A 71,554-nucleotide genomic window follows, 5' to 3' on the forward strand; every position below is an offset into this window, starting at 1 on the left:
ATAGCAAATGCACCGAAGTAGCCAACGCGGCCGTCAGTGACATTTCAGGGTCTCTCTGCTTCATTGCTGGTGTCAAACAAGTTCTGGCAAAAGGACACCTTGGTCACATTGTCAGAAGGAACAGATCAGTTCCTCTGCAGGAGAAACAGACATACCAGGCCAGGTGAACAGAAAGCACTTAGACTCCAAAGGAATCTTAGCAAAAGCTGAAAAAAAATGAAAGCAGAGGTCATAAATCCTGTATTAAAACTCAATGCAGAGCTCTCTTGTGGTGTTATGTGAGTAATAAATAACACCCTAAGCTGTTAGCAGCAGCTTGAATACTTCTTTATCAAATGACCCTTTGAAACAAAGATAGGCCTATCTCCTGGACTGAAGTTATCGCAGGGGATCACAGAAAAGAGACTGGTTCACCCAGCAGAAGCAGACCAAAAAGATATGTCAGTTTGGGTCACACTGCCAGAAGCTGGATCCGTTCGTATGAGAAATAAGCGTTCAAAGAATTCCCATACGATTGTATCTCTTTGGAAGGGCAGACCACTTAAAAAAGGCCAGATTAGTCGTGCAAGTCATGAAATTGAGTAGTCACAGGCTTTAGTTGCTGGGTAACCTCCATGTTTTCATATCTGCCACTGCTCCTTTGAAACACCAAGGGCAACTCAAGGTCAGGAAGCATAAATGTAGGCACCTATATATGCACTAGATGTTAAACCTCCAGTTATAGGCAACACAGGCAAAGGTAAAATATCAGCCAATACAGGCACATAAAGTGATTTATTCAGTCACCCACAAGGTCCTATGAGTCTCTCCTTGGGCTTTACTGACTGTATTGGCTAGAGACAAGATTCACACGTAAATGTCCAGCACCGTCTGAGCACTGGGAGGGTGCCCTGTCTGGCATCCAGCCCTCCCAAAAGGACATGGGTTTCCCTTGTGTTGTAAGTGCCAGCCACGTATCTCGGACTTCTGAAATACCGCAAATGGCACCAAGATTTAGGCAACTGCATCAAGTCACTGGTCTCCACTGAGCCATTGATCTCCATAGTCAAAAAATAGACTGCAAGCATATTTTTATATATACACCTATGCATAGAGACGTTAATTTAAGGGCCTTCACCTTGAACTAAATTCCACTCTAGATATTACCTATCTTTCTCTCACTTGAAGATTGCGTTGGCTTAAAGCTTTGTTTTGAGGCTGTTGTGTCTTTTCATTGTAGAAACTCTTACACTTTGTTTCACTCACCTGAAATACTGTTCAGCAGCAGTCCACGTTCTTAAGCCTTAGCAGGCTGGTGCAGAACAAATACACATGCACGCAGATGCACGCAGGTAGCTCAGCATCTGGAGACTGCTTTTGAACCTTCCTACCTCTGGCTTACTTGTGTTTTGCAAGAAAGTCCCTGGAAGGCAGCCCTATGGCCCTCTTTTTGAGTACAGAGACAAAAAATAGTTGGGCAGTTATGAGTGAAGCAGAAATGGAAGTGTGTGAGAGCACCAGAAAAAGCAGTAAAGTAAGGACAAAGGAATGGTCCGTATTGGTAACCGAGGACGTAAGTGGAAGCAGTCAGACTGGAAAACGCCAAGGAATGAGTTGTTCATTTACATCATGACCTGTGTGCCCTCAGCAAGAGGATGGCAACAAGGATGTCACATGTGCCATCCTTCCTTCTGCTGTCCCACCAGGAAGATGATCTTCTCTACCCAAAAACAGGAATCATGGACAACAGACTGCAACCTTGCTGGAGATTTAAGGAGAATGAAGCTTTTGAGGATGAGGTGAGGATCTAGCATCATTCAGTGTTCATCATTCAGTGTGGGACTTTGAACCAAACTCTGGAGAGCATCAGCTTGTGAGTGATTGTACCAGTGCATTTGTTTTGAAGCTTTTCTCCTGGTCTGCATCACTTGTTTTGTTTTTTCCTGGAATGAAACACAAACAAAACCTGCCTGCCATCCCCACAGCTCTGCTGATGAGCCACTGAGCCATTCCATGGCTTTGAGCAAGCAACTGGCTCACTCGCTATCTCAGTTGTGCCTTCTGAAAAAAAGGGTAATGAGTTACGCTTTGCTGATAATGAAAAAGTGAACAAGAATGGAACAAGAATGGAATTGTTCCCAGAAAGTAAATTACTAAATAAATATGCATTAACAAGTGATCCTAAGATGAGAACACGCTCATAGGAGCAACTGCCTTTTCACTCAGGCCAGTCTTGAATAATGCCCTGCCTTATGAAACGCTGAGAGTCACCGTGACAAAGCACAAATTGTTACCATGGTTATTAAGGTGATGGTGATTCTTTTCATTCAATGATATTGCAGGGATTAGCAGAAGATATGGTCCTTTCTGGGTCTTTGTTTCCTCCTGTTGTTGTTGCCCATGGCTGCCCCTCCTGCAGGTACAGCTTGATCCTGCTTCTCAGTCATATTCTACAAACAACCAAGTGATTGAGCTTAACCAGGCAACTTTTTAGTGGGGAGTATATTTTAAAGACATCATTATAACAACTCCCAGACCCTTCATTTCAGAAGGATGACCACCAACATTCACACAGTCAGGACAGAACCAGTACGGTAATGCATTCTCATTTATTTGCTTGCATTACCATACATTTTACAGACTCAGGTTTCTTGACGAAGACTTTTACTGTGCACAACAAAGAAATGTTCTGACACGAAGAACTTGGACTGGGAGCCATCAGGTGGAAAGCAACAGGAAACAGAGACAATCGATCCTAGGCACCAGTCTCAGCAAAGCAACTGCTCAACCATCATCAGGGCTTTGGCAGGCCTGAGGACTTTCAGGGGAAAGAATGAGGTGGTTTTGAGGTGTTTATAATGACTTTTTCAGAGAAGAGAGAGTGGCTGTCGGGAAAAACACCAAAAGTGCTTGTTTGAAAAGTATCAAGTTGGGAACAGAAACTTGCATCATAAGCTGATCAGAGGTAGGGCTTGACCTCTAAATGCTGAAAGGATTATTTTAGAAGTTGTTTTAACTGAGCAGTCATAGCATGCATAGTTGTGGTGAGTTCATGGGAATAAGCAATTAATTCTGTGAGCAGCAAATCCGGTGAAGCCTTGTTTATTTTGAATGAGCGTCTTATTTTCTTACCCACCCAATACAGTAACCCTGACAGATCTCCTGACCCTAAAGCTCTGTATGACTTTCTCCTCACCTCAGCAGTGCACTCATCTTCTTCTCACGGGCTCTAAATACCAGGTAGGTGAAGGGCAGCCTCAACTCCCTCCACTTCCCGACAAGGGGCATGTGCTGGCTGGCAGCCTGACACCCACGGTGACTGGCCCTGCTGCAGCTGGTGAGCACACACTTCAGCTTTTGCCTCATTAAATGTCCTTTCTTATGTAGAGCCGGTCTTCAGAAGTCACGTAGAAAATCCCACTATTCCGCTATTCTTCATCTCAGCCAATCATCCTAACTAAGCAGTGAAGAGAGAAAGGCGCTCTTAGTCCATGATTCATCCCATCCCAAAATAGACATCTAAATCAGGTCACTTGAATCACGGTTGAAAGTGCCAACTAGTCTCCACTAACTGTAAGGACAACCTAAGGTGACTATCTCAGATGAAGACATTGATACTACAGAAGTCTAAACTTAGGTGAAATGAATCCTACCCTAATGCCTTTGAGCTGTGCGTCATGCTACTGCACCATGTTAAAGTATGGCAGTTGGTTTAAAAGTTATTAGAGTGGGACAGATGGGTGGACATTGTGATCACCAAAGCCTTCCTTCGTCTGGATGCTAGGCTGAAAAATCAAAAAGTATTGGGGAAGAGTGAGAAAATAAAAATATGTGCGTATGTCCACAGAGAAAGGTGCTACGTTCAATGGGTAAGTTATTTGTTGTGTCACTCAGTCTGTTCTAGATTCCATGCCTGTACACCAGGTTTAAATATTTAAGGTCTGATCTCACATGTGATAAACTGCATAAAGCTGCACCCAATAGTTCCTGCATAAAATTCACAGCTGCTTATTAAAATAGAGCATATATGGAAAAAGATAGCAAATCTCAAAATGATACAGACTTTTTCTTTGAAAAAGTAAATTTAGAAAATTACATTTATCCCTTTAATAGCTTTTAAAAAAGATGAGCTTCCATACAGCAGGTTTTTCAGTCTTCAAGCCATTCCCTACCACTTCATGAACTCTCTCCATCTGCTCAACAGCCCCTGTAATGCGTGTGCACGGTTAGAGCAAGACACCCCAGCGCTGGTGTCACCACCATCTTCCAGCAGTTTGACAGCAGGTACCAACAAGTGGACCTGTTCTACAAAGGTGAAGTTAGTTCACTTTCCTTTTTGTCTTTTGCAAGCTTTTCCAGGAATTAATGTATATTTTTCCAGTCATACATAAAGACGGACGGTGATGAGAGAAAGAAGATGAAAGAGAAATCACACAAGACATACAGGTTCCAACAAGATGAGAATATTTAGTTGTTCTGAGTTGGAAAACAGAAAAAACCAGCCATTAACTTGTAAACGACCCTGAAACTTTCTCTCCCCCTTTTGAGGACAGCCCGAGTTTCCACATGCCTCTGTTTCTCCAAGCCTGGAGCTAGCCTGGAGAATCCCCACTAAGGGTTACCGTGCAGCTGCAGAAGTGCTCCACAACTCTGAATTGGTTGCTCAACACACACCAAAAAAAAGAGTCTATTTTGTTCAACTTCATCGTGAAAAGGCGCCCTGAAACACACAGTTGTACAATAAATGTTCACCACTTACCTCGTGAGTGAAATCCCTGAACAGCTGGGGTGGGGGCACCTCCCAGCATCTCCTACACACCACTTCTCACACTCAGCCCAGGTTGTCACATGCCCATCTGTGCAATTTTGGCGACCGCTTGGCACTTGCGTATACACCGTCCCTGCAAGGGGAAAGTGAGGATCAGAAAGATTTCACCAAGACTCACAAATTCCCAGTGGAGCTGGGAGGTAACAGCCACCCCCAGGGTCGGCCATCTCACGTCACCTCACCTCGTGAGGAAGTGCAAGCCCCCAGAGCCGGCAGAAGAGACCACCTTGCATCCCCCTCCCCACTCCACTGCAGAGGCCGCTCTCTCCATCCCCTCCAGCTCTGCCTCCCGCGGGCACATGTGTCCGTGCGGCTGGGTGGAAAACCACAGCACGACCCAGAGCCAGATCACAGCTTGCGGTTTCATTCCCATTGGCTGAGATTTCAGACAGATCAATTCCTCCGTCATTCAGCCCAGTTTTATGCAAACTCAAGGGAGAGGATAGGGATGTGCAGGTGAGGGAAGCAGCGCTACACCTTTTAGCACCGATTCTGGCTAATGTCAGCTTAAAAATAGAATTCCTACCCCTGAACCAACTTCTCAGCCTTAGCAGAGCAGTCCTTCTCAGCTTTTTCTCCATGAACGTGGAGGGCACATGACAGCTGCTGTAACTGGGCCACGCAAGTCATATGGTTTGCAAATAGCAGCGGTTGTTTTGAGCTGGAATGCAAACTGAAAATGCCAGGAGAGGAGACTCTGAAAGTACTCCCTTCAGAAAAGTGACCAGGTTTTTTAAAAGCTAAAGGAAGCAGTCAGCTGCCCACATTGCTTGGGAATTCTAGCAGCCCCCAGGGCACACAGTTTGTTCTTTGGTGGGACTGGCAGGCAGAGGGTGAGGGGAAGCAGCCAGGTTCATGGGGCTGGCCCCTCTGGATCCAAGCGCAGACCTGCCGAAGCTTCTCACAAAGCTGGCGATCTCACGCTTTCCACTCTTCCCGCTCTGCTGCAGAAAGCCTGAGCTGCCAGCTCACGGGCAACCAGCGCGGCAAGGCTGTGTCCTGCCCACCAGCCCAGCCCAGCAGCCAAGTGACCTGCCACCTTCCTGGGGGGACAGCTCTGGTTTGGTCAAAACTGCTGTGTGCCTAGGAAATGCTGTTTCCCGTGCATCTGCAGTTCCCTGCGAAAGATCCATCTTTCATTGATCAATCTTTCAAATTCCCCTGGCTGCACCCACAGGCACCCGTTCCCCCGGTGGCCAGGGTTTCTGTTCATGGAGAGACCAATGGGAGGGGGAAACCCTCACTGATTCTCAGAGGGGCCACAATGCCGTAGGAGCATCTTCACAGTCCCAGGGAACTTGCTCACAGAAATCTAATTCGACTTGCTGGGCCCACTGAGAGTTGCAGAAAACCGCCATTCTATGGCTGCTAACATTGGAGTATTAAGGATTTTGAGAAGCTTAATCAGAAAAAAAATAGAAAAAAAATAGTGCTTTCCTTATATTGTGTTAGAAAGTCATACAGTTTAATAAAATGAAGACTTTCTCCAATGTCTTCAGTACTGTTTCTTATTAGCCTGGTGAAGGAGTGTCAGCTTTCTTCTGCTGATAGCATAGCAAAGTTGCAAAGTTGTGCAATATCAGTCTGTCCCAGTGCCACATGGCTCTAGGTGTTTCATGCTCAGTATATCGTGCAAATACAAAGTTACTGGTTTGCTAGCAAGTTTGTTCATGTGAAACAGGGCCAACAGAGGATGACTGGACTGAAATTATAGGGACATTTCACATTATAGAAGGGCACATGGCACATGAGACCTACCATAGCCTGAGACAAGGGATATTCAGCAACTCTAGAATCATGATACAAACAAATTATGTTTTCAAATTTAAATTAAATTACCTTGATTTTTTTATTCTTTGGAGAGGAGTCTTATTACACATATAACAGTTTATAGAGCTTTTTGCTCCTTTATTTTAATTATGCTTCAAGTTGGTAGTGACTAAGCAACTTGAAAAGTCACATTTCCCCCTCTGCAGAATGAATTAGTAGATTTGGGCTGTATCAGACCCATGACACTTGTAAAAGGCACTTCTGTGTGTGCTGCTCCTTGAGACAGGCAGGAGAGACCCGGACAAGCCGCTCTTCCCCCAGGGGCTCCCAGGTCAGTCAAGCCTGACCCTGTGCTGGTGAACACGTGGCAAACAATGCTGCTCCACTGTGACCTCCCCACGGATATTTCGAAGGCTGCTGCCTCCTCCCCTTCTCCCCACAAACAGAAATGCACTTTGAAAAGAAAGTCACCTGAATTTAATTACACCAACTATTTTTTCTCCTGTAGCTATTGTGCAAGCCGTGCTCCCTGGAAGTACCAAAAGTCTGTTTACATCTGCATTTTCCACTTGAAGCTTTTGGAAATAATTTACAGTGCAGAGGATTAAAGTAAACTAACTCACTAGTCAGAAGAGAAAATATCAGTTGTCAGAATTGGACTGCTTCTTACCACTCTTGGCTTGGGCCAGCCTCATGCTCTTGTGAAGGCTCTAAGGCAAGGATCAGCACAAAGATCCAACAGACCAGCACAAGATACACACTTATCACAAAGAAATGATGAAAAAATAGCTGGGCAGTTCTGTGTTCCGTTCATCTCAACTTCTTCTGGAGCCAATGCAGAAGGTATGGGGGTCCAATATGTACTATGTTGTATCTGCTACCCTTTGTAGCTTATGTCCAGGTGTTATGGTTTGAGAAAATCCATAACAATTTGTTGTCATTAAGATAATCATTCTATCACCCGATGACCCCTCCCCACCCTGGAAGGGGAATCGGGAAAAACGAGGAAACACAAGGGTTGAAATATAAATATATTTAATAGGATAAGACTACATAATTAACAATAATAATAAAGAACCAGTATTGATCCCGATACTAATATAAGATACACCAGAACTGTACTCAGACCATTCTATCAGTAGGAAGCTGTGTGCTCCCAGCAGGAGACAGCAAATGTCGGCCACTGCGAGTGCAACAGCTTCGGAAGGAATGGAAGGGCTCAGGGGTTGGCACCGGGGCAAGGAGTTCTCTGGACCACCACCATCAAGGGAGAGACAGAACTACACCGCAAACTTTCTAGTTTATATTGAATGTGATGTTCACGGTATGAAACAATCCTGTTGACCAGCCTGGGCCAAGTGCCCAGGCCTCGATCCTTCTCATCCCTGCACCTGGCAAGGCTTGAAAACACCGAGACCTTGAATCCCACGTAGCCTAGCTGGCTGTAAAGTAAATATTTTCATGAATTCAGACACTAGAGTCTTCTAAAAGTGCAGTTTTCCCCAGCATTAGAAGAGAAGTTAGCCCTGTGTCGGTCAACCCAGGACAACAGGCATCTGCCTTGCTCCCCATGAGATCTTTCACTGAGGCTGTCAGTGTTTTGGCACACACAGCCCATCTGCTGCCATACACCCAAGGCTCCCACATACCTGCCAACTGCACCTGCCTCTCTAAATCAGGGTGCCAAAGGCAACACTGAGTCATTGCGGTGTTCACCCCGAGACGCTGTTGTGGGAAGAACATGGGTTGTTCTTGCTGTGTTTTGTTTTTAATGGGGCTGAAGCGGTACTTTCCACAGCTGTACTTCCCACAGAGCTTAAAAAGCGGGAAAGAAAAGCCTTAGATGACCTTTCAAGGAAGGACAGCTTGGAAGAGGCCTTTTCTTTTAAACTAACCTCAGCAGAAGAATGAGGAAAGAGTCAGATAGGTGTTAGAATGAATGATGAATTCACACATCAGATAACTGACCCAGTTTTGAAATAATATTGTACTTTATTATTTTAGATTGAAAAACAGGACTGTTCGAAACTTAAAAGATTAAAACTGCTCCAACTGCAGCCAATGGAAATATTGTCTTTGACTTCAACAGAAACAGAAAATGTCTGAATTAATCTGCAAAAACTTTGAACGCTGGAGTGATTAGTAGTTGCTGCCAATCATTAGCTTTCCTCCTTTTCCTCCGATTCAATCATGTTAAAACTTCCATGGGCAGTACATTTCATTGTCATTTATTTATTTGCTGTCTAGCTTCATAGCTTCTCTACAGATTTTTGAGAGGAAGATAAAAAGCTGAGCTGTTTCCACAATCAATGATAGGAAAAATCCCACCTAACAAACAAAGAAACATACAAAAAATGGAGAAAGAAAGCCTACCTAGGTCCTATGAAGAAGGCAAGAGGGATTGCTGTTATGTCTTGGAGGGAGCTGAGAGATGAGCTTACAAAACATGCAGACTTTATTGACCGTCTTCCCTTAAAGCAAAGCCTTGTTGCTGCTGTTGCTATGGCTAATCTGTCATATTGCACTCCCAGCTTTGTCCGCATATAGTCACTCTGTGAAAGAGAAATCCATAATGGCAAATAAAAGTAACATGTATGTGCAGGATGGTGCTGAAGGTGGACTGTGCATGAACAGAACTTGGTCTTTTGTTATTCAGGGGTAGTGGCACATTACCCCAAAACAGATTTACCAGCTTTCCACCACTTTACAGACCGTGTTTTCTTTTCCTCCTCTTTCTTTCCCTAGACCCACATCCAGTTACAAAATCCTGCCCTATCTTTTGCATTTAGCTTTTGTGCTCTTCAGTATGTTCACAATTTGAGTCAACTTCATATGCCATCACAAAACGATTCACCCTTTTCCTAGTTTAATATTCTTTGATTCCAGTAAATTGAATTGGCTTGGTGCAGGGTCAGAAAACGCAAGCCAGTGCATGTGAAGGGAGAAGGGCCAAGGCAGGAGGAGAGCAGGGAGAAGGGCACAGAACCTCCTCCTTTATGTGGAAATAAGCTGTTAGACCATCTCAAGCCCAAACGTGTAACTTCACCCATGGCAGCTTTGCTGCACACACTTTAATTCTTTGTTATGCACCCTGTAGATTTGCCTGAACAGCGATCTGCAGCCTGTAAGTAATTATATTGCCTGGCTCAGAGGATTGAGCAACAATGTGATATATGGTGAATATGAAGAACTCCAAGAGAAAACTATCTTGGAGACCAGATATTAAATGTGTTCAGAGGCCTAAAATGTAGAGTAACATGTACTGAGGTGTTTCCAAAGCACTTGGCTATCCCTTGAGAGCTGTGCATGTCTTTCCAGTTGTAGCATCTTTGCCTTCGAGAACCTGGCTCTCACCTCCACATCACCTCCTTGGTCATTTAGGGCCATGTCTTTCCTTCTGCAAGACAGTCTGAGAAACAAGCGTGGCAACAACACCAAAGATCCTGCAGCCCATGGTCCATGGCTGCTTCTTCTAACAGCGGTGTTTATGCAGTGTGTGGGAGCAGTGGGGAGACAGCAGCCGGCAGAGCTGTTCCCTCACACAACACGGTTTCTCACAGGGAGAAAGCAGCTATTGAGCTCATGTTCCCCCCATTCTTTAGGACCGGAAGCCCTATCCAGGAACACAAGCTGCCAAAGGAAGATACGAGTGGGACGTAAAATTATTTGAAAACCTGCACTGCTCAATGGAAGGCCAGTGTTTCATTTTTTGATATAGATGGTCTATTTGCAAATTGGCATTTCAGCTTCATTAGTATTTGCTGAGCTAGCTAACAGCGTGTTTTACTCTTGAGGTGCCCGGAACATGCTTAGGCTTATTAATAAATTTAATCTTCTGTTACATACAGAAATAAACAGGTATATGCTTGAGATTTTGAAAAACTATTTCATGATTTAGTTAACGCCTTTTCTTTGGTGGAGTGCCCACAGAATTATACAGCTTTTATGAAAAGGAAGATTAGAGCAGACTGGTAGAACTGGAGTCATGAGAAATTTGAGAAGAACAAAGGTTTCTCATGGGATAATCCATATGACAAAAACCTGCACATATGCATACACTAAAAGGGAGGTTATAAGGAACCATAGTTCCCGTATCAAAGCCCAAGAAGAAAATAACTAGCATTAGGCTGAATTATTTTGAGCATGGAATCTTTTGGCTGTTTCAGCTGTTCTTCCTTCTAGCTCTGCTGCGATATGACTAGAAGAGCCTGCGCTGAGCAAACCTGGCAGCTGCCTTCTCTGTACCTTTGCACCATGCAGGGCACAAACCCTGCCAGCAACGCTGCCTTGACACTGCTACTCTACGACCCCAGTTTTGGAAGGAATCGGCTGGCAGCAGCTAATCCCATGGGCAAAACCTGGGAATCCTGGTGTCAGCACCACGGAGCCTGGGAGCGCTGTGGGTTTGGCAGGCGGATGAATGCTTTTTTACACAACTGTGCAAAGTACAGTTCTTATGATAAAACGTTACAGTACATTACAGGTTATTTGGGGCAAGGGTTACATTTCCCCTAGTCTTATCTTGGTGCCTGATGCATTCTTTGGCAGAAACGGGGATTTGGACAAAGATTAAAGAAGATACGGATGTGAACAGCTGGGTTACCACATGGAGGCTGTATTACTGTTACTGGCAGTATTAGCAAGGGTTAGAAATGTGAGGCATATAATCATTTACAGGCATAGGAGAGAAACGAGGCAGTAATTTTCTATAAACCTCAAATATTGGAACAATGGAGCCTTGGGGGATTTAGTAATGCGAAGCATGGTTTGGGTTCCAACCCTTACTTCACCTGCTCAGCTTTAACTATTTCTTCATACTTTAAGTAAGAATCTTCCTGAGTGCCACCTGAAAGGCATATTAGTAATATACAGAGCCTGAGCTGAAACAGGGAATACGAACAATTGAAACATGAACCTTGTGCAAAGCAAGTTATAAACACAGACTCAATTCTATAAAGGTGTAGCACTATTTTAAAAGCCTTTTGCATATCTTTATTATTTTATGATCATAGCTTTAGTATCAGCTGTTGAATGGCCAGGAGAATATGGTTTGTCAACCCTCCCAAGGGAGTGAGTCTGAGAAGGGGTGAGGACACAATACACACTTCATCTACTCAATCCTCCGACCTTCTGCACAAGGAATCAGTAGGTCACCGGCGCTCTCCGAGTTCCATGTCAGGGGTTTGCCAGGGAATATGCAGCTCAGATCAACGTGTCCCTCAGCAGTCCTGACCTTTTCAACAGCCCTCCTTGACCTGTTGCTCTCCCCTGCACTTTTCAGTCACTGGTGCTTCTGTCTTAAACTCCTTTCAGAGTTACAGCCCACCAAGGATGCAACTCCACGTGTGCTTAAAGGCTGGCATAGGGCAGGGATGACACTAACCAGTCCCTGGCTCCTCTGTGCTACACAGATACAAGCAGAGGGGACAGGACAAGAAACCATGTCTGCCGAACCACTGCCCAATTCACTGCCTGGAGGGCCCTGCTCAAAGTGGGTCGCGGTGGTGGGGGCACGGTTGGGAGGGAAGCTGCATGCCCTGCCTCTGAGCACTCTGCATCCCACGGGCAAGCTTGTCACCTTCCGCTGCCGGTGTCCACAGGGCACTATCATTACTCTTTCTTATGCCATAACTTCATGGCGGACCTTATGGGAAACCGAGGCTCTTACTCTAAGATAACTGGGTCACCCCCTGGAGCTGGGGGCCTACAGTTAAGGTAAGCAATAATTATTCTAGGTACCTAAATTAAGCATCCTGGATCCCACCCAAAGCAGCTTGTCATTTCTGCTCCTCAGCTCGTTTTCCTGTGCACTAGACCACTTCCCAGTTCCTCAGATGTGCTGTAAATAACAATATATTAAAAAGTGCTATAAACTCTAAGTACTAGGCCAACTTTTAAAATTTTGTCAATTAGTCCACTTACAGAAGTTTCGCAAAAGGCATTTTCATTATCTTCTGTTTGACCTCTCTTTGAAATGGGGTCTACAAAACATTTCTAACTTCCCCCTGGAAGAGAGACTCCACGAGGTACTTGTCTGGTGGAAACACCTTGGAGATATGAATGGTAATAAAAGTTACCTACAAAAATATTGAGTTTCTCTCTCAGTGCTCTCCTTTTTCAAGGTTTCTTCTTACTATTTTGGTTTTGCACTGATCTGATCACTGTCTAAAACCTTTAGAAAATCGCCAAACAACCAATTTCATCAGAGAGACAAGGAGAATGCCTTTCCAATATTTTTCAACTTTTCAGTAGAACTTTATACTCCATATAAAGTAGATTATACACAATATACAATATGAAGTGGATAGGTTGAAAATACTTTGTAATTAAAGACTTGGAGATAAACTTGCAACTGAGGAAGGTGTAATTGATCTCTGGAGACTATTCGGTGTGTGATTACTGTTTTCTCCACTCCTGCTACTTAACGTATCCTGGTTTTTTCACTATTTTCCTGATTATATTACTTTGGTGTAATATTATGTCTGAAAATAGTTTAGTCTCCACTAGCTATCCAAAGCCAGAGGAACTAAGGCATGGCACTCAACAGAAATCTGCGATTGCTTTTCAAGAGTTTTGTAATGGCCATAGCTAAGTAGTACTATTATATAAAAGCCTGTAAGTTATTATTTTTCCTTGCTACGTGAAGAATGGGTTAGTCTTTAAGGAAAATGATGTCCTGGTTATTAGAAAAGTACTGAAGGGTATTTGCTGACTGCCTCAGTTTTTTTAACTAGATGCAGTTCTTGAGACTAAGCCACTGTCTGGGACTTAGTACTTTGGACAAAAATCAATGGAAGAAAACTTATGTGTAATCTTTTTGTGACCATCCCTGCTTCAAATTGGCAAAAAGATTAAGTGTTCAAATCAGATCACTTTTTGAGACTCTGGACATACTTAGGGGCTTGGAAAGCTTTCACTATAGCTTTTGAAAAACTCTTACCTTATCAAATCCTGCTCTGCTATCTCATTTTCTCCCTGAATGTTCGGTTGTTTCCTCCTGCTGTTTTATCTAAGGTACAAATACCTGTATGCATGGCCATTTAAAACGCAAGAGGATTATTCCTATTTGCTTCATTGTTACATGACCAAAAGCCCACAGCATGAGCGATCTTGTAAATATTGACTATTCTCACCAGGAATCAATCCACCGTGACTTACACCGCAGTAACAATATGGAACGATGAAAGGAGACAGAACTGCAACACACAAAAAGCTGCCAGGCAACGAACAAATACACAAAGAGGGGAAAAAAGCAGATCTTGTCTTGGTAAATTTGTGATATTTCCAGCTTTTGCAGATCTAGTACTGTGGCAGTTCAGTATCTGAGCTGGACCTAACCTGAACGCCTATGGGTACAGAAGAACTGGAGGTTCATATTAGGTATCTACATCCATACCAGATGTCTGCTGTCTCTGGCAGGGAGACTTCACTAGATGAGGACACAACAAACTGCTCCCAGGATGGGAAAAGCTTGTGGCTCCAGGTTGCTGCCTGGCAGAGGAACATGCCTCCAAGTGGGACCATTGAACCCAGGCCACCTGCCATAGTCCACCCTGAGGCAGGAGCACAGCATAGTGCTACGGCCACTTTGCCCCTCGGTGGCCTGGGCTGTAGCTGGCTCTGCTTTTGTTTCCCACTCTGGAAAACACTTGAGGCTGAAAATCGGTGTTAAAACCAAGGTAAGAACTGCTACTAATGCATCTTACTTAGGAATTCTGCTTTTTTACACTATGGATCAGTATTTTAGTCTTAGCTGCTAAACTTCTCTGTATAAAATAAATACGCTACACTTTGAGTATAGGAGGAAAGATAAGGCCGTCGCTAAAGAGAAAAATATGATTTATTTATTCTACTTTTCAACTAACTTATGAATACCACAACTGATATTCAACTAATATTTGGGGGTTTGTGGGTTGTTTTCAGGAGAAGTTAATCATGCAGTTAGGACTTCTTGGTGAATCCACTTCCAGTGCAAGAAAAGTACACAGACCTACACTCCTGCCTGTGGTGGGAATCCAAATAATCCAGGAATTCAGTCTCTTTGATATGCTGCACACATGTCCAAATTCAGTCCTTTGTAAAGCTTAGCTGTCAACAAAGCCTTTGGAAGGACTTTGCATACAGCTAGTGTTTCAGGTCATGCCTCTATTGTTTCTCCTATCTTATGCCTAAAAAGAAATTTTACTGTTTCTGATATTGATGATGAATTAAATGTCATGTTAAAGAAAAAAACTTGGCATGTAGAGAGGATGAGAAAGTAGTCAGTCTACTGCTTTGTTATTGACCACCTGACATTCCTTTATCTTATCTTACAGGGTTCTAATTTACTAAGAAAAAAACAATGAGGTCAGCCTGTGGAAAACAATATGAAGATAGCCCTCTAGTCTAGACTTTCCAGCTTAAAAGATGCTGGAAAGAAGATAAACTGGGAAGTAATCTGGAAGTTCTTACTTTCTTTGGAAGTACTTTGTGTCTTGCGGGCATCACCAAAGAAGAGCCTCTTTAAGAGAGATTAGGACACTGACAGCTAACTTGGTCATGGCAGGAGAAAAGGTGAACTGGATGCGACGAGCATCAGTCACCACATTACACTACTCTGAGAGGCAGCACCTCAGCATTTTGCACGCAGAATAACTCACACGCTACAACCTCAGTTATTACCACTCGCAGCATTCATGACATGATTAGATATGCCAGACTCCATCAAGGCACCGTAATCATGTATTGTGCACAGCAAAAGTAAATGCGGGCTACTAAGAAACTATAAATTCAAGTTCTTTGCAAAAGGAACGTGCTGATACAGACCAAAGTGATGAAAAAAATGCGAAGATTTTTACTTTTAACATAAATGTATGAAACTATATAGACTGAAATGCACAATTCATTCTTGTTGAAGTAAGTAAAAAACTCCAACTCTGAAAACCAGTTGTATGAATGAGAAATCCCACAAAAAACCCTACAAATGCACCACTCAGACTCATGACAGAATTTGATTCTACTGCAGTTGTTTCCACACATCAGGTGAGAGCAAGAAAAAGAAGTTTTAAATCAATACTGAGAAGTCACAACACTGTCTTTCATACACTAACTAAGAAGTTAGCTTGGAGAGGAATCAGCATTATAACTTTGACTGGAACAAGTCTGTTGGTCATCTTCCTTGCTGCAGAGCAGAAAGACCTTCACTTGAAGATCCTTCAAAAGGTCCTTCACTTGAATCTTTTCAGTGTCATGACTCCCCTCTCCCTCCAAATAGATTATTTAATCCAAGTTACTAGTTGCCAAGACTTTCTGCATCAAGAAATAATTGCCTGAGCACAGATCTCTCCAGTGCCTCAGAAAATTCCTGGAGGCCTCCTCGCTCAAAAGGAAGCAGTTATCACATCTGCTGCTCACCTGAACCAATTATACTGGACACAGGTGCACATCATAAATTATAGACCTGGAAGCATGAAATTTTGATCCAAAAAAAAGGCAATGATCTTTTTTTCTACCAAACACACCATGCTAAAACTTTGAAAGGAGATTGTTCCATCTGAAGTCTTTTCATTTTATTCAGAGAATAACACAATATTCAGCAATGTCAACTCGACAATCACCTGGAACAACGCTGCTTTAAAAATTTTTGCAGATGATTCATGAAGCAAAACAAACCTTTCTTTCTTTCCTGCAATAACAGCTTCATCACAAGACATCTTTTTACTTCTAATGACAGCTGGTAAAAGAAAAGATTCTGTAGGAGTGGTCTCACCCATGAGTCTACACATCTTTCATCTCTCCCTGCGGGTATATTCTCAAAGTGCCAAGCTACTCTATTTAGATTTAGTGGCAGCTGATTTGAAAGGCTTTGCAGATACACAAAAGACGAAGTGGATTGTCCTCTGGAATTTCTGGGAAGGCAGGAACGTGTGACCCTTAAAGGCAGCTCCTTGCTGTTGCAGGTGCCGTGTCAGACACTCTCCTCCCACCAACTTACTGCCACCAACTTAAAAGTACATGGGCCTTTTTCCTCGACTACTCCAACTGTAAAGCATTTCCAGATCCCTGCTGATCTTCATGCAAATTCTAACAGCTGATGGTTCTCTGATGGCTTTCAAGGCAAGGATTAGTAGGATCTCCTATGATTTTGTAACTTCAGTACATCTTTGTTTCTTAAAGTCTTTTTTGTTTCCTGGCACAGACATTTTTGGGTGCTGTCATGCTGCATCAACACTATCGTAAACAAAAAGCTGAATCTCACCTGGAAACAATTCTTCCATCTCTGTAAAAAATAAATAATGTTTCGTTTTACAACTTGATGCCAACAATTTGTGTTCCTTTTCATACAACTTCTCCGTTAAGTTTCTGTTCTAAAACAGAGCAGGGAGGAGAACAGAAAAGAAAAGCTGGTATTTGGTTAACTGGATATACAATTTAATTAGAGCAATTTTTTCTAATTGCTTCAACAGAACACAAAGTTAAAAAAATAAAAAACCCCAAAGCAACAGAAAATTGAAAACATACTAAAGTCACACTCCCTGGTCACATTTCTCAAATAAGTGCTATTTTGCTCTATGATCAGTGGATAATGCTTCAGGAATGGGGAATAGTCCCTACCTGGACTGAAAAGCAGCTACTCAAGAGATAAGGAAATAATAAAGTGACCTTAGTTATAAAACAGATCTTGTTGGAGCAAAGGGAGGGTTTAAGGGGAATTTGGGGTGAGTCTACTCTTACGAAAGTTCCACGTTGCTAAGTTTAGGCAAAGGATATTTTTCAGGAAGAGATATTTTTTCTCCACAAAATGCTTTTCTAGCAAAGATGTTTTTTTTTTTCCAGAAGAAGATTTTCCTTTGGACTGTCCAGAGAAACTAGTGAAGTCTTGGGGCTAGGGATATTGGTACAGAGCTAAACTAATAACACCATCTGAAGTACTGCCTGTATGTTTAGAGCAGCTTTTTTTTTTGGTTTTTTTTTTTTCATATTAAGCGTACTGGAAGTAATTATACATGATATTAAGTGTGCTGGAAATAATTATACAACATTATGCATGTAGGCAGATATTATACAATGGTGGTTGAAGTCATATTTTATGTGATGCGCAAATGAACTCTTCTGCATGTGATGCTGTCAGCCTGAGAATGGCTTATACTCCTCCATGCCACAGGCCCCAGCAGACAAAAAAGGCTATAGATAGCCCTGCACTGGCGGAACACGTACATTAGAACCGAAGGGAAAAAGGCTTCAGCTGAAGACAGTAAACACCTCATAAACAGAGCTGACTTGTCATGTTGTTGTGGTAAAGATTCCAATGTGAGAAAACAGAGTTTACATTTTTATCAGTTTTACTGACGCAGAAGGAAATTATCTTGGATTTCTGTTATAAACAAGGTACGAGGTCTATAGTTGATAAGACTAGGCACACTGGACTGGAAATAGAGCAGATAATGGCACTGAAATAACACAAAAAATGAGCTGAGTTTAAACGTGGAGAAAGACAGACGCTGAAAATGTGCTCTTGAATTTCAGGTCAAAGAGTAGCATTAGTGGTCAGCTGAAGAGTACAGACTGCATAATAGCAGCCTGTGTTATAAAAAAGCTGATTTTGGTTTGGAAATTTTGTGTATGTTGCTGGAAATCTTTACAGTCAATTATACACAGCAGCACACTCAAAGCAGCTGGGATCATACCAAATACCCAATTCTTTCAAAAACATCGCTCAGCCATACAGTGCTCTCACTATCAGCAAAGTGAACTGGGAGCACAGATCCTAAATAACCCGGACAGGTTTGCCCAGATTCATAAGATGACAATGTTAAGTTTGCTCTGATATAATAATGCTTGCTCCAAAACCAGTATGGACTGCCCCAAAAGAAGGAAAGGGGCCAACACAGCTGGCAGAAAAGCCATTAGGTGCTACTTTGCCACATTTGTCACTGCTGGGGCTCCTCGGGTGCTCCAGCTCGAACTTAAAGCCGCGGAAAACCTCAGCCTGGGTGGCAGCATGGTGGCACCAATGTTGAGTCTTGATCTTTTGGTGCAACTCTCCTCAAATATGCAGGGCGGTGCATGATGTCTCTTTGTCTTCTCTGATCTGAAATAAAGTACAACTCAGTTTTTGCGTGAGGGATACGCCTCATCAGACTCCAGTTGCCAAGCGTGAGATTTTGTGACCTCCTGATTTTTCAAAAATAAAAAAGGCTGTGGGATCTTTTTAACTAAAAGAGAAGATTGTTTTCTTCTCCCTCAAACTAACCCAACAAGCCTTCTCCAGATCTACAACAGTACCAACAGCATCGTTGCTTTCAGTTAGAAACCAGTCACTAAAATTTTAGCCAGAACCATGAGTTTTAGAAGAGTCATAAGCCCCTAAAAAGAGCACATTTGAAATGAAATGTTTGTATTTTAATTATAATGGTCATTGCTTGTTCTTGTTCCGTCAATGCTGCTCTTTGTATACAAACTTAGTTCATTAAAAAAGGAACTAAGATATAAAACATTTTACTTTTGAGTGGTTTTACTTTAATATTTGATATTTTCCACTAATGCATTTTAGATTTATTATTGTAATGTGTTGGAAGCTTGTCCTCATATCCTGGAAGAAAGATAATTAGGCAGTTCTTGTCGGTATAGTCATTCAGTTAATGAAATATCTAATAATACAGTTCATCCATTAGTGGGCTATACCACAATTTAAATCTTCTACCAATCCTCAAACCCTTAGCTATGCAATCCTCCCGCATACCAGCCATGCTTGTCCCCAAGGCCTATGCAGAAAGAGCCCTGTGAGCGTAATGAAAATGAGGGTCCAGGCATAATGATTTTCAGCTTCTCAAAAGTGAGAGCTTCTCTCTTCATACAACGTTTAATCCCTAATTTTTGTCTCTTCATTTAGAAAGCACCCTAAATAGCACTAATAGGCCTTCCTTCTATTTTGCATCAAACGTAAAATACACATCATGACATGTCACTGCTTCCTCTTTCCTGAGACAACACCAAGCTGTGTGGTGTGGTTGACATTCCTGAGGGACGGGATGCCATCCACAGGGACCTGGACAGGGTGAAGAAGTGGGCCTGTGTGAACCTCATGAGGTTCAACAAGGGCAAGTGCAGGGTCCTGCTGCTGGGTCAGGGCAACCCCCGGTATCAATGCCGGGAGCGGGGTGAAAGGATTGAGAGCAGCCCTGAGGAGAAGGACTTGGGGGTACTGGTAGATGAAAAGCTGGACACGAACCGGCAATGTGTGCTTGCAGCCCAGAAGGCCAACCATATCCTGGGCTGCATCAAAAGAAGCGTGGCCAGCAGGTCGAGGGAGGTGATTCTGCTCCTCTACTCTGCTCTGGTGAGACCCCACCTGGAGTACTGCGTCCAGCTCTGGAGCCCTCAGCACGGGAAAGACATGGACTTGTTGGAGAGAGTCCAGAGGAGCGTCACAAAAATGATCCGAGAGCTGGAGCACCTCTGCCATGAGGACAGGCTGAGAGAGTTGGAGTTGTTCAGCCTGGAGAAGAGAAGGCTCCAGGGAGACCTTATTGTAGCCTTCCAGTTCTTAAAGGGGGCCTACAGGAAAGATGGGGACAAACATTTTAGCAGGGCCATTTGCGATAGGCTAAGGGGTAATGCCTTTAAACTAAAAGAGGGTAGATTTAGACTAGATGTAAGCAAGAAATTGTTTTACGATAAGGGTGGTGAGGCACTGGAAGAGGTTGCCCAGAGAGGTGTTAGAGGCTCCATCCCTGGAAACATTCAAGGTCAGGTTGGATGGGGCTCTTGAGCAACCTGATCTAGTAGAAAATGTCCCTGCTCATTGCAGCGGGGGTTGGAGTGGATGACCTTTAAAGGCGCCTTCCAACCCAAACCATTCTATGATGCTGTGAATGCCGTTCCGATTCCCTCCAGACAATTCCCAGGTAGCTCACTCATTTTTTTAACATCTTCATTAGCTGGGCCTTTCCTTGGCACAGCAGGCCGGTGCCTGTGAGGAGACACATCCCAGGGCGGGGGGTAATGTGGTGTCCCTCCACCCACCCAAAGCACCGACAGGCACCGAATTTTTTTCTTTTTGGCGATGCCCTACCATAAACACAAATCGGCTTTCAGCCCGCCCTCCACCTCAGGACCTTTATTTAGGGACGTTTAATCACACCTTTGTCACACCAAACCCCCCCCAGGGGCCGCTGAGGTGAAGCCCCGGCCCCGCCCACGGGGCGGGGCCTGCGGGGCGGAAAGTGCTGAGTCACGGCGTGACGCGCCGCCGCCGTCACGCGTGGCGCCGGCCTCGGCTGCCGCCGCCGCCGCGGCGCAGAGCAGAGCAGAGCAGAGCGCGCCCCGCAGGCTCCGCGCTCCTCCTCATTCTCCTCCTCTTCTTCCTTCTCCTTCCCCGCCGTTACTCTCTGCTCCGCCGCCCGGCATGGGGTTGCTGTCGCAGGGCTCGCCGCTGAGCTGGGAGGAGACGCGGCGGCACGCCGAGCACGTGCGGAGGCACGGCATCATCCAGTTCCTCCACATCTACCGCGCCCTGCGCGACCGCCACAAGGACGTCCTCAAGTGGGGCGATGAGGTGAACCCTTCCCCCTCCCTGCCCCTTCCCCTTCCTCCTCCTCACCACCTTCCAACTCCGGCCCCCTCAGCGCGGCCCGGGCCGGCACACGGCCTTGCCGAGGCCTCCGCCAGCCCGGGGTGAGCTCCGGTGCGGCCCGGGCCCTGCCCGGCGACGGGTCCGGCCGCCGTTGCTCGGCGAGAGGGGAAAGTTCAGGCTGCCCCGGCGGGGCCTTTCGTTTCCCCTGCCGCCTCCCGTTGCGCAGCGCGGTTGCCTCGGTATTAACCTTGTGATTTTTTATTTTTTTATTTATTTATTTTTAAACGCTAAAGCAACTTTTGGCGCCTCCGTCGGGCATCTGTAAATCCGCCTGAGGTGTATTCTCCGGAGCGGCGGTGCCTGGCAGCGCTTGGTCATTCCTGCGAGTTTGTTTATTTTCTCTGGAGTGAGGTCTGATTAAAGCGTGTGTCTAAGCTCCAGGGTGGTGCCAGCTCAGCCTCAGAACCTGTTTTTGCGAGGGAAGCAGGGACTGGAGGTGCACAGGTGGGCTCAGCCCTCTCGCCATGCACCATGTCCCGCTGTGCTCCAGGCTTGCCCCTGTGGAAGGGGACACGCCAAGCCTTGCTTTGCTCCATAGTCTTCTAGGTGTCTGGCACGAGTTGGTCTGCTTTTCGAACAAGGATGATGGTGATCGCTCAGGTTGTGCCTTGAACTTTGTTAAAGGATCTTTGTGCCCAAGGACTGTAACTTTATCCGCAGATCTTGCGTGTGCTGCCATGCAAGGCTGCACTGAATTGGGTCCCAGCCTGACATCAGTCTGCAAGGAGACAAGTCTCTCTCCTGCATTGATAAGTAGGATTTCCTGAGAGTCACAGCTTTCCCTGGACAGGGAGCAGCTTTGCGTGTGCTGCGCTAGAAGTCACCCTTGATTGTGGTGTTGGTGCAGTCCAGCATTTCTCATTTGGAGGTGCCTGTGATGGCTGCAGGAAAGTTGGGAGAGCAGAGTAGGAATCGAGTGATGTGGAGGCTTGGCCGTTGCATCCATCTCATGTTCTGTTCCTTTCTGAATGGCAAAGGCTTTTGTGAGAAAACTTTGGGTGGTAACACTAGCTGTTCACAGATGCTCTTTGCCAGAGGAAAATGCTGTTCCCCTCCTGCACTTTGAGAGTCTCATAAAGTCTGTTCTTTTAAGGATTTGCTGTCAGACTTCACATAACTGAGCAAGGCAAGAATCGGAGCACGGGAGCTGCTTTCAAGAGGAGTGAGTGGGGGTTTGGCTGTCAAAATCTGTCCACTGAAGGGGATGATGCTGCCAGCATGTCTAGTCTACACCGCAGGGTTTTGCAGTGTAGACTAGAGCGGTATGGACTTAGGAAATTTTAAATATACATATATCTGTGCATGTCTGATATCTCTGTGTTCCTACATCTCTTTTATGACTGAAGTCATGCTGACAGAGGAGCCTCACAAACAGCCTTAAGTTCAGGAATATAGACAGAGCAGTGTTTTCTTATTGCTCTGAGACTTAGCTTGAGGGTTTTATCGTTAATCTTTTAAGATGGGGTGCTCATTTTTCAATGGGTGTTAGATTTTAGTTGTCCTTGCTTTCTCAGGGTGAGATTTCACAAGATAGGTAAGGTTGATCCGCTAGCGAGCTGGTTCAGCTTCCCTCCCCTTGCGCCAGGCTCGTGTTTCTTCTGCCTTCCTTGCATTCTTACTGGCTATGCGAGTTCAAGACGTTAAACCAGCAGAAAACTCCCATTCAGTTTTCTAGGGTGGTTCGTTTTCTCAGCAGAGCTTCCGCTGTTTCACTGCAATATCCAACAAGGTCTGCTTAATGTGAGGAAAGTAGGAGGAAGACGTGGAGGAAAGGGACGAGCAGAACGTTCCCCTGCCGCACCCATAGCTAGTCACTTGGTAAGCTTAGCTGTACAGTGAGACTGCACCCTAGGAGACTCGTTCTTCCTTTGGCATGGGGACCATACTGAAGAAAGTATTTATGCTTGGCAAATGGTGGTGTGTTGTGTTTAAGGAGATTCACAGTTTTCTTATGTCATGGTCAGCGTGGCAAGAGGCAGAATTTTAAGAGTGGTATGATTGCTGCTCTGTTTCTGATAAGGAGGTAGGAGCCATATTTGAAATGCTTGTGAACGTTCAGAGGTGAAGTAACCCAATTCATCATCTACCTCTGATTTTCAGCAAGTGGTAATAAACTCAGGTGTGGCAACTTATCTTTGTTCTACTGTATTATGCCATTTATTTATTTTTTTTTACGTAACATGGCACTTAGGAGTGTGTTAATGTACCAGATACTTGTTGCCAGTCTGCTCTTCTTGTAGGAACACAAACACCCACCTGTCTCCGTAACTTACTGCAGCTGTGCTGTAGATGGACTAGTGGGTAAAGCAATAAACTTGTTTTCCATTTTTCCTCTCAAATATCTATTTATTAGAAAGTGGTGCCACATTTACATGCAGCTTAGAGGAATCAGCTGACTAGCTGGACAATTTTCATAAAAAGCCTTTTGTGCACTTTGACCTTCATGTATAAAGTAATAGCCTGAGGGTGTTTTATTGTCTTAAAAACCTCTTGGAGATTGAAATCAAGAATGAAGATGACAGCCTTCATGTAATGATAGAGATTAAATCAGCATAAACAAAATTACTTTTGTGTTTGAGAGCTGTTTCTGAGACTGTTTTGCAAAAGATCTATGTTTTACTTCATTTTTAAGGAATGCTTATGAGAAAAAAACCAACTTTCTTATCATAGACTGAGTTTGTTTTTCAGGGCAGATGTGTGAATACTTTGAAGACTGTCCCCATCTAGCTGATGCCATTGTGGAAAAGGAATCCTGTGTTTGCTCGTGAGAAACACCTTTTGCTTTGAATCTATTTTCAGCAGGACTCCGCTTCTCGTTCTGTTTTGTAAGGCTCATTACATGAGCTGTGGTGGTCCTCTGGGGCGCTTGTAACCTCATAGGAATTCCATTCCCTGTCATTCCAAGGAATGAAACTGTCAGGAATCATCATATGCTTTCTGTTTTTTGGGTGCCAGACAAAAGTGTTGAGGCTAAGTGGTAACAGAGCCTTTGTGGTGGCATTTGTTTTGAAGGAAGAGAGGCAGCATCACAACTTGCACTGCAGGGTAGCGTTCCCTAGTGCTCCCATCCTCCCCCGAGTAAAGAGCTGGAAAGGTCAAAGCACTGGTTCTGCTATCTCTTGAAAAGTCAGCTATCTTCTTGCTTACAGGCTTAGTACAACCAAGGGGTTTACCAAACAGCTGTTGTGTCTTCTGGGGGCAGTTTGTTTTTACCCTGTTTTCCACAACCATGAAGTCTTGGCAATGGTAAAAAAAAAAACCAAAGAAACAAAAACTACAAATGTGAGTGTAACAGAATAAGACTTGCTTTTTTTTAAAAAAAAAAAATAAAATCTTTTTAAAGGTCTCTCTGAATCTGCATTTGTAGGTAAAGGTCCTTTGTCTCTTAGTCATCCTTCTGCCTCATTTAAAACTGACAGTTGGCCTCCCTGTTCATGCTTGCCTTCTCCTGACCGTGGAAAATACAAGACACTGAACTATCTCATTACCTCTCATCAAACCCCTCCTTATTACCCTTGTCTTAATGCCCACAAAAGTTGTACAACAACTAGATCTGCTGAGGAGACCCTGTCATGCTAACTGGTACAGTCTCACGGTCTCCTTGTGTTTTCAGCTTCCTCTCCCATCAAACAATGTATGCTTATCTTTGGATTTGCAGAGTAGAGGTCATTAAGCTCTTTTTTTTTTTTTTTTGTGTGTGCAACAGATACAAAAACCTGTAACTTTTCGATACTGCGTTTTAAAAGTTTGGTAGAGTGATTAGGTACTATGTGAGACAATTAGTTCATGCAGCTTGGCAGATATTAGTGATACCAAAAGAGTTCAACGGGGTTTTGAGAGTAAGGTAAAGTCTATTCTGCTGCTTACCAGCTTTTGTCCCAAAAAGCTCTCTTCTGTGCCAGCGTGTTACCAATCTCTTGTGCCTCTCATCTGCTGATTGCATTCTTGCAGCTGACCCATGTTGCTTAAGTTTCACTTTGCAGCTTAATGCAGACACTCCGATCAGACAAGTGGAATGGCTGGCCCTTGGCTAGGCTCACTGCCATTGCTTTGTGCTGAGCACGTGCATGAGCGTATGAATCACAGCACTTCATGCATACCTACATATACATATGTATTCATACATATATCTAATACTAGATGAAGTTTTTCTGCAGTCTGTTTTCCTCCTAAATGGGGCAGTTTGGTTGCTCTTCAGACTGAACACCTATCTGGACTGGGAGGAAATGACAGAAACAAGAAGAGTTGGAAAAGGAAAGTTGGTGGAGACAAAGAAAGAATAAAGAGTAAGGAGGAGCTGCTTCAACATATGAAAATGTCGAGAGAGGCATGCTGGAGGGAGATCCACTTAGAAAGAAGGGTGTAAAAAGCAAGCGTGGGCAAAACGTGACAGTTTTATTTAAAAGTATATGCGAATGAAATGGCAGTCTGACTTGCCCAGCCTTGTTTAGTGAAATTGGACATAATGACCCTTTTGTTGCATATGAGTCTTGTTCCTGTCAGTGTTGGGACATATCATACAATAAGCATCTTTAGCTTTTAGAAAGTTGTTTTCTTCGTGGAGACTTGGAGTGAAATTTGGAGGCCTTTAAACCAGGTTTGATAATGAAATGTATGAGGCAGCCTGAAAAATGTGCCACCACGCTGCTTGCAAGCTGAAGTCTTCCTGACTTAATGCTGGTTTTGGGTGGTTGGTTTTTTTTTTCCTGCATGTTATCTCTTTTTTTTTTTTTTAACCTTCTTTTGGTCTTTCTTCTGTACTTTTGATTGAATTCCCCTCCTTATTCATTAGGTTTTTTTAATTATGCCTTGTAAATAAGTTAAATGAGAACTGAAATGAACACTTGCTACTCAGTGGTTCCTCATGCAAAGCAAAGCAGCCCTTCTCAGATGCTTCAAGAAGAGAGGCCAGAGGTTTTCTTACCAGATGTGCCAAAGGTGTTGCTTCTGATTAGAAGGTGCATGACTCTCTTTAAAGCTTTCTTCTTTTGCTAATGAAAGGCTGAGCTGTGAAAAGAGCTCTTTTGCCTTTTAAACGATTCTTCCCAGGGACCTAGCTATTGCATTAATGTATTGGTGCGGTTTACAGCCTGTATGTTATTGGCGTTTTTTCAGGGCAGCAGCAACGTGTAAATTATATGATCAGTGATGTTGCATTACAGTTTGCAGAACTTTAGACTGGTAAAAAGGCCGTGACTCTCTGTAAGCACTGCTCAGCAGTAGCTAAACCATCCCTGTATTATCAACACTTCCCAGCACAGATCATAGCCCCATACTTTGTACTATGAAGAAAATCAACTCTACCCCAGCCAAAACCAGCACAGACACACATGTGCGTGCACAGAAATGTTCAAATAGAGGTAAGAAAGAACTGTGTGACTGATAAAAGGAGTGGGTTCAGAGAGCATCACGGTGTACAGGAAAGGTGATGTTCTTTTCTCATTTTGCAAGAAATTTGGCTAACCTAATGGAACAGAAAAGCAGCAGATGTCCTTTTAAGATAGTTGCTTACTTTACGAAGCCTAGATGTCCTGTGGAACAAGATGATGCTACATGATAGCTTTGAAGCCAAGACAGGCACTTCACATGGACAAGAATAGACAGTTTATTACGGCTTCTTTAAACTCCACGTGCTGCAAGATGTCTGTCCCTCTATCCAAACCACTTAGGTAATTGTTGAGTGGCTCATGGGGTCTCTAATGTTCATCTGAAACTTTCTAACTAGCTTTTCACTGTATATGTTATAAATAATCACAACAGAATCACAAAAAATAATTGTTGTCTTTTCCTGGCTGTCAATAATAGATCTTTAAAAAAAATTCAACCATGGCATTTTACAGACTCATCATCGATATTATAGTGATCTCTCATACTCACTTTGTACACGCTGCTGCAATGTACCAGCATGCAGAAATTGCTCTGTTTTAAAGCTTTTTCTGGGAATCTCGTGCTTATAATAAAGCTAACATAGCCTAAAGTCTTGCAAAATTGTTTTTGACGTTTGAGCTCTTGTCATTTTAAGACAATCACTTTTAGTCTCCCCCTCCCCCAGCAAAATTCCCCAAACAGAATGTGTTTTTGAATTTCTTTCATGCAGAAATTCCTCAGGATGGCCCCCTGCCAAACGTGGCATGTGTGGATGCATCTGAATGGGAGCTGTCTTAATCGATGTACTTGCCTGCTTGCCGCATGCAGGGAAGCAGCATTCATGAATGATTTGGTTATTTGTCACATGTCTGCTTATTCGTCCTTTCTGTCTGAGCTTTAGTTGGCTAAATAAAGGGACAGTGGCATTATTTGTTTACAAATAGATTTAGTGCTTCCTTGATGTGTTTTGTAGGTGCACCTGCTATTTATTGTAGTGGCATTTCTGGAGCAGGGTCTGAAGCTACCATATTAATGTGTCAGCTCATGCTGCTTGTCAGCCTTGAATGTATATATGCAGCTGCTAAAATGAGTACACTAATAGATGCAAATATAACTCCTTAAATCTTAACTTGAACAAGATAGGTGCCCTTGAAGAGCGTCCATGTTTATTCCTTACCTGGATGCTTTGGCTGACAGTTGTGAAACTGTTTTTTCTGCCCGGCTTTAATCCTTGTGTCAGGGAATGCCTAAACTGAATTACGTCTAAACCTCTAGCTCTCAAAACACGCATGATGTGTTAACCTCCCAGATGACGGATTATTTTGCTTCAGCTTCCTCCGCCTCAGGTTTTCCGTGCCTGGGTGATAAGCATAGGTTGTAGTGCAGCACCGCTGACCTACAGTGGTGTGAGCTTTGGTGCTGCATGCATTGTGCACGTGACAGTGCAGGACACGCTGTAGTTTATAGTGAGAAGCTTCTTCAAAAGCTAATTTTTGGATTCATGGAAGCCAGTTTGGAGGAGTGTTTTGTTGGTGGTTTTTTTTTTTTCCCTAAACAAGCTGCAATTTCTCATAAATAGTGACTAGCCCCCATGGTATGCATTGATTTCCTCCTTCCCAATCTTAGATCTTAATAAGAGAAGCTTAAATTATCTGCTGTTTGTATATTTCTGATAAAGAAATACTCTATTCACAGTGAGCTTCCTTCTGTGGATGTCAAGTGAATTGCTGTGGTCTTGTCATGGGATTGTTGTCTATTGCTTCAACGTAATTCCTCTTTTGTCACAGGACTTCCTCTTCTCCTTGCTGTGCAGACACATTATTTTACTTAACAGTATGAGAAAGGATGAGTAGGAAGGATGAGTACAGGAAAGATTTTGTTGTTGATGTTGCTTGTTTGGTTTTTGTTGTGGGGTTGTTTTTTTTTTTTTTTTCCTTCTTTCTGATGCAAGAGGCAACTTAGAAGCTTGCAGCATCTTGTTTCACGGTTGAATAAATGGTCTTTTACTAGCGTATAAAAACATAGAGCCTGAGGGGAATAGAAAATATTGTTGTACCAAAACCACTTGTTATTTTCTGCTTTAAATCTAAAAATTCCTAAGTGAATGTCTTTGCTACAGAAATCTAAAACTAACATTATCCTAGTCTTCTTTTTATAGTATTACTTCAGGTGTTACATAGTACAGCGGTCAAAGAAGAGACACTTTATTCACGAATGTGCCTCGTTTTGTTCTTTAGAAGCATGCAAATGATTATAACCTCTAGATTTTAGTTTTCAGTAACCCAACTTCCTGGTTTGTGGTGTGTGCAGCACAGGACATCCTCTAGTCACGTAATACCACGTGCAGAAGAAGAAAATCTGCAGTCCTGATGTCAGCAAGTGGGAGGGGGAACAGACAGGAGCACTTAGCTGGGGCTGGCTGTCGTGACTGAGAAGAGAGCCCCTGCATCCTCTTTGTTTTCTTTATCTATGGTCATCTTTAATGCAGCATAGAATTTCTTAAATTTTTTGCTTGTTGTCAACATAATATAAAACATCAGTTGTGTTTTGGTTTTAGGGCATGGTTTCTGTGAGTGGGTTTCATATAGAGCTGGAGATGGTGCTTTGTTCGTTGGATTGGCCACTTCCAATGTGCTTGATCAAAATTGAGCATTTTGGGAAATACATTTGAATCTTGGTTTTGCTGTTAAGAGCGGATTTTTGAAATTATTGCTATGACAGAGAATACCCGTAGTAACCTCGTGAGTGTGGAAGTGCTCTGCCTCATGCCAGTGTGCGATTTGGAGGCTTGCTGGCTAGAAATGGGGTAACCAGCTTCTGGGGCACTTCCAGACTTGTTTTCCTCCAAACTTCGCTCCCTCAAAGCTTGCCTTTGTGGGCCAGCAAACCTTTCATTAAAGGTACATTAGCAGCTGGTTATTACTGTGGCTCCATGTTTTGGCACAGCAGTGGTGAGAAAATAACTGCGTTAAAAGAAATACTTAAGTATTATGCTCCACATCTATCAGATGTATGTGTAACTATGGAAAAAAATCTTTTTCCATCTTAACACTGAAATCTTATGGCAGAGGTCCCTTAATGAACAATCAGATTATTAAAACTTATTTTCCTGTAGACTGTCATTTTAATGTTACCTGGTATTTTGATGATGCATTAACAGACAATAAACACATGGAGGAACTACTTTTATTTTTTTGCTGTAATAGAGCATAATGGAACTAGTGAAATAGGGTTTATTTCTTTGATACTCGAGAAAAAAGTTTACTGTGACTTGATTTTCTACTGTATACATAAATATATGAGGTATACTGCATGAAAATATTAAGTGCTGTAGTGGCTTTTGGTAATAGTAAACAGAAGCCATGAGACCTCATTGGGTATTTAGGAAAAACTTCCAATTTCTCTTAAAGGTCAAGGCCTGAGGTAAGGTACATATGAACAGACCACTACAATTGCTCCAAATACACGTGACAATACAGTAAAAGGAGAAAGAAACTGTCAGTAAGATTGTCCTTGAGGAACAGCGGTGGTCAATGTGTCACCTGTGATCAGTTTGGTTTTTTTTAAGAGTCATAGTACGGTTTGGGTTTGAAGGGACCTTCGAAGATCATGTAGTCCAACCCCCTGCTGTCGGCTCAAAGCGCCATCCAACCTGACCTTGAACACTTCCAATGATGGGGCACCCACAGCTGAGATGGATGATCGGGAGTGAGGTAAAAGGTGAACGCAGGGAACTGTTTTTCACAGCTAGAGAGTATACAGACTTGCATTGCTTTCCTCTCAAAAAAACTTCTCTTCAGAAAACTCTTAAAACTATTTTCCTCTATTCTATAATCTTCCCAGCACCTTACTTCTGAGCTTACCAGAGTCCAGACTGTGCGCTTACCTGTGTTTTCTTATGGAGAAATACCTTCTGGCAAATGCTTTGAATGTTAAAAGGATTTTAACATTAACTCTGGAGCAGAGGCTTTACTCTCAACTATTAGATAGGTTTTGTTCCCAGGGTACTCAGCATGATGATGTTAAATTGAGTGTGTGAGGAGGGCTTTTGGTATTGGAAAGCAGACCACTGCCAAGGCAAGCATTTGGACAATGATCATGTGTAAGAGGTGCGTCGACTTTGGTTCTCCTTGTTCCTTAGAATTGCTGTTGAAGAGTCACTTGACTGATACTTCTTCATTTTTAAGTAGTGTGCTTTATGCAGAAATAATATGCGTAATTTTGGTCAGATAATTCAGGCATTCAGACACAATTTCAGACATGCTTACCCATTTCCAGAGAACAATCATCTTTCTCTTTGCCACTGGGCAAGTCCAGCCCAACTATTTGGCTTAATGCATGGAAAGCGGTTTGGCTTCTCCCCAGTTGAGGGGCTTCAAGGTCTCACTTGTGGTTGTATTTGCAGAGGTGACATCAAAGAATTTTCAGAAGCTTGACATTTCCTTGGAAGCCGACTATGACAAATAATGGTGACTAGTGAAGTAATGCCGTTCTGGGTGCTGTCCTGCCGGCAAGCTAATGGTAGATACCTATCCCCAGTAGATACAGTGGTGGAGCAGAGCTGGTGTGGAAGTACTCTGTAGATGCAGTGCGCTGCAAGTCAGTAGTTGAGAGGAAGCAGTCTGTAAAGAATAGTTTTGCTTTGTGTTGGCTCATGGATAGATCTGTTATACTCAGATTATTTGCTTTAACTGAGAATTTATTTGCTTTTTCAATGCATTTAACCTTGAACAATTTTTTTTAGGCTTGCTCTATGTGTGTGTGGATTTACAGCTTTCGCTCTGCAACCTTGCTGGCCCAACTGTGTTCCTTTCCCTGGTAAGGTACCACTGCACTTCTGCAAGCCATACAGACCTGGGCTGGTCAGAGAGGTCTGTCCACTGAAGCTGTGCTGAGCGTGTCTGTCTGCAGGGAGAAGCTGGGAAGCTGCCTTTCATCCTCATCAGCCTTGCAGCACGTGATGGATGGAGGACAGAGATGTGTAGGGTTTGCTGCGGAGGGAGAGCACCAGGTGGGCGCACAGGTCCCAAGTGGCCACCTTTCTTACCGAGGCAGGGTGAGCTTTCCTAGCTGGCTTTTTACAAGGCTGCTTGTCAGCCATCTGCATCAGTCATTTGAGCTGACATGTATTTTGCTGCTTGCTAAGGAGACTAGTTAAAATTAGGAAGAGAAGCGAACTCAAAAGAGCTCGGCAAAATGATGAATTATGAATGTTGGGTGAAACCCTGCATATTTGGCTTTTGGACTCTTGAAGCTCTGCCAGTCGTGCTGATGCTTTCAGCTTGGCTGCAATTCTCTGAACTTTATTGTGGATAGAAAACATGTGAGAAGTCTGTGAATGACGAGCTGAAGTTAAATGTAAAAATGTGTGAACTCTGAATTTGTTTCTTTCTTTCTAGCTTTAGGCTAAATCTTTTGATGAGCTTAAATTAAATTCTTTGAGGATGCCCATTCAGTCAGTCCCTCTGTTGGCAAGATACTCTGTGGGTAACTTGGAATTGTTGGCAGCCGTCTGAAGCTTTTTTTCTTTTCCCATTAAAATTAATGGCAGATCTTCTGTGTGTTAAGACAGCTTTGAAGATTTAGTCAATGTTTCTGGAGGCAAGAGTAGTAGTTGTTTCTAAAGCTAGATGTATAAATGCAATGTATTCACTACTGCATTCGGATTATGAAACATTTTGATTTCTTTGGTTTTGCCGCCTTGGATTAATGGGGTTTTTTTACACTTTTTGGGTTATTTTCTTTTGTGAAACTTGTAATGCAGTTTATAGAGAAGTGCTGTGTTCACACCACCAGCTCATTGCAGTTATATTTGGAGAGGGATTTTTAAGACAGTAGGCTAATCACAGTAACTTATTCATGTAATGGTGGACAAATGTTAAACTTTGGGGTCTCTCGAAGGCAGCTGTGGTTCCTTTGCCTTCTCTTCTGCCACCAGCCCACGTGGGCTGTGTGGTGTGAGGCCAGGCATGCAGTGGGCTTGGTTCACATCCACATGTCCATCTGTATGACTCGAAGAACTGTGCGCTCTCGTACCTCTTGTAGTTCAGGCTGGGTCCAAGCGAGGATGATGCTTTTCGTAAGCAGGAGGGGATGATGTTGAATATGGTAGGAAACTGGAAGGTGTAAGAGAAGTCCCTTTTTATTGACAATAATCATGGATCAAGTGTCACTGGAGAGACAGGTACTAGATAACAAGTGAATCAGTGCTGGAGTGTGTTCTGGTTGACTATAGTCCATAGTTATGTCGAGTAGATTATTGTGGCATAATACACACAAACCACAATGTATACCACACAAAGAAATGCTGTCTTGCACAGGAACTAGAAATCATTATTTTTCTTTAGAGGATTAAAATCTGATCTTAAAAAATATAGAGAATATGTATCATTGCTGAATGATTCCCTTCAGAGTTTGTGTCTAACTAGATTCTGTAGAATTACACGCATTCTTGGATAACGCTGCTTGTGATTTAATCTCAAGTCCCACCAGAGGATTGTATTTGTTGTCACAGTAGCTAGCAATAACTCTTCCCTGAACACTGAAGCAACCAAAGAACATGAAGCCCACAAATCCTCTTACTGTGTGCTGGAAAACACTACAAAAGTTTCCTGTGTTTTGGCAAGCTGTTTTTCTATACGTATCAGGCTTTTGTACAAAATAAAAGTTGCCATGGGTTGGTATGCTGCAACTTTAACATCAGCATCTTGCATGAATCTGAATTCCTGGGGCTGGAGCAGTGGTGTTCGGTAAGTACCAGTGGATGCACTTCTGGGCGCTGTAAGAAAACAAAACTGAGGAGCACAGTGCAAAACCTCGGGCGACTTCCAGCTGTGGAACCGCAACCTGAATTTTTAACTACAGGTTGATACTTGTATTAGATGAGCTGTGAAAGTCTTGAGGCAGTGGTTTGAGAGCCTCCAACAAAAGGCAGTGTGTATCACCGCTGGTCCAGCCAGGGGTTTTCAAAGCCAGTACCCCGTGATGCATTTTCATGTATGACTTCTGCTTTTATGTGGTAAGCAGTATATCGTGCTTGGGGGCTGTTCTGCCTTTCATGCTTCCCAGAACAGTGCAAAGCATCCCCGGCTAAATAGGTGTTAGGAAATAGATTGTATCAGTAAGTAGTGAAGGGCTATAAGGTCCAGGTGACTGGTTGCTATACCGGGTAACACTCTAAAAGTCTTCACAGGAGCTTTGACAGCAAGTATGCATGGAGATTAGAAAGTTTGACATGAGGGCGTTCCAGATCTGGCTGCTTTCAGATAATCTCTGTTATGGAAACAGTATTCTCCAGTGCTGCGACATGGTGTTGGCACCACTGTCTTTGGCAGCGTGTTGGATCGAATTCTCCACTGGTGTGTCACTGGGAGCAGCGGTGGGTCACAGCCTGGGGCAGGAAGGAGGCAGAGGTCCTGGGGCAAGGTATGCCGCTGGGCAGCAGGGGAAGGAGAGGTGGCAGCAAAGCTGAATCAAGAAGGGGTGGAAACCCCTGTGCTGTGCCAAGAGCTGGAGTAAATGGCAGGAGCCATGCTGTCTGTGAGAGCCGTGGGCTTTCCCTGGTGTAAATGAGGCTCTGTTATTGCTAGTCTTAAATAGCTCCAACAAGTGATTGGGTGTAAATGGATGTCTTGTTTGTAGAATGACTCTTTTTTGTTTGTTTTTTTGTCAGTTTTTGTGAGACTGTAACTCATGGCATGACAGAGAGATGTTTGTGGTTAATAGCTTGCATAGGATTTTAAATTTTTTTTAAAATAATGTGGAGGCAAATACAAATTCAGGAATCTTTTTGCAAAATATCCACAATTAGAAATGGAGGGGAAAATTTTAGAGGCCGATCTCAAGGAATTTCAATTCTTTAATCAAGATGAAATAAGCATGCAGCTGTTTTCTGTGGGATTGTTTACTGCATCCACAGCTAGTGGTGGTTTTTAAGCTGTGGAGATAAAGTTCAGTCCGACATCCTTTTTTTTTTTTTCTTCTTTTCACTTGATGTTTGAAACTGTGCCAACGTGTTTGTTGCAAACAAAATCTTACTATATAATTGTTTATTTTGTTTTTATTATTTACAAGGTGGAATATATGTTAGTAAAATTTGACCACGAGAATAAGAAAGTGCGCTTGGTGCTCTGTGGTGAAGAAGTTCTTCAAACGCTACAAGACAAGGGGGAGAAGGTAAACCCCAAGTGAGTAGCTGTTTCCTGTTTCTTTTTTTCTCATGTTATGATACTGTACAGAATTTCGTAGACATAGCTTAACTTTCAAGTCTGCTGTTGGTAAAGCTGTAAGCCACAGATACTGATATTTTCAGATAAAGTTGGGGTGCAGGAAATGAAAGACTTTGAGAACACTTGCAGGCAGCCTGTGCGCTTTTTGTGTTATGACTCGGGGCGGGGGGGGGGGGGGGGGGGGCGGGAAGGAGGCTGTAACAACCCACAGAAGTTGCAGTTTGGGTATTTGTTTTGTCTTGCTCTAGTTTTGTGTGTGTGCACTCTCCCCTATATCCCTGAGGACAGGAGTGAGTGAGGCCTGTGTAGGGAAGCCTGTTGTCTGCGGGAGGGCTCTCCCATTTTTGACAGAATTAGGAAGGTAAGCATAAGGGCAGCAGAACAGTTCTTCCTCACCCTCTCCCATGGAATTTTCAGGAATAACTGGATCATATCCCTACTTCAACTAGACAGAGAATTGTGAATTGCCTTTTAAGTGATGGCAGCAGAGAAACGAGAGCAGAGACAGTGAAGTGCTTTAGCTGAAGAGAGCCCAAAGTAGGTGACAGCATACAGGAAGGTGGATAAACTGCTGTTGCAATGAGTGGCTTTTGTGCCTTGGTCCTGTCTACTACTTTCTAGGTACCTTAAACTCATCTTCTAGTAAGGCTTCCCTGTTTGCCTTCCTCAGTAGAGGGACTATTGAATGCCTGCAAGAAGGAGTCCCTTTGCTTTTAGACTCAAAACTGCTACTGCCTGAAGAACAGCAGGGGAGATGTGGCTCAGCCTCTGGTAGAGTGTGCTCCATAGAGGTGGCATGACTTCACAAGGGGATGGGAGAGTATTACTTTTCAAGGGTGACTAGGTGGACTCAGACTTCATTTAGTTTCTTAACCTAATAAATTTGTGAGACAGGACCAGATAGTCACAGCAGTGGAAAGGAGAAATTGAGCATAACTTTTGCCTTGCCTTGTACTGTGGAAGAAGTTGAATGTTCTGTATGGTCCAGTTTCAGTTAAAACCCCAAAAAACAAGGCTTTAGACAGATACGAAAGGTGATTGCGGTTTGACATAGGCAAATCCTACTTATTGCACTGTACAGCAACACTTCCTACTGCCAAACTGTGCCTTAACTTCTTTTCACTGCCTCCAAGCAGTGAGGTACATTGGAATGTACATTGTGTTACTCTATCAAATAATCAGCTTTAGGAGATACTTCTTGCAGGTTGTACTCATTTCTGAAATCCTCACAAATAATCTAATTTTTTTTTTTCTGAAGCTGTAGAAATATTTAACCGAGGCTATTCTTTTATTATAGCCACCCAACACTCTGGCGACCAGAATATGGAAGCTACATGATTGAAGGGACGCCTGGGCAGCCATATGGGGGAACCATGTCTGAATTCAACACTGTGCAAGACAACATGAGGAAAAGACGGCAAGAGGCCGCTTCTGTGCTCAAAGAAAACGAGGCTGTTTGCACTGTGACATCATTTCCAAGGTGAGATGGTTGTTGAAATGTAATGCTGTGTTTCCTATTCTCCTTATACTTTTTTTTCTCCTTATTGCTTACAGGTAAGCTGTAAAATGAAACCGAACAAAATATGATTCAATCAAAGTACTTTGATTTAACATTCCAGTTGTGTTTCCTAAAATTTTTATTGCAGTGAGCCCAAAAAAATAAGCATCTTTTACATTTTTAAGTTACTTCTAAACTGTGGTGATCTCGTATTAGGAGAGAATACCTGAATATTCATAACAAAGTACTGTATGTAGAGTAGTCTGACATCTGGAATTGATACAGCAAATCATATATAAAAGGTTTCTCTGTACCTATTTTGCGAGTTTTGATCTTTATAAATAGCAGTTTGGTAAAACGTGGCTACTCTGATCTATTTTTTGACACTACTTTTTCCACTAAAGCACATGCAAACTTCTTTTGGTGTCTTGGAGTACACAGTAGAACAGGAATGTGATTGTCCTTACAAAATGAAGACTTAAAACTTCTATAATACTGTACTGACTAAATCTGGAAAGGAATGGACCTCTCCTGGGTTCATATCCTTACAAAGGGTAGATTTTCTCCTTTTTATTGCTGTAAAGAGGCTCTTGAAGAAATGAAATTCAGGAAATTCATTACCTAGGAGAAACTGTAGTTTTTGACCTTCCTTTCAAACATAATCCTTGTCAGGGATTTATTATGTTCATTCTAACTAGCCTGGTCAATCAAATGAATGAAGATAGTTATGCTTAAAATAGTAAAAAAAAAAAATTGCTGTGCGGTAGAAGAGAAGCAGCTAGCCTTACTGGCCAGTACAGAATGCAGTGGCCCTAAATTTGCTTCCTCTTTATGGGAGCGATACTGGATATCTTTGAAGTAATAAGGGCTTATTTGAAGTCCAATGGTTAAGTAGTTCTCTGTGTTACAGAGCTAAGGTTCTTTAGCCCTGCAACCTTACAAATAGATTATGTCACTTAATAAATATTGTATACAAACATTTCAGACCAGGTCTTGCAAAGAATAAAGGGAGAGGAGTAATTCATCACAGAAATTCTTTTTACATCACTGTAGGATCAGTACATTGGACTTCAGTGAAAGCCAGTAAATAATAAAATGTAGTTTCTTTATTACTTATGGATCATCCCAACATGGTTTTATTCTTCAGAGATTGCTCTCCCTAAGCTATTTAGTTTCTTATTGCTGCCTTTTGTCATCTTGCCATTCAAGTCCTTGTTGGTTTGACTGGAGCATTGCTAACATGTATGTCTGAGGTTTTGTGGGTTTGGGGTTTTTTACTACGTTCTCTCTACATTAATATATACATATGCCTGTGTGCGTCTGTGCATATACATGTGTGTATAATAAATAAAATAAAATCTGTGCATCTGAAAAGACAAAAAAACTTGCTGACAGAAGAAAGGTAAAGAATACTTATTAAAATAACTCCGTTAAAAATGAACAAACCTGAAAATGCTTAAATATGAAAAAATACAAGCTTAGAAGCTGAATGAGTATCCCGAGTACTTAAATCTGTGAGCCCTCACTACTGGACCAAAAAGGTGTTTTCTTTCTTGAGGGATGGAGTGATATTGCACTTACATAATTAGTGAAGACAGGTTTAGATGTTGTAGGACAACTTCTGTACCTAACCCAGGAAGATGTAGCAAATAGCAACATGCGTGCTGAACATAAATAATATTTCCAGAAATGTGAGTGTTTCCTGGTATTTTGAGTAGTTTGCTTGTAGTTGTATTAGCCAACCCTTTTTATACATCAAACTACTAGAGCCTCTTGAGATAGCGTAATCTTTGTGCTTTATACTGTGCAGCATGGAGAAAGTAATCTTCTGCAATTTTACCTCCAACTTCTCAAATGCTCTTTTGTTTCAGTTGCACTGAAAACCTACTGGTTCTTGTTTCAGATGAGTGTTAAACTTACAATGGAGGCTACAAAGGAGAGGGTTGTATTCTGATTTACTTGCATATCTGTCAGCATTTTTCACCTAATAGTGTAATTTTTCTCTGCTTATTACATTTCTCTCATTTATGGGGTCTTTCAGAGTTCCAAAATCACAAACTACTGTGAGATTTGGGATATATGTATCACTTGAAATTACCTCGAATTCTTACAGAGTTGGTTAGGTACATCTTTTTAAGTAGATTGTTGGGAGCAGAGCTAGATAAATTACTTCACCAATCAACATTAACCTGCGCCCTCTAGAGAAACTGTTTAAGGCGCAGAATGCAGCTGCACGTCAGTATTAACGATGAGTGCCCACACACTAAAATGTATGTACTCTGCCTAATACTATGAAGTTTCTTGCTGCAGCCACTGGAAAGATCTGTGTTTACTGTCCAATGATAGGGGAGTAGTTTTTAAAACACTCACCCCCTCCCCTTTTTTTTAACCACTCCTTAAGCTGGTTGTTGGCAAGCGCCGGCCTTTTTACAGCACCTGTTTTAAGACCCCTTTCTGGTAATTCCACATGTACAGTTAGCAGTCTTGAAAAGTGCTTCAGAAATACTTAGAGTAGATGCAAGGTTTTGGGTTTGTTTTTTTTTTTTAAAAAAAAAAAAACTCCTTTTATTCCTTTGTCTATGAGAATCCTAATCTCTGATCATCTGACCATTTAAAAAATCATAGTCAGTCTGCATTACAGCTTGGATCTCATTGTTGTATTATATAGGTTAGGGTGTCCTGGGTTTACGCTGCCGGAATATAAGCCAACGCCAGTAGAAGGAGGAGCTTCGAAATCCCTCTTTTTTCCAGATGAAGCCATCAATAAACATCCTAGATTTAGGTAAGAGTATTTTGGGTGTGTGAATGGGAAGCTGAATATTTTTCTGTGCCTAAATATCATAGACATACCTGCAACTTCTTTACGTTGCTGGAATAGAGAGCTATGTGTTGCATAGATAGTTGCTGCAGATACCACTTGAACAGAGATGGTTGTGATGATGTGTTTTCTGTCAAAGTGCCTTAAGAAAGTAAACTGTTAAGTAACTTTATATGGTAGTTCACACCATTATGTAGCAAAAGGTGTTGATTATGCTACTGCAAAATTGTTTCCAGTTCAAAATCCCATGGCTAAGCACTTCCATCACAGTTAATCCAGCTCTTGCTCAGATACGTCACAGCGACATCTCAGTGTAATCAGTAACTTGTCCTCATTACCCTGAAATGGAATCGTAGAATCATAGAGTCTTCATGGTTGGAAAGGACCTTTGAGATCATCGAGTCGAACCATACACACACAAAAAAAAAACCCAACCCCCTACAATCTCTGCCACTAGAGCATGCCCTGAAGTGCCACATCTAGACGTTTCTTAAATACCTCTAGGGATGGTGACTCAACCACCTCCCTGGGCAGGCTGTTCCAGTGCCTGACCACTCTTTCAGTAAAGGAATTCTTCCTAATGTCTAATCTAAACCTCCCCTGCCGCAGCTTCAGACCATTTCCTCTGGTCCTGTCCTTATTCACTTGGGAGAAGAGACCAACACCCACCTCTCTCCAACCTCCTTTCAGGTAGTTGTAGAGGGCAATGAGGTCTCCCCTCAGTCTCCTCTTCTCCAAGCTAAACATGCCCAGCTCCCTCAGCCTCTCCTCATATGACCTGGTCTCCAGACCCCTCACCAGCCTGGTAGCTCTCCTCTGGACACGCTCCAGCACTTCAATATCCCTCTTGTACAGAGGGGCCCAGAACTGAACACAGGACTCGAGGTGAGGCCTCACCAGTGCCGAGTACAGAGGCACCATCGCTTCCCTGCTCCTGCTGGCCACGCTAGTCCTGATACAAGCCAGAATGCTGTTAGCCTTCTTGGCCACCTGGGCACGCTGCTGGCTCATGTTAAGCTGGCCGTCCACCAGCACCCCCAGGTCCTTTTCTGCTGGGCAGCTTTCCAGACACTCTTCCCCAAGCCTGTAGCGTTGCTTGGGGTTGTTGTGACCGAAATGCGGGACCGGGCACTTGGCCTTGTTAAACCTCATACAGTTGGCCTTGGCCCGTTGATCCAGCCTGTGCAGGTCCCTCTGTAGAGCCTTCCTACCCTCAAGCAGATCAACTCTCCCACCTAGTTTGGTGTCGTCTGCAAACTTACTGAGGGTGCACTCAATCCCCTCATCCAGATCAGTGATAAAGATATTAAACAAAACTGGCCCCAAAACTGAGCCCTGAGGGACACCACTGGTGACCGGCCGCCAAGAGGATTTCACCCCATTAATCACAACTCTCTGGGCACAGCCATCCAGCCAGCGCACAAGAGTGCACTTGCCTATGCCATGATTCGCCAGCTTCTCCAGGAGAATGCTGTGGGGGACGGTGTCAAAGGCCTTACCAAAGTCCAGATAGACAACGTCCACCACCTTCCCCACGTCCAGAAGGCGGGTTACATGGTCATAGAAAGAGATCAGGTGGGTTAAGCAGGACCTCCCCTTCCTAAACCCATGCTGGCTGGCCCTGATCCCTCAGCTGCCCCGCACTTGCCGTGAGAGCTCACTCAAGATGATCCTCTCCATGATCTTTCCTGGTACCGAGGTCAGGCTGACGGGCCTGTAGTTCCCCGGATCCTCCTTCCGACCCTTCTCGTAGATGGGCGTCACATTAGCCACCCTCCAGCCATCTGGCACCTGCCCTGTTGACCAGGATTGTTGATAGATGATGGAGAGAGGCTTGGTGAGCTCTCCCGCCAGCTCCCTGAGTACTCTTGGGTGAATCCCATCTGGCCCCATAGATTTATGTGTGTCTGCAGTGTGTCTGCAGAAGCAAATCATTGACTACTTCCTCCTGGATTATGGGTGCATTGTTCTGCTCTCCATCCTTCCAGCTCAGGGGGCTGAACACCCTGGGCATAGCTGGTCTGACTATTGAAGATGGAGGCAAAGTAGGCATTAAGTATCTTAGCCTTCTCGTCCTTGGTTGCAACTTTTCCCCCCCTCCCTGTATCCAGTAATGGATGGAGATTCTCCCTGGCTCTCTTTTTGTTGATGTATTTATAAAAAGTTTTTTTGTTGTCCTTAATGTTAGTGGCCAAGTTGAGCTCCAGCTGGGCTTTTGCCTTCCTAATTTTCTCTCTGTATAACCTAATGAGATCTCTGTACTCCTCCTGAGTTGCCTGTCCCTTCTTCCAAAGGTGGTATAAACCCCCCTTTTATTCCTAAATCCCATCAGAAGTTCCTTGTTCATCCAGGCTGACCATTTTCCCTGCCCTTTAGACTTGCGACACTTGGGGACAGCCTGCTCCTGGGCCTTTAAGATTTCCTTCTTGAAGAGCGTCCAGCCTTCCTGGACCCCTTTGCCGTTCAGCACTATATCCCAAGGGACTCTCTCAACCAACTAGTTCCTTAAACTAGGAAAAGAAATATCCCAAAGAAAAATGCTCAAAAATAAATAGAAAGCTGACATTCTGAAACCCTGAGAATTGATGAGAAACTAATTTCAAAACCATTTGCTTAAAGAGAAACTGTCAGACATTTCAGCAAACTTTTTTTTTTGTAGTACACTGACCAGAAACATTCGTCACCGAAGAGGAGAAAAGGTTGTGATAAATGTACCAAGTAAGTAAATTCAATCTATCTTTTTTCTTCTTCAAAGTAGCTGTTCAATCTAATGCTCTGGGTTACCTCCATTTTCCACACAGTATTTAAAGACAAGAACACGCCATCACCATTTATCGAAACGTTTCCTAATGACGATGGAGAAGCAGCAAAAGCAGCAAAGCCGGACTATATATACATGGATGCTATGGGTTTTGGAATGGGAAACTGTTGTCTTCAGGTAAAGTGCATCTGCTTTCAAGGTGTTACTGAATGTTGTCTTTCCTAAACGCTTCCCTTTTTAAGACTTGCCTTATGTCTAATTTCTCTAGCTTAATTCAACTAGTGTGGCAAAAGGAGGAATAAAACAACAAATTTAATCTTCTACCTGATAACGTAGTCTTAAAATACAGGTTTCTTTGCTTGCATTATGTTTATTTTCTACTAATATTCAAATGTAATTGGATGCCTTGATGAAAGGGTCCCTTGAACTGGTGAAACCCCGTTTGATCGAGCACCTTCTCCTGGAACTCCAGCACTTTTCAGGTGTGAAAGACCATCTTTCACTGTGGTCTTCTTTCAGGCATGACCAAAGGACGCTGTGGGGATGGAAACTGAGCTGTCTTGTAGGATCGTGTGGGATTTTTTTAGTTATTCATTTTGGGTTTTTTTTTTCCCCTCTCCCCATATGTAGAACAGCAAAAGCAAGGAGTGACAAGAAGTCATTGGAATATCCTAATTCTGTGAAATTATAATAAAAAAATATATATTTACAAACAGCGCATCTGTATAAAATTTCTCATTCTTAAATATTTTTAGCTATCTGCTAAGAAGTCATCTTCTTGCTGCTTGTACCATGAACCTACCAAATTCACACGGGTAACTGTCTTCTGTTACTGCGTGCTGGGAGACATTTTTGGATCTGTTTTGTCCCATTAACGCATGCCCACTCTTTATTGTTTTCATTCATCTTCCTAAGTTACTACTATTTTATGGTATCCTCCGTTTAAATGCAGGTACTGCATCTTGGGAGTGCTTTAATTCTTTCAATATCTGTTTGTTTTAAGTGTTTCTCTATCATAGTAACATGATGCTAGGGGCTGATGGCTTAGGTCGTAGCAAAGTATTTGACTGTTGATACCACTGCCATCTTGGAAGCAGAGCTAAGAAGAGGATACTGTTAAGTTTCTAGGGGCCTAAAGGAAATTCTCCAGCTCCTTTTGTTTCACAGCACTGGCAGAAATAACCCCATTCAGAACACTTCCCTTTGAGAAATTACAGGAAGTGAATAAATAAAATGTTCTTGACAGCAGCCAAGTGTGATTTCTTGTCACGAAGGTAAAATAGGGAGGATCTGATGAAGTAGTAAAGTGTACATGATACTGCGTGTTGTTACAAGGTGTAAAGTTTGATATGGTCTGTTTTGTACCATGTCTTTCTTACTTAAGTCCAATAAAAGAAATATAGCCTTACCATTCAGTCATTGTCTGAACTTGTTTAAAAATGTATTAAATTCCTTTTTATGGAATACCATTTTACTATTCCCCATTTTTGTAATCAGTGGTCAAATTCGTTAGTTTTGTTATCATCAAAGGGAGAATGAAAAGAAGGCTGGCAGGTGCTATAAGCAGCTGCTTGTGTATCAACTGATAATTCTTGATAACGGACTAGAAGAAAACATGTATTCCCCGCTGATTTTTCTGTAAGGTAGTTTGCAGTATGCGTGCTTTCTTCTGTGCTCTTTTTTTTCCTCACTATGCACCAAGCTACCACTTGTTTTGCTGTATTTCCAAGGTTAAAAGTAATGTCCTGATGAGCTCGGTGGGGACAGTCTGTGGCAATGGTGGGGTGGGAGCCGCTGCTCCTGCGAAGGGCAAGGCAAACCGTTGTGTTCCTGTCCCTTTCGAGGCTTGGTGTCCCTGTGCCTGCTGAGCCTTGTGCTCGTCACTGCTGCTTTCCCCAGTCCTTGCAGTGCCTGCAGCCATCCTCTGGAGAAGACTGCTGTGTGGCCTTTGCCTCTGTAATGGGATGTTTGGCTAGAAACCAGGTGGAATCCCAGACTTAATGTGAGTTGGAATAAACATAGAAGGGAAGGGGAGGTGGATATCACTGCGTCAGGGGAAAGAGTGTAGGTGTCCTGTCCCATCCCACCGCAAGGCAGGCTCCGTAGTGCTGGAAGTCCAAAATTAGTGATGAGAAATCATTCTTAGCTGCTTCTCTGCAAAGAGAATTAAATAGTCCTAGCTTTTCAAAGTGTGTTGTGTTGTTTTTTCTGATAGCCACTTGAAGGATAAACACAGAAGAAACACTTTCTCTACCGCACACCATTTTTCTAATTGGGGATGTTTTAATGAATGTTGGCTGCAAAACAAACACAAACAAATCCCATATTCCCCCCCCACTCAAAAAAAAAAAAAAAAAAAAAAAAAAAAAACCAAAAACCACCACTGAGCCCACGCGTGAACTCAGAAGTTTTTTGGGTTTTGGGGCTTTTTGTTGGTTGGGTTTTTTTAAGCTTACTTGGGGATTGGGTTGGTCTTCAGTGGCAGACTGAGAAGAACCTGTGTGTTTTGTGGGACTCTATAATTGTAATCCATGGAAGAGGAAAGTCTGTGTTCGGCTGGCATTCTTCAGGACAGTGAGCAGAGATGGTGATTTATGGCTGAAGCCTGTTGTGCAATAATGTGATAGTAGTACAGGGATACACTGCCATCTAAGTTATCTTCTGCTCTGTAAATATGTAAACTACAAAGAAAGAGAGAGAGGCTTTTAATCTGATTAGTGTCTTTTAACAGTTTTGAGGCCATTGATTCCCCTCTGCATTTTTAAAATGCATGAAGTGTTGGTTTGGCAAATCTGGAGGTTAAGGTCTGCTGCTAGAAATGCATCTCATGTTTGATGCTGCTCTGAGCAAATTTCAGCAGAAGTTGCAAAGAAGTTATATCTTCTAGTGGCCTATATGTGGCAGGGCTTCCATATCATTAACGGCTTCTGCAAATAACACTTCTTCTCCATCTTTTGCTGTGTCCTGGTCTCTAATACAGGCAAAACCTAACTCTTTTTTTTTTTTTTTTTTTTTAATAAAAGTTGTAGTAGGCACGAAAATATTTACTTTTCACGGTTTGGCAGGATCAAACAAAGGCATCTTGAAGTGTTCTTTAAAACAGGATTAGCTATCACACAAAACAAATGTTACATGTACAATACTTTCTGACTTGTTCTAAGTAGGCTCCTGGCTTATTTCCTGAAGGTGCATTACTGACCCTTGTGTATTGTAAATGTTAACTCGATTTTCTTTGGTTCTGGCAAGTGTTTGTATATTTAGCCTTGGAGCCCAAACTTTATGGTCTGAAATCTTTTAATGAACATGGAAATGGTCTGGAAAAAAGCTTTCGATAAAAATGCTGCTGATAGATGGGGCAAAAGTTTGTCCAAGAATTGGGGGGTGGGAACCCACACAAAAAACTCCGCCCAAAATCAACCAAACAAAAGAACCCCTTAAAATTCTTGCTATTTAAATTGCTTTATTATATCATTGATTCTAAATTTAGGAAGGCTGTGCTTGCATTTTGATTATAAAAACTGTGATAGCAATTGTACTTCTTCCAACAGGTAACATTCCAGGCGTGCAGCATTTCTGAAGCAAGGTATCTCTATGATCAGCTGGCCACGATCTGTCCCATTGTGGTAAGTAATGGACTTCTATCACATCAGCTCTTTGTTGTGTGAAAGCCACTACATGTAAAAAAATAAATTCTGAACTTAAAAAAAACTTGAATGCTGTTCACAAATTTGGTACTCTAGGAGAAGTCAGTCCCTTGCTAGATTGTCACATGAGCAGTGTGATTTATTTACTATCCAAACAACACTGCAGAACAGATGATGTCTGTTTCTTCTCCTCTGCCCTCCCTCCCACATGCATGAGACTCTTGTTGAGTAGTTCTAGAAATACATTTGGGGCGGTTTTTCATTAAAACAAGACAAGGTTGCTCCTTAAAACAATTTTTAATTTTTCAACTCTGGTCTGGTGTTACAAAGGGTTTCATCTTAAATTGTTTAAATCTGTCCCTTTTCTAAACACGTGGTCATAACCAGGTGTTTATAACAGATGTTATAAAAATAAAGTAGTGGTCTGGTCTAGGTGGTGAGCAGATCCTGCTCTGGGTGAGTTGTGTTCCACCTGTGTTGCTCAGGTGCTTGGTCAAACAAAAATAAAAAATAAAAAGATTGCCAGGTGAACTGCTGGAGTTTGGAAATGTGCGAGCAGAATACTTGCTGATTTTTCCCTAAATTGCTTCTAGCTATATCATCTTTGTGTTCCTTAAATGCTGATCTGTAGAGGTAATAAATCTGGAGAGAGTCAGATGCCACTTCAATAATACTAACCCTTCATCTGGGCATTTTCTAGAGATGGCAGTAGAGAGAATTGTGGTTGTGCAGGCTTTGGCTGTACGTTAAACTGAAGTATATGCTTTATTACTTCTGGACTAGCAAGTTTCCTTTTCCAGTGGGGTTGTATTTTGCTTTTGGTTCCTTGGCTGGTCCTTTGTTTTCATATCAGGCTGTTTTATTTTAGATGGCGTTGAGTGCTGCATCTCCGTTCTACAGAGGCTACGTGTCTGACATTGACTGTCGCTGGGGAGTGATCTCTGCATCTGTAGATGATCGAACGCGAGAAGAGAGGGGGCTAGAGGTAAGTAATGTTAGGTAGTAGATGTCTGGGTTTTTTCAGGCAAAAAAAGTTAAATCTCCTTTAGTATCAAACTCTATTTGTGCTCATCAGAATCCCTAATGAGGGAACATGGCAGTCTTTGTGGTAAATATAGGAGAGATGGTGTAAACATTCACCTTGGTTGTATAGTTTGTGTTAGCATGTAAATACATATTTTTAGTTAGGTAGGGAATCCCAGTAGAACTCCAGTTGCTCCTCCACAGCTTGCTGAAAAGGTCCCCCTGTAATGAAACTGTGCAGTCTGGGCTTGAGCCCAAAAAGCAAAAATTGCTTTCCATTAAGTATCAGGTGCTGCTTGAGTAATCCAGTATTATAAACTAGAACTGCATGAAAAGAGTCAGTTGTCAGAACTTGAACTTAAGGAATTTCTCCAAGCAGGAATTGGCACTCAAGGCACTTAGAAAATTATAGAGGGGGAAAAAAAAAATTAAAAATCTACTTAAAATGGGTAGTTCAGGAAATATTTCAAAAGCATCTGTAACAATGTGTGCATAGTAAACTGTATTGGTATGTGTTGCAATAGGTATAATAATGCTTTCCAAGTACTCAGGGTAATGGTATACTACATCAGGAAAATGTTTCCGCTTTTCGACACTTCTAGTCAATGTGTGATGGCTGGTTTTTTTGCTCAGATACGTACATCTGCAAACAAAATAGTCATAATTACAGGATGCTTTCTGTTAAGCCTGCTTAAGACTTTGAATAATTTTAATTGAGGCTGTAGGGTTTTTTAAACAGGATATAATTCTCACGTAAGTGTCATTAGTGAGCAAAACTTAGGTAACATTGTTAACAAGCTGTTAAAATATTGTATTCTTAAATTATATAGCCACTGAAGAACAACCATTATAGAATCAGTAAATCCAGATATGATTCCATAGACAGTTATCTATCTGAATGTGGTGAGAAATACAATGACATTGATTTGACAATAGACAAAGATATCTACGAGCACCTAATAAAGGAAGGTAAGTGTTTGCTTCATTATGAGCAGGTTAAGAATTATGCTTGCAGCGTGTTGGGGATATTTTACATTTTCGTTCTTGTTTGTTTTCAATCATCGTGCATCACTCAGAGTGATTCCTACTCAGGAAGTATCTGTGTAATGTGGTCTTGAGAGTTGGTTTCGTTGGGTTTTTTTTTTTGGTTTTTTTTGTTGTTTTTTTTTTTTAAAGTATTCATTTGTAACAGAAAATGTCCCTAATTCCAGCTTGAGAAGCTCAGTATTTGACTCATTAATGTTTTATCTTTGTGGAGAGAGCAGAACTGATTTAGGAAACATGGCACAGAGGTGCATCAGAAAACAGGAAGAATGGCAGCCATGCCAATATTGAGCTGCCATTTCTGAAGATTTCTTTTTTTTTTTTCTCTTTAATAATTTCCTTCCTTCCAAAAATCATCATTTAAACTTTAACAGGATGTGGTGGGTTGAGGTAGCATTGCAGAGTTGGATGTTTTCAGTCTTGTAAAACAAATAATTTCCTAGAACCTACTTTGCTATGTGTGAATTGTTTGTTTGAATTTTCATTTTGTAGGTATTGACCACCTTTTGGCACAGCATATTGCACACTTGTTCATTCGAGACCCATTGACTTTGTTTGAGGAGAAAATACATCTAGATGATGCAAATGAATCCGACCATTTTGAGGTTGTGTCTGATTTAGAGGAATTTAATAAATATATAAATAAAATTGCTTATTCTTTATAGTACTGCTTCATTGAAGAATGGCTATATTAGTTTAGATACTTTTTTTTCTTGAGTTTTTCACTTCAACTAGTTCTTTAGCATATGACTTTGCAGTTATAAGCACATTTTTTCTTTGTTTTATCATTTATTTAGGAGAAGGTGGTGGCTTATACTTTAAGCTCAATAAAATATGAAGAGCCCAAACTATAGCTATGTATATAAGTGTTATGTGGAACTGTCTTTTTTTATGGCTTCCTAAAAACTGTTTTGTATGTCATTTACATATAAATATGTAACAGCTTTATGAAATAATAGCTATGGTAAGATTTGTTGTTTTTAGTTTGGGATGCATCAACCCCTCACAAAAAAAAATTCATCTAAATCTAAGCCCCCTAATATTTTATACGTAATCCTCAAACAAAATAGTATAAAAAGTGTAACGTTTTTGCTCTTAGAATGGGTAGTTACACTGTGGTTTATAGGAAGTCATGCCACTTCAGTTTGGAAGTGCTTCTCTAACTTGATGGGCTGTTCCAGGGAAACTATTATGACTCTAGTTACCTGCTTATTCTTCTTTGTTTATATTATAGAATGATGCTTATCTTGATTGTGACAGACTGTTTCGTGTGCTTTGCAGAATATTCAATCTACAAATTGGCAGACAATGAGGTTTAAGCCACCTCCTCCAAATTCAGACATTGGATGGAGAGTGGAATTCAGACCTATGGAGGTAAGGAAGGCTTCAGTGTATACAAAAGTTTCCTTTTAAGTGGAAAAGTACCAGGCACTCTGCCATCCAGTATCAAACCCTTATTACTATGCTGTGTTTTCTCCCCTCTGAATTGCTAGATGCAAGTGAAGTGGACAGCAGTGTTTAATCAGACATGGACTGTGGGAATGTAACTGACAGGAGAATCCACTGCAGCGCAGCAAAGCATGCTAATGGATTTGGGCTGATGGGGAAAGGAATTAGGCTTGCGTTAAAGCAACAGTAAACAAAGCCCCATTTAGCTTCTGGGGACTGTATTTCTCCAGTACTTTTCCTGATACTGAACAATTCCACCGCCATTGTTCTGTTTTTCACAAGTTACTTTATTTTATAGCTGTCTATTTCTGAGCTCTCTGAATTTAATCCCTTTAAAGTGGAAATTTAAAAGCTATTATACATTTGTAATTACACAGAGAGCCTGAAGGTACAAGTTATTAGACAGGCTTTTGAAACGCAAATGTGTTTTGGCATTGGATTAGAGGGTTGAGTTTGAAGTGTGCATGCATTGTGCATTTGAAGTCACTGATGATGATTCCAGCTCGTGCATCACATCTCTGCTAGTAGCATGTGTGTAAATGCAAGTACCAACGTGAATGTTTGAGTCAAACTGTCTTAAACTCTCCCAGATATTTATTACTTCCATGAGTGTCTTCCCACTAAAATAGTTTAATCTCTAATCCTTTCATGTCTAGGTCCAGTTAACAGACTTTGAAAATTCTGCGTATGTTGTGTTCGTCGTATTGCTAACCAGAGTGATTCTGTCATATAAACTGGATTTTCTCATTCCGTTGTCTAAGGTAGGTGTGAAAGATCAGCTCTATTGGAGCTAAATGCAGCACAGTTGCATCAAGACTGATTTTTATCCTCTGCGAGCTAGGAGCTGATATTTGGGCGCTTACAGAACAGTCACTTTTATCTTTCTGTCAGTTTTCATCTGTACCAGTACTTTGAATCAATTTCAACTTTACAGTGTTAAACAAATATTTTACTGCTGCCTCATGGAATTGAGCTTACAGATATATACTGTGGGAATTTATGTGGTGACTAACAGTGTCTGACTACTGCAGAAACACCATTGTCACAAGACTGTTTTGAGACTGGGAAAGGGCATGTTTCCCTCGTTTTACATGTGGGGAAAATAATCTGTGGATGTCAAAATAAAAACTTGAGATATTTATTTTAACATGGCTGTTGCCTATGGCTGTTCGTGTTCTTGTTTTCTATTTTGTTTGTATCTGGTGGAGAGGGAAAGGAGTGGGAGGTGTCTCTGCCCATGTAGCTGGGTTGGAACTAGATGATCTTTAAGGTCTCTTCCAATTTTAAACATTCTATGATTCTGTGCTTAGTGTTATACAGTATTTTAGTGAAAACAAATACTGCTGATTCCGGTCACAATTGTGACTTGTGCTTGCACAGACCAGCCATGCAAAAATGCGCTTTTTCCTTTTGTCCTCACAATTGTTGAACCGTTTTGGGTGAAATTGTCCTTGCACGTCTTCTTTCTGAGGCACCTAGCCAGAAAATGTCTCTAAATGGATAGTCCTGCAATGTTATAGGTAACTTTGAGAGGTCTCGTAGGGCAGAAGGCTTCTGACAGACTGCATACTGAAAATACTGCCAGTGCTGGCTACAGCATAATAGTATCCTGTGGCTTTTCTTGTGTTTTTAATTAAAATGGAGAAAAATACTCAAGTTGTAAATTAACAGTAATCATACCATACAGTTGGTATGATTTCTAAAAGGAGGAATTTTCTTCCTGATGTCAGGGAGTTTGGACTTTGTAAATATGCAGCAATTTAGCGCTTATAGTTCATAATTACATTGTTATTTGGAATGCCTCAGAAGCGCAACATTTTTAACTAATGAATACTGGTTCAGGCTGAAAAAGAGATCAGGTGCAGAAAGAACCTGAACAGAGTTGGGGGGCTGGGAGGGGCATAAAATTGCTTGAGCTCACCAAGCAATTTGGCAGGTAATGCAACAGAGAATTGCACAACCATTGGTAAGCCTGCCTTTTTCAAGTAAAACAATACAGGTTTATGGGGCTAATCTCACACTGATCTCTGCTGTCTGATTGCCTGCGGTTGTACTCCCGTCGGCTAGGACTGGAGTTCTTTCTAACTTTCAAAACAGCCTGTTGTGTAAATAGCTTTCATAATATAAAATGAACGAAAACCAACTTTTGAAAACAAAGCTTTGAAAGGTAAGAAGTGAGTGGAGATTTTGCATTGGCCTCAATTGAAGGTCAAAGAATTCAGGAAATCGTATCCCTTCTTCTGAAGACAATACAGTAAAGCTAATGTCCAAAAGCTGTGTGATGTTAATTCCCTGAGAACATACCGTCCAAAGAACTTGGACAAAATCTTCCATCCAGAAAGGTAGAGCAACGCTTATGTCATTTGCAGAGCGTATGATTAGTGCTTTGTAGTTTGTAGACTTTTTGAGAAGCCTGAAATTTAGACCTTCCTTACAAACAGTCCGAGTTTATCTAACTATCCAACAGATGTTTGGGTATGGAGTTGATACGATTCCCATACAAAGTTACTGGAATTCTGTTTCTGAAAGTTTGTTTAATGCAGTGATAACTCTTCTAAAGACTTCAGTGATTCTGTTAATAAAAGCAGCAAACTGTGGTTAGGGAAATGGCAATTTTATTCTTCTGTACTCATTTAAATTGCATGTAAATATGGAAAGAAGTCTGCCAGACGGGATGCAAGCTGTTAATCACAGCTGTTCCTGTGTTTTCATGCAAACTTAAGAGATTAGTGTAGCATGTTCTAACATAATACCATTACCTTTTCTTGCTGGAGGCCTAATTTCACAGAACATCATCTCTTTGTGGTTTTGCCCAGGGCTCCTGAAGAATGAAGTAAAACTTATCTCCACAGCTTGGCCTTTTGTGATGAAATGATAGGAAATACAGTACATGTTTCAACTAATAAGACCAAAATGGTGAGGGTTTGGGAGAATCCTAATTCTCTAAAATGTCACAAATCTCTGAAATACTTCTTTTGCCAGGTGGATGAAAACATGAAGGTGGCCCAGAAAAGAGATGCTGTGCGGCAGGGAATGTTTTACTTCAGAAAAGATATTTGCAAAGGTATCACAAGAAGAAATCTGATTAACACTGTTGTGGGATTAGTACATCTAATTCTAATTAGTGGCCTTCTAACCATTTCTTCCTTTCCCTTTGTCACCCATGAAGGTGGAAACGCTGTTGTGGATGGCTGTGGCTCTGCACAGAACGGGACAGGCACAGACGCAGAAGAGTACACCTTAATGAGCATTGATACAATTATCAATGGGAAGGTCATAGCATCTTATGCCTGGAACACACAATTTTCCCCTCTATTCCACCCTCCCAGAAATCAGATCAAGCGTGTTTTATGCTGACTCTGTTCTCTTACATAGGAAGGAGTCTTTCCTGGTTTGATCCCAATTTTGAATTCCTATCTTGAAAACATGGAAGTGGATGTGGACACAAGGTGCACCATCCTAAACTACCTGAAGTTAATAAAAAAGAGAGCATCTGGTATGTTTGACACTTGCGGACATTGATTTTCCTGGCATTTTTCTACTTGGACAGTAATTGGGCTGTTCTCTAGTTTTTGGTTGTGTAAAACTGGTGGCAGCTGTGGCTGGCTGATTAAGTGTTGAATCATAGGAACAAAGGACTGGAGTGTGTTCTCTGGCTTAAATCTAGTCCTGTCTAATTCTCGTTATAAATGTTTTGTGATCCATTTTAGAACTTAAATTAGGACTAATTGATGCAGTTACACTACCCTCTAATCTGAATTGTGTCTCCAATCCAAGATTTCTCTTTTTAGCACCACTTACTGCTGCTTTTGCAGTGTATTCCCCACTTTGTAGTTGTTTGCACATATACTAATCCCCTTTGCCTGTCACTTGAGTGTTGTAAGAGTATGTGAGCTGTGTCTGATAGCGACTCCAAAGCGTGCTGCTCCAAAAGACTCGTAAGTCTAAATTCTGGTATGCTAGAGCATGGGACCTACTCTTTAGTTCCCTGATAAGAAAGCCCTTTTGTAAATAGCAAAACTCCTTCAAGGCAGAGCAAACCAGGCTCTTCCCCATGTTGCAGTGTTTTCAAAGGCAGGTGGTATAATGACTCTTCATGCTCCTTTTTAAAATGCAGTGGTATAATGAGTAAAAGATGCAGGCTAAACTTTAATTCAGAACTGGACACACAGCACAGTCTGCAGCAGCTTTATATGTGCAAATTCCTTCTATGCCTGCCATGCTGTAAATTTAGCTAGACAGTTAATGTTAGTCTCATAGGTCAAGACACCGCCTCCCCCCCCCCCCCCCCCAGTTTTAACTGAAGTGTTGCATTCCTTCTTAATTCTTGAAAATTGCTGTAGAAGCTTCTAGGTTTAAAGCTGAGGTGGAAATGGGGACTTTCTCTTGCCTGGTAACTCAGTACTTTAGCAGTACTTCAGAATGCTAACAACTTTTAATTAATTAAAGCTTTCACTGTAAATATTCTTTCCTAAGGCTGCTTGTTTGTAGGAGACTTCTGTCCCTCAGGTAATGTAGACAGGGATTTGATGCTTGGCTTAACTGAGGGAGAGAAGAGAAACTGGCAGGAAGAAAACATCTGAGGCACATCAACCTTCAAAACAGCAATGCTTTCAAAACATTCCATTGTTTGTTCTTGTGGCTTTTTCCCTTTAGAAAAATACTGTTGAAAAAACAAGGAATGCATAAATTAGAGGTTTTTTCCAAGAGCTGATGACCTGGGCTTTGACACCCTGTGGCAGCTGTTCCCCGTCCAAAGAACTACTTCGCTACATGGTGCAAAATTGTAGGCATTGCAAAAGTCAGCTTGTGTATTTACATAGGCCTAAAAGGCGTGGGAGTGATGTAGATAAGAGTCCAGGGTTTATATCTTAACTCTGATGAACTGGAATGATTTTTAAACGATGCTTCACAAGAATCAGAATACACAGAATAAAAGTCATTAGGTATTGTATTACTGTGCCATGATATTTCTCAATTGTGAGTTTTGGATTATTCCAGATCTCAGTCTTAAATCAAATGTTCCTGAGCTGCAGCCTGTCTAGCATGAGACGTGTCCACAAAGAGTGGCTGTTTTTCAGATTTCTCTTCTCAAATGCTGAACGTGGAGCACTCATGAGAGTTAAACACTGGAACCTTGGCTGCTGTGGCTTTAACCTTGCCCTGACACAGTTCATCTGTGCTTCAGACGCATCTTCTCCTGCAGCACAGCTAGGTATTGCCCTCCTGGTCTCCGTCCAGCTGGTGTATGACTGCCGCCACTCAGTGAGACTACAGATTTGCTAGACAGGCAGCAGTTGCTGACCACCACCAAATATTAATGAAAGCGGTGTTAAGATAGCAGTATCAAGTCATCCTTGTCCTGGCGTGTTCTCCCAGGCCCTGGCTGTCTGCAGTGTAGGTGCTTTCTCCACCAAAGGTGGTGCAGTAATCATGGTGCTTGATGACCGTTCACAAATATGATTTTCGTGATGGCTTCCTTACCCTTCTTGAAGCACTTACACTTTTGGTCCCCATAAAGTCATACAATAAGAAATGCCACAATTTTATTATATGCTCCTATATAAAATATAATTCCTGTAGTTTTGCATGTTTAAATGCTCTTCACAGTTGCCTTCTAATTGCTGCATTGTAGGATAATGTTTCTCTACTCACTTCTCATCAACATTCATGATTTTGCAAACTTCTCAGGTACATTGTTGCTTCCAGACTTGCAATTCCCTTTGTGTTGTCTCTGCTCGTTTGGAAGTTCTCGCACCTTTTGTCAGTCTGTGGTGCTTTTTCCCATTACTTGTATGTTCTTTGAGAGCTGCACGCTGTGTTCACCGTGAAGGCGCTGCAGATTTACACCGGTACGAAAAGGACGCAGAGTGTTTGGGCTGCCTGACCACTAGGTGTCTGTGTTGGTGTTAGCTGGACTGCTCTTCCATCTCCCGCACTTGCGCAGCAGCTTTTAGTCCAAAAATGTGTGTCTCTGCTCCGATCATCTCCCAGCCCCACCAGTTTTCTTGCAGGCCCCCTGCTTTGCGTTGGTTTGAGAAAGTTTTTGTGTGCCTTTTTTTTAGTGCCTTCAACAATAATGCTTCTTGGGTAAATTTATTTCTGCCTTCTTTTTATATAGAAAAGTAAACTCTGGCCTCACTTCTTTAAAACATGACTTCTGTGTTTTGAGGGACATTTTTATTTCTAATAACCTTTTTTATTCTTCTTTTCTTTCCTGTACTTTTCGCAATTCTTCTGATTTGTGTTCATGTAACCCTGTTTAAAACCGCTGATAGGGTATCTTTGAACAGTCTCGGATGCTTTTTGCTTTTCATTTGTGTGTTCTTCCTTGTTCTCCCTAACTTGATTCCTCTTGCTTTTTATAATATTCTTAAACCAGAGATTTCTGTAGTGGAAGCCCTTGACTCTTTCCAGTCTTACAAGGAAGCTGAGGTTCCAGTGGCTAGCACTGAAAGTTTCTCTCGGCTCCTCAAGCATCCCATCAGCCTACCTTAATGTCTTACTGGCAGAGTTACCTTAAACTTGTATTGCTAAGGTTTGGATTCAGGAGCAAGATGCAGTAGCCTAAACACTGGTGTCCAGCTGGCCTCCAGCTGCTGCTTTACAGGGGTGCAGGTCTGCTGCAAGTGGTGTGCGCCACTTGATGACACATTTGATGATAGAAGTGTCGGGGACCCTTAGGCACCTGGTGACTGCCCCGTGGACTGCGTACTGAAGCAGAGGCAGTGTGTGCAAACCAGGAGTTGGTATAATCGGGAACCAGCCTATTTTTTGCTAGGGGAGCTGCCAGAGGGAGAAAGAATAGTTAGTCAAGGAAGACAGAACCAAGCTAGCAGCTGAGTTGCATGGATCAACTACAAAACTGTTTGATATATATGTAGTTGTTGTAGAGGTGTGTGCTGGTTCATCTCATCCAGATTCTCTGTTAAATGACACGTTTAAGACCTCTTGCTGTACGACCTGTTGGTGACACCTATTCCAGTAGCTACTTCTCTCTGCACTCTCTCATTACAACATCTGGAAGTTTGAAGATCGCACCAGACAAATATAGACTATATGTCAGCTTCATTATGCCTGCAGTTTAGCCATATTTAAAAAGAAATATACATACAGGAATGTGTTTCTCGTGAAGGGATGGACTCTTCATTAATGGTGTATATAATGCGTAGAACTTCAGGTGTCGTACAGCTAAATTAGATGTATAAACTGAAACTTGACTCTTCATTAATGGTGTATATAATGCGTAGAACTTTAGGTGTCGTACAGCTAAATTAGATGTATAAACTGAAACTTGACTTCCTCTTGCCCACAGGAGAGTTAATGACAGTTGCTCGATGGATGAGGGAATTTATCGCGCAGCATCCAGACTACAAGCAAGACAGCGTGATAACTGATGAAATGAATTACAGCCTTATTTGGAAATGCAACCAAATCGCACAAGGCCAGGCAGAGTGTCCTGAACTATTAGGGGTGGGATTTAATAAGAAACAAAGTGGAAACAAAACTGGCTCTTTGTAATGAATGAAGGTTTCTTAAATAATAGAAAGTTTAAGCCTTTTAGCGAAGCACTAGCAAAGATACTGTGAATCTGGTACAGTTTCATGGTGTGAAGACCAAAACAGGGATACTGCACTATAAAATGGGCCAATCTGCCTAAATATTTGTTTAAGGCATCCTAAAATGGGCATATTCTTATTGTTGATTTATACAATGTACATGTAAATAGTAAAATATTTTTATGATTAACATCAATGTATTTTAATAACATTGTATCTAAAGTTATTGTGAATTAGCTTGTAACTTTTTTATGCTTATTCTAGAAAGAAAAATTGTCCCGAACAGCTTTGTAAATGTAATGGTACTTGTATATTATATGCATTCCAGTTACTGAATGTTTACTGTAATTTTTTTAACCTGGAATGTGCTAAGTAATCTACCTTATTGTGTAAGAAAAAAAAATAATCTTCTGGACCTACCTGAATCGCAGATACTTCTTCCTTCCATTTGGGTTTTGAAAGTATGTAAGAGCAGATAAATGCATGTGCATCCCATTTGTTAATCTTTACAGCAGTCGCTCAGTTGCCACAAGACCCAGTCATAAACTGTAAAACTCAGAGGAACACATCTGTCTTTATTCAGATAGCGCAAGTCTGCCTGTCTGCACGTGCATCGTTCTTTTTTGGTTTTTTTCTTCCCCCCCCTCTGAAGCAAATTTGTACATTAGCGCAGTTCAGAAATTTGCCCGATTTAACAAAAAAGCAGTAACAGGGGAGACATAGTGAAAGAGAGGAGGAAATGAGAGTTGAACATAAAGCTCTCTACAAAGGAACCAGAGACCCGCTCTGGACTTCACTCCTTAACTGCTTTTTCTCCCATATTGCTGACAATGACGGCAGCACAAAATCAAGCACCTGCCCCTTCTTCCTAAAGGTTGAGTTGCTCATTTGTCGTTCATTATTACAGATATTTTTGTCAGCATGTTTATTTCTGGTAAGGTACTTTATGTAGATAGCTGAGGTGCCTACATAGCTGTAGGTACAGGCAACTTAATCCCCTCTAGAAAATAGTTATAAAGAAATTATGGAATGCACTAATCCTTTGATTTGGAAGCCAGTGCTGGGAGTGACTGTAAAGTATTTAAAATTTAGCCATTGCAACTTGTAAATAAAGCAAACTTAAGGGGCCTTCTTGATTTAGCTTCTTAACTGACTTCTAGAAGTGAATTGCGTTATGGGCAGATTATGCAACGCTTAATGCAAGCATATATAAATACCTAAGGTGTAATGATTTTTTTAAAAAGAACTAATGGAGAAACTGCAATGAAGAGGTGCACTAAGAAGAAGCTTTTATGTACTGATATTAGACTTTGTTCTGTGTTCCCGAGGTGTGCTTTAGAGAATAAAAAGAATGCTTTTTTTTTTTTCTGCGGTGGTGAATTTGTTTTAACCCAGATGTAGGCATATGCTAATTTAGTTTCTGTAATAAGGAAATAAAAATAAAATTTGCAGTATGTGTTGGTCGCTTGCGTGACTTGAACCCATGTTTGCGGATTCAAAAAAGGAGGCATTGTGTACCTGGCAAGCACAGCTCATCCTGCCCGCTCTTATTTTGTTCACAGTGGAAGTTCTTGGGATTAAGGGCAAATGGTCTGAACCCCTGCAACAGAGAAATCCTTGCTGCTGTCATGGTGGCATCTGTCTGATCGCACAGCGCCAGGTGCTATGCTTGGAAGACCCCTAAAAAAACCTTAGACTGCTTTCCTGCTGGTACTGCATCAACATGTGTCCTTTTTCCCTTTCAGTTGACGTTAAATTACCATTCTGGCCTAGTGGGTGGCCACTGTCCTGTAACTGAGAGAAAATTTTGCCGTGATGCCTAAAAGCTGTGGCTGGAAGTTGCCCTTGTGAGTTCTTGTATGTGTGTTTTCAGAAAGGATGAGAAAGATCAAACACAAAACTGCCACTTGTTCGTTGAGATGTCCATGGTTGTGGTATCTAAGCAGCTTACGGTCCCTAGATGAAGAGTTACGTGTGGCGTGGTGAAGACTCTCGCAGGGCAAACCGGAGTTGCTGCAGGGACAGGGAGAAGCACGCTCTGCCACTAGTTTTGAATATACCTTAGAGGTGGCTGTGTGGTGTCTGCACCCGCTCCGAGGTGGAGAAGCAAGCCCTAGGCCAAGCCTCAAGCTCTGGGTGACCTTTTGCAAAGAGCATGAGAAACTCCCTTGGGCTATGAATTCAGAATTTTTGGTCCTGCAGTCATGATGTGCTTTCACGGAAATAACGACCTTTCCAACAGCCACCTGAGCAAAGGGAGGGGAAGAACCACCAGGCCCCTGAAGTGAAACGTGTCTGGTTCCTTGCCCAGAGACCTTAGCAATGAGTCAGTCATGCACTTCCCGTGATTGCTAATGTTCTGGCCTCAGTTCAACCCCGGTCGTTTGCTTCATGCCTTCCACTCCGTTTTCAGCTCGAAGATCCTGTTGTGATTTCCTGAAGTCCCAAGCAGGATGCTATGGGGCACCCCTTGGGACAGCTGGGGGTCAGCTGTCCCGGCCGCGTCCCCTCTTGCCCACCCCCAGGCTGCTTGCTGGTGACAGGGTGGGAAGAGCCCCAGCCCCGGTGGGTCACCAGCAGTGGTTTAGCCAGAGGTGGAGAGCACAGCGCCTCCCAGGCTGATGCAGGGACAGGGAATGCTGTCCCAGCCCGCGGCCGACCTCTGCAACCAGGATCCCTCGTCTGCCCTCCTGCAGCCTGCACAGCATCATGGCGAGGAAGAGGATGGGATATTGGGTTTCCCCCCTCTATTTAAGTGCCCTAAATATTTTCTCGTATCAGGATTCACTGAGCTATAAATTAAGAATTGAATTGTGGTGTCCTCAGCATACAGAAAACCAGGTGGGAGCGGATGCATTCCCCCAGGACAGCCACCTCCTGTGTCCCCCGCTACTCAGGAGAGGGAAAGTGGCGCTTCGCCTTGTCTTATGTAAAACGCCTTATAATCAAAATATTGTGCTGACACCAAATAAGCCAAACACCTCACAGCATCCTGCGATAGCAGTGCTTTCCGAATCCTACAGAAGAAATCGGGAAGAAGGAAGAGGCAATGGAGCAAAGGGAAATAAAATCACAGAATCACAGAATCACAGCATCACAGGATTGGAAGGGACCTCTGGAGATCGTCTAGTCCAACCCCCCTGCCAGAGCAGGGTCACCTACAGCAGGTTGCACAGGAACGCATCCAGGCGGGTTTTGAATGTCCCCAGAGTTGGAGACTCCACCACCTCTCTGGGCAGCCTGTGCCAGTGCTCTGCCACCCTCAAAGTAAAGAAGTACCTCCTCATGTTTAGGTGGAACTTCCTATGCTCAAGTTTGTGCCCATTACCTCTTGTCCTGTCACTGGGCACCACTGAAAAGAGCCTGGCCCCATCCTCCTGACAGCCACCCTTTAAGTATTTATAAGTGTTGATAAGATCCCCTCTCAGCTGTCTTTTTTCCAGACTGAAGAGACCCAAATCCTTCAGCCTTTCATTTAAGGCTCATTTAAGGTTACACGGTGACAAAGAAGTGGAAATCCCTCTGCAAGCCCTCCTGAAAATCTTGCCTTTTCCAGAAATGTGTTGGAACCACGGGCTGACACTGGCAGAGGTGGCGCAAGGATTCGGTGCTGGCTGACCAGCTTCAGAGGGCCACAAGGAGAGCCATGGCTGCTTAAAGCCAAGGCAGAGCTGGAGCTCCAGGGGCCGTGGATGGCAAATTTAGAGCAGTAATCTCCAGTAAAAGCACCTGACCTAAAGATTTCTCTGGTTTTGATCCAGCTTGTTCTTCCTCTTTGTGCAGTGTTCCACTTACGTAGGTAAAACTGCAATGGGAATTTCCATCACTTTTTTTCCATCACTTCATTTAGGAAAAAATTAAAGTGTTAACTGTATTTTCTTTTGAAGGCCACAACGACTCAGGGAATCTCAAATCCTTGCGATTGCCACAGTGTTACTTTTACTGACTGCTGCAGGCAGGTATTGAGATCCTCCCTGCTGTCCCGGCACCGGTTTTGGTATGCAGGTGCTTGTCCTTTCAGCAGGGGTTCCCGTGGTCCTTCAGCAAAGCCCTGGAGATGGCAGCAGCAGAGCTCGTACCTCTCCCCGCCACTGGTGCTAAACCCCACGGAGCTCTGCTCTACTGTGCTCTTCCCGGGAGTCTGGAAGTTTAAGGTGACTCCTGATGTTTGTCATCAAGCTGCAATGTCCCAAGCCCCTGGTCCCAGACCAGGTCTGTTCGTGCAGAGAGGTTCGGGATGGGCACCACCGTGGGCTCCATTTGGCTGTGATTCTCTCAGGGCCGCGCTGTCACCAGCCATGGCTGCGGTGCTGCTCCCTGTGCTTTACAAAATCTTCTCCCCATGCACCAGTCCAGGTTGGGGGCTGACCTGCTGGAGAGCAGCTCAGCTGAAAGAGGCCTGGGAGTCCTGGTGGACAACAGGAAGACCATGAGCCAGCAATGTGCCCTCGAGGCCAAGAAGGTCAATGGCATCCTGGGGTGCATCAAGAAGAGTGTGGCCAGCAGGTTGAGGGAGGTCATCCTCCCCCTCTACTCTGCCTTGGTGAGGCCGCACCTGGAGTACTGTGTCCAGTTCTGGGCTCCCTGGTTCAAGAGGGACAGGGAACTGCTGGAGAGGGTGCAGCAGAGAGCTACCAAGATGATTAGGGGACTGGAACACCTCTCTTATGAAGAAAGGCTGAGGGATTTGGGTCTCTTCAGTCTGGAAAAAAGACGGCTGAGGGGGGACCTTATCAACACTTATAAATACTTAAAGGGTGGGTGTCAGGAGGATGGGGCCAGGCTCTTTTCAGTGGTGCCCGGGGACAGGACAAGAGGTAATGGGCACAAACTTGAGCATAGGAAGTTCCACCTAAACATGAGGAGGAACTTCTTTCCTTTGAGGGTGGCAGAGCACTGGCACTGGCTGCCCAGAGAGGTGGTGGAGTCTCCAACTCTGGGGACATTCAAAACCCGCCTGGACACGTTCCTGTGCAACCTGCTCTAGGTGACCCTGCTCTGGCAGGAGGGTTGGACTAGATGATCTCCAGAGGTCCCTTCCAACCCTATGATTCTGTGATTCTATGATTCTGTGATTCTCCTTTTCCAGGTATCATTATGATTTGGTGGCAGCACAGCCCAACTTTTCCAAATGCAGTTAGCAACACTTCCCAGATAGCTCCAGAGAGCTGGCTTCCCACATGGTTTCCCTAATAAACAAACAATGAAATTGCACAGGAAAAATAGGATTCATTTAGAAATCTGCAATTTGTTCATATTATTTATTAAAAAATCTACTAAAGCTAATGCAAATTTCTTCCTGAGAGAGTTGGGGTTTTTCACCCTGGAGAAGAGAAGGCTCTGGGGAAACCTTATAGCGGCCTTCCAGTACCTAAAGGGGCCCTACAGGACAGATGGGGAGGGACTCTTTATCAGGGAGTGGAGCGATAGGAGGAGGGGTAACGGTTTTGAACTGGAAGAGGGTAGATTTAGATTAGGTATTAGAAAGAAATTCTTTACTGTGGGGGTGGTGAGACACTGGAACAGGTTGCCCAGAGAAGCTGTGGCTGCCCCATCCCTGGAAGTGTTCAAGGCCAGGCTGGATGGGGCTTTGAGCAGCCTGGTCTAGTGGGAGGTGTCCCTGCCCATGGCAGGGGGGCTGGAACTAGATGATCTTTAAGGTCCCTTCCAACCCAAACCATTATGTGATTCTATGATTCCTTTTCTGCTACCTGTATTTGCAAGCAATATAACATCTGCACTGCTGTGCCTTAGTGAACTTATTTCCCCTTGTCTCAGGGGCAATTTCTTGGTTTCTTGAAGGTGGCCGCTCTAGTTACTGTTTATCTCCGAGATCCTTCCGAGCTTGAGGAGAACAGCAGCAGGTATGCCAGTACGCTCTAACTTGCCCTCCCCATCTCTCCTGTAGGTTTCTAAATGAATCCTATCTTTCCTGTGCAATTTCATTGTTTGTTTATTAGGGAAACCATGTGGGAAGCCATTCTGTGGATACTGGGAAGACAGCGATGCCCTAATCTGCAGTTTTGTAGCTTGCAGCATTCCGCAGAGCCTAGTAAAAAAGACATTTGAAGCCAGAATTTAAAGTGGGAACACCAGATATAATAACTGTTCCCTGGAATAAGATTCTCCTAGAACAAAGATTCTCCTTCGTGTAAGATTCTCCTAGAACGGTGAAGTCAGGAAGGCTTCGCAGGCTTCGGGGCTCTTTGTCCATTCCCTCTCAGGTGGGAGGATTCACGCCGAAAAGCAACGGGAGAAGTAAACACAAGTTTCTATGCCTTGCTTAGCTGTAGGTCCAGGACATGCTCTCTTCCCATGGCTTTGCCTGCAGCCCCAATTAAAAAGGCAGCTGCAGTGCCGCTAACGGAGTGCCCCGCCAGCAAGCACATTGCCAGGCAGAGGCCCACGTGGTTTCTGGTAGGACTTTATCAGACGTGACAGATGCGATAGCTATTCCAACTGTACTGGCGAATTATAATGGAAATTGTTTCCTGAAAATGTCCCTTATTTATTTTATTCTTTATGCCCTCCCAAGTCAGCTGGGGGGGTGTAAAGGCTGTTAGAGGTGGGTAGCCCTAAAGGTGAACCTCGCACGGCTGCAGGCAGCACTGCTGAGCCACGCTCCACGTTTGGGTGCTCCTGGGTCCTCCTCACTGAGATACCACCATCCTGGACCAAAGTAACATGGTATCTGCTAGCACCAGGCCTCACCGGAGCCGCCGGCAGGGGACAAGTGCCAGCAGCAGCCCTCCCAAGTGCCCTGTGGCTGGGGCCACTCGCCTGCCGTCCCCACTGAAAGGGCTTAGAGACAGGAGTGACAGCATCTCCTCACCCAAAACCTTTAAATAACAGTGTCTCTACAGAAGAAAAGTGCAATTGTCCATAAATACCAGCGACGAATTGAACAACTGGGTGAAATCCTATGGCTTGTGTGAAGCAAGAAGTAGCTGTATAGTCTTTTCCAAACCTAACTTAGAAAACAGTCTTACAGTCTGTTGATTTAGTCCTTTCGTTTAGTCACGTAACTCAAAGATATTCCAAAAACTACCCCTGTTAGATGACCTACAGGGAAAGCTGTAATCACGCTGGTAGTGAGAAGGTAAAGATGATTCCAGTGGAGCAAAGTGGAGATAATACCCAGAGACACGTTGTGCCCAAAAAGCACAAATGAAGTTGCTGCTGCATGGTTGCTCCTTGTCATCGACTTCCAAGAGTTTGTGTTCTGGCTGGAAAAACACTAGTTTATAAAATATTTAAGCAACAACAACTGTTCTCACCCTGGAGGAAGTCCAAGTTCCTATTAAAAGCAATTAGATCAAAAGAAAGCACATTTTTTATGAGGATGACGGTACAGATTTTGATGAAGGCAACTTAAAGAGCGCCTTGTTACCTGACCACAGCCAGTCCGTGTGGAAGCGAGGAGTCTCTTCGTGTATGTTGCTCTGGCAGGTCGTGTCTGGAAGAAGATGCTGGGGGCAGCGGGGAAGAAAGCGTAAAGGAAGCATCACATCTCTGAAATGTCCTTCCCGCTTTCTCCCCACTCTTTGATTTGCGCTGGGGAAGCAGCTGTGCCAAGATGACCTCGAGCTCTCCAACATTTTTCAGTGAGATTTATTCTTTCCCTTAAACCACTTACTTGGTTGGGCCATACGCCTTCCCATCCGTTCCCATCCGTGCGTGCACAGGCAGTGCTGGACATCTAATCCCTGCCAGCTTACTCACAACATGGGCATTCAGAGGCCAAGAACTCGCAGTATTTTTCTTGGCGGTATAAGGGCCTGGGACTCTTTGCCCAGAGACTGTCACACAGCTGCCTAATGAAAAACAGGAAAGTCTTCCAGAAAAAAACAAGCCCCTCTCCACCGAGGGGAAGAAGGCTCGGCATCACCCGCATTTCATACCCCTCACTCCACCCTGCAGCGTTCCTGTGCCTTACTCATCCCTCTGGCATCAGCTAAAGTGCATCTGATTTTTAAATAGCACCGGGACAGAGGATCGCCAGGGATGTTACCGGAGGGAGGCCAAGCCAGCAGCCGGCTCTCCAGAGCCCCCCTGGTTTTGGTGGGCAGGAGATGTGGCTGCATTGTACTTTGTGTCTCCAAACCAGCCTACCGAGCACAAAACGCTTCTGCCTGTAACTCCTCACCCCGGCAGGGTGAACCGGAGCAATGCAAGATAAACTCCGAGGTGGTCCCTGAGCTATGGCAGCGTTAACATCGCCGGCAAAGCGAAATAACCCTGGCACAGAGAGTGGAAAACCAGCCAGCGTCCTCGCTGGGCTGTGCTCCTGGCGCAGGCAGGGATGAGGTCGGGAAAAGCTCCTTGCTAAGCCCAGGGCCAGCCCTAGGTGGCCTCCTAAGTTAAAAGCGAATTCTGGAGAGAGAAAATAACTGTTCTCTGGGCAATGAAGAGAAAAAGGAGCCAGAGCCACAACGGCATTTCAGGTCCAAATCCTCGGTGGATTTTGGACCGAGTGTCTACTCATGGGCTTAGCCCCAGCCCATGCAACCAGTGCGAAGCTCTTCATGTCCCGGCATCCCGGGCACTGCTCAGGGACCTCATCGGAACAGCTCAGGTGACTTTCCCCCCGAGCAAAGGGCGGAGGGGAGCTGAGGCCAATGGTGGGGCTGCCTGGAAGACACCCCGGCCAGGAGCCCTCTGGGCAGACGTGTAAATGTCCTACGAGCAGGGCAGCCCCGGTGTATGATTTTTAAAGGGTACGCCATAGCACAGGCTGGAAATAGGCCAGCCTGTCCCTTCCAGGCATTCGGTTCAGCCGCACGATTGCACTGCTGAGAGCAAAATTGCCGCTGTCTGAATTAAAACGTGTAACATCCAAGGGTGTCTGGACACAACATATCCTGAGCAACGATGTGAGAGGGACAGGAGGCCTCCCCTTTGAAACACAGTTAGGTCTTGCTCTTAAAATACTCACTTCTAGACAACAAACTTCACTCACTGTTTTAAAAAAACTGCCTGAGCCTCCTCAGCAAATGGCACAAAATAGCATATTTCAGATTTTTGTCTTTTCCCCTTTATTTACGGCGCAGTCTGACTGGCACAAGTCCCACAGCTTCTGCTGGGTGAGGGATGGGGCCATTTCCAGAGGCACATGTGAAAAGCAGAGCTCCCTGAAAAACAGCATCCACCTGTTCCTGGAAAATCATTCCGACCTTCCACTTCCCAGTGATTCCAGCACACATGGTGTCATCGGTATTTGCCCATTCCCAGTCAGGCCGTGAGGGTTGGAAGGTGTGGCACGGTGAGGGGAGGGCAGCCCTGCACCCTGCTTCCATCCCTCCGGCTGTGAGTCCGGCTTCCAGCAACGCGGCGTGTTTGGCCTTGCTGTGAGCTGATAAAATGTGATGCTTCCCCCAAATCTCAACCCAGCGCTAGGACAGGACGTTATTTCTCGTCCTACCTTGGAAAAGCAAAATCCACACAACAGAAAGAGAACTTGGAAGATCCAAATTGTGCAACAAGCGTTATCGAGGGGAAACGTGCCTTCTGTGCTCGTGTGTTTTTACAAAACTTTGTGATAATTTTCAAGACATACCAGGGCACACTGTTCCCTGGGGGAGAGGAACGCTTCCTCCAGGACCATGCTGTCCAGAGGAGGGGACAATCTGCCAGGGGCGTCGCTGGTAAGGACGTCAGCACAGCTGTCTTCTGTTTCCAGCTCTGCTTCCATCCCAAAAGGGAGGTTTTATCTCCCTTTGGTCCTAATGCAGCCAACAGAGTTTTGTAGTGTGAAAACTTTGGTGCCAACCACGTTTGCTATTGCAACAACACGCGACAGCACCGCACAGTGAGACCCACACATTTCAGACCCACCATCTCGGTGCTGCTCTAGAAGAGCCTGTGGGATGATGTGGTGCAGTGAGTCTGATGCTCTAATTGCAATTAAATTGAAAAGCATTACACAGTGACAGCCTCTCACACCCATTTGCTATCCTTTATCACAAACAAATACAGAACATGTATAAATTTGGTCTGTGCTGGCCACTTCCTTGCAAACAGCTTTTACTGGTGGAGCCCACTGGCAGTAAGGACTCATAATCAGTCAGATTTTGTTTATCTGATACCTACTGGGAGAAGACACCTGTAGGCTGTGCCCAGGGGCACCACAGGCTGCATGTGCCTCCCAGGGGACGTTACAGATAGCCCTGAAATCACTAAATGCTGGTGCTGTGACTTCATGGCACACCTCCAGACGGAGATCAGCCGCTATGACAGACCCTAATACAGGAGCTGGTGATTCAGCAGCCACTTTCAAAAGCTCTTTCGATGGGGTAGGAAACACTCACATAACACCAAGTTCCCAGGTTTTGTGACCTGCTTGATGATTTCTGCGGGGATAGGAATAAGGAAAATATCTGAATTCACATGTACCCAGCAAACGGTATGTGCACTCGCAGCCCAGAACGCCAACCCTATCCTGGGCTGTGTCAAAAGAAGCATGGCCAGCGGGTCGAGGGGGGTGATTCTACCCCTCTGCTCTGCTCTAGTGAGACCCCACCTGGAGTACTGCGTCCAGCTCTGGAGCCCGCAACATAAGAAGGTCACAGACCTGTTGGAGCAGGTCCAAAGGAGAGCCACAAAAATGATCAAAAGGCTGGAACGTCTCTCTGAAGAAGACAGGCTGAGAAAGTTGGGGTTGTTCAGCCTGAAGAAGAGAAGGCTCCAGGGAGACCCTATAGCGGCCTTCCAGTATTTATCTGAAGGGGGCCTACAAGAAAGCTGGACAGGGACTTTTTACAAGGGCCTGCAGTGATAGGATGAGGGGTAATGGCTTCAAACTGTAAGAGGGTAGGTTTAGGTAAGGTATCAGGAAGAAATTTTTCACCGTGAGGGTGGTGAGACACTGGAACAGGTTGCCCAGAGAAGCTGTGGATGCCCCATCCCTGGAAGTGTTCAAGGCCAGGCTGGATGGGGCTTTAAGAAACCTGGTCTAGTGGAAGATGTCCCTGCCCATGGCAGGGGGATTGGGACTAGATGATCTTTAAGGTCCCTTCCAACCTGAACCATTCTGTGCCTCATGATTCTATGAAGTCCCAGATGGGATGTCCTAGCGCTCCCATGAGCTCTGCCCTCTGCAAGAATCAAAGCTGAACCAAGTCAAGAGGAACTGCAAAGATGGCTTTCAGGGAAAAAGGCTAGTTTCATCATTATTTCCCTCTTTCCAGCCTTACCTTCTCCTTCAGGGCACTCCACCCCCTCTATCTCCCTCTCTCTCCCCAGGTAAGCCATCTCTGTGGTCGAGACTCTTGTCCAAATGCTTCTGTTGCTCTGGCATAAGCTCTGCCTTCTGATTTTCCCCTGCCTGACTCAGAGCAAGGCGGCAGCACGCCAGCATCCCGCACCCTAAGGGTGCAAACTGGGAGGCTGTGCCAGCTTCCCACTGCCTAAGTGGTGGACGAGACAGAAAAACCTGTGCAGGCAGACACGGGCACGAGCCACCCATTACGAAGGAAGACTCTGCAAGGTTCAGGCAGCCTGGACATGGGGACCAAGTGTCCAAGCTAGAAGCCTGTGTGTGGCTTTTTTGTTCATGGTTAACCAAAAAAATAAAAGAAGGAGGAAAAGGAGATGGTGAAGAGCTCCAGTTTGGCCAAGCTCAGCTTATCTGGCAGCTAATCTCAAAGAAACAAACTGAGATTTCAGTGTGGGCAGAAGAACGCAGGTCTGGCACAGAGAGTGAGCTGTAAATCGTCTGCAAGGAGACAGGCAAATGAAATTCTGCTTTTATCCAGAGACAGGAGAACAGACAGCAGAAATGCAGACCTGCAGGCCATGTAGGAGAGGTGAGAAGATGAGAACAACCCACCGAAGGCAACCTGATAAAGCGAGAAGATAGTCAGGAGGGAACCCAAGAGGGGACAGAACAGGAGAAAGCCAGGGAAGATTAGATAGCTTGAGGGGTTCGGCAGCGTCTGTGAAGCCTGATGGTCCAAGGGAGATAAGGCTGCCATATAATTTGGGATTGATGGCCTTTTTGTTTGCAAAATTTTAGCTTTAAAAGAAAAAAAAAAAAAGAAAAGCTCCTCTAATTTTGAGCCACTCCTTCCAACTTAGACATCCTCAAATGATTGCCAAGGAATGCTTTCATATTCTTACCTCGTTAGCTTTGGCACGCAGCAAGGCAGGCAGGAACTCCTCTGCGTCTGGCTACTGTGGAACCGGTTTTGGACATGCAACTGGCAACTCTTTTCCAGAAATCCTAGCAATTCCTTCTTCCCTAGAAAAGCTGGGCTTTCCATCATCCTTCTGCTTCTTTCTGTGTGGCGGATAGAAACTGAAAAGGAATGAAGCATTTCTGGGGTAAAATGGTACTTTTATAGGGAGCTGGTGGCTTCAGTTGAAATGTCAGGACTTGGCACTGAGGAGAGGGAACTTCTCACGGGTGAGGCTGGAAAGCAGCTGGGTCCAACACAACCAATGCAGGACTGTGACTATGGCTGTGTCCTGCAGCCGTGGGATGGTGGCTGAAGCTTTACATCGCTTATGGCAGCGATCCTAACATGAACATAGGCTTTTGCAGGCTTACAGCAATTTTTTATGTAGATTGGGAGTGATTGATAGAAGTCCATTTATGTTGATATTGTTTTCTAAGACGGGCTGAGGCATCGAACCCTTGCTCATTTGTGGTCGTCTGCATGGGTTGGGCTCCAGACTCCTCTCACATTCGACCTCCAAGTTTCCCAGGCGTCTCAGCACACACCTCTCCAGACAGAGAGGAGCACCAAGAGACCTGCATAGGTCCAGTCACTGCCCAAACCAGCAATGCCCAAGTCCCAGAGGGACTCCATTTGGAAAGTAAACAACAGGCAATGGCAATCCACAAACTCCAATAGTGGCCACTTCCTTTTTTTCAAGAAGGGCTTAGCAGAAAAAGATGTCTCAAAATTCATATAAGACTCTTGTGGTCAGGGCACTTCTCAGAAAGTGGAAGGTCAGATTCTCTGCTACCTCAGAGGGTTCAAATGCACATAATCACCACCCACAGAACCTAAACCAGTTCCTTTTAGCATAGTCTTAAAGGGTCTCTGGAAGGATGGAAATTCTCCATCGTCTCCATCGGACTTTGCTACCACAAAGAACAAAACAGAAGATATTTTTAAACCTCTGTATAAATCTGCAATGTGCTGACATCTTAATTACTGTGTGTTCTTCCTGCCTAATCTCAAAAAGCATAAAACAAAGCAAGAAATGGCCAAGGCCAAATAGGATTTTCAGAAAAACAGAAGGTCATTCATAACAAGGGAGACAAAGTAAGTTAGAACTTGTTCTCTTGGGAAACAGGCATCTGGGTGGGTAACATGATAGGGGTACATAAAATTAAATCATGTAAGTGAATTGTGCAACTGATCACTGCAAGATGTTAACAGAGGCCAAAATATGGAGGTGTTCGACAGGTGATTAGCCAAATCAATGGAAAAGATGTAGCTACAGTAGTTAGATAGTGGCATCATCACCATTGTCATTACTGTTATTGTTACTATCTGGTTTAATATTCAGCATTCTGGTTGCCATGGTCTGGGCCATGGTCCAGCCATATCTGTCCAAGGAAATCCCCAAACCACAGGCTGCTGGAACATGGGAAATATGTCAGGGAAGGATCATTTTGTACCTACCGGCTGTTTCTCATATTCTTTCCCTAAGCATCCACATCTGCCAGGAAGAAAACATTGGCTCTCTGGTCTGAGAGTTACATTCTTACACAATTCAGTCTTAATTGGGAAGGGGGCACAGGGGAAAGAAAGGACTGTGGCCTAGCAGGCAGGCGTTGGTTTAGAAGTCCTGCGTTTTGGGAGCTGGATCAGCATTCAAGCAGTCACTAGTAGAGCATAGAAAAAGAGAATATGGACCACTCAGACCTCTCCCCTAGCAGGTAAACTCCCAATCACCGGGCCTACACGTGCCCTCCTCTGGTGGGAGGCTTCACCACGCCTGGTGGCTCCTCCTGTGGGGTGGTTGTTAGCGGCTGAGCACACAACTGAATTAAATAAAGTCTTCAGCATTCTGTGTGAGCCCTCCAGACACAATAGCATTGCACAGAGCAGCTGCAGCCATGTTGCTGTGCTCCTTGACAGAAGAGTGAAGCCTGCCCACCCCTCTCAGCAGTCACGCAGAACAGGTAGGTAGGTGCCTCGTCTCCTGAGAGGACTCAGGGCTCTCGTGGGGTTGCCCCTCTAACCCTTCGACTAAGCGGGATGTAAGGAAAACCTCAGCGTTTCCTATTGACTTTGCTGTACAGCAGCATTTTCAACTGTTTTGCCCCATGCTCCTGCTCTAGGTGAACTCAGTCATTCATACCCTTCTCCCGAACTACTCATGTATTAATCTACCTCTAGTTGCTCTTTCTCATGCCCCAACTACCTTCCCAATCATGTCTCATAACCTGATTAATGGGTACAGTACAAATCTTGGGCAACACTGCCATAACAGCCCGTTAACATTAACTAGCCCCTATGATGGACTTACGGGTTGCTTTGAACCATGGAGATACCTAACCCTACCCGTGAGGCGGGAAAAGAGTTTGGGGCTCATATATAGTCCTGGTAAAGCAAACAGTCCTGGCTGGGCACATATGCACAGAAAACATACAGTTAGCTTATGCCCTGGGTGGTCCCAGCCCGAGCTGACCGGCACTCTGCAGGCATGGCCCACGAGTGACGTGGGCAGGCAGGATGCTGCTCAGAGGGGGAAAGAGTTCCATCTCAACATGAGGAGGAACTTCTTTACTTTGAGGGTGACAGAGCACTGGAACAGGCTGCCAGGAGAGGTGGTGGAGTCTCACGTCCCTGGAGACATTCAAAAACCCACCTGGATGCCACCCCGTGCAACCTGCTGTAGGTGACCCTGCTCTGGCAGAGGTGTTGGACTAGATAATATCCAGAGGTGCCTTCCAACCCCTACCATTCTGTGATTCTGTCAGTTTTGCTGTATGGACTCAAGTTGCACCGGCCTCA

At 43.6% G+C, this 71,554-nt stretch overlaps 1 protein-coding gene across 4 annotated transcripts; it reads left to right on the forward strand.

The window, feature by feature from the left end:
* Positions 1-20,839: 20,839 nt before the first annotated feature.
* Positions 20,840-58,036, forward strand: GCLC (glutamate-cysteine ligase catalytic subunit). Of its 4 annotated transcripts, XM_054194125.1 has the most exons (18): positions 20,841-21,113; positions 31,303-31,376; positions 31,470-31,569; positions 34,632-34,744; positions 36,084-36,266; positions 38,953-39,066; positions 41,762-41,820; positions 41,904-42,040; positions 45,412-45,486; positions 46,376-46,492; positions 47,361-47,499; positions 48,067-48,179; positions 48,856-48,948; positions 49,680-49,784; positions 52,006-52,087; positions 52,193-52,296; positions 52,399-52,519; positions 56,339-58,036. In XM_054194125.1, the coding sequence occupies exons 1-18, from the start codon at positions 20,964-20,966 to the stop codon at positions 56,542-56,544; spliced, it is 2,085 nt and encodes a 694-aa protein (XP_054050100.1). In that variant the 5' UTR covers positions 20,841-20,963; the 3' UTR covers positions 56,545-58,036. The 4 variants fall into 4 exon arrangements, with proteins under 4 accessions (XP_054050103.1, XP_054050100.1, XP_054050102.1 ...); XM_054194129.1 differs by lacking the exons at positions 20,841-21,113; positions 31,470-31,569 and adding an exon at positions 31,127-31,157; XM_054194128.1 differs by lacking the exons at positions 52,006-52,087; positions 52,193-52,296 and having other exon boundaries at positions 20,840-21,113.
* Positions 58,037-71,554: the final 13,518 nt, after the last annotated feature.

Source organism: Rissa tridactyla, chromosome 3, assembly GCF_028500815.1.
Source record: "Rissa tridactyla isolate bRisTri1 chromosome 3, bRisTri1.patW.cur.20221130, whole genome shotgun sequence".
NCBI classification, from domain to species: Eukaryota; Metazoa; Chordata; class Aves; order Charadriiformes; family Laridae; genus Rissa; species Rissa tridactyla.

Bases quoted from the DNA above. Each gene is read 5' to 3' on its own strand.
- GCLC (XM_054194125.1), top strand. From the start codon at position 20,964: ATGGGGTTGCTGTCGCAGGGCTCGCCGCTGAGCTGGGAGGAGACGCGG. The intron at 31,377-31,469 runs GTAAGGTACCAC...GTCTGTCTGCAG, and splicing joins CAACTGTGTTCCTTTCCCTG to GGAGAAGCTGGGAAGCTGCC. The intron at 36,267-38,952 runs GTGAGATGGTTG...TGTATTATATAG, and splicing joins ACTGTGACATCATTTCCAAG to GTTAGGGTGTCCTGGGTTTA.